Source organism: Triticum dicoccoides, chromosome 4A (assembly GCF_002162155.2).
Source record: "Triticum dicoccoides isolate Atlit2015 ecotype Zavitan chromosome 4A, WEW_v2.0, whole genome shotgun sequence".
NCBI lineage: Eukaryota > Viridiplantae > Streptophyta > Magnoliopsida > Poales > Poaceae > Triticum > Triticum dicoccoides.
Window position 1 is genome coordinate 574,522,762 of NC_041386.1, and position 61,792 is coordinate 574,584,553.

At 45.3% G+C, this 61,792-nt stretch overlaps 1 protein-coding gene across 1 annotated transcript; it reads right to left on the bottom strand.

Annotated features, from left to right (window-relative positions):
* Nucleotides 1-54,225: 54,225 nt before the first annotated feature.
* On the bottom strand, nt 54,226-58,796 carry LOC119286865 (65-kDa microtubule-associated protein 6-like). The gene is made up of 10 exons (XM_037566334.1): nt 58,579-58,796; nt 58,275-58,481; nt 56,992-57,246; nt 56,249-56,464; nt 55,838-56,153; nt 55,521-55,672; nt 55,335-55,422; nt 55,106-55,179; nt 54,938-55,012; nt 54,226-54,833 (listed from the first exon to the last, which is right to left on the bottom strand). Exons 1-10 carry the CDS (start codon nt 58,684-58,686, stop codon nt 54,462-54,464), a joined length of 1,863 nt encoding a protein of 620 aa, XP_037422231.1. The 5' UTR covers nt 58,687-58,796; the 3' UTR covers nt 54,226-54,461.
* Nucleotides 58,797-61,792: the final 2,996 nt, after the last annotated feature.

A 61,792-nucleotide genomic window follows, 5' to 3' on the forward strand; every position in this document is an offset into this window, starting at 1 on the left:
TCTATTGGTTATTGACCGGAGATGAGTCTCATTCATGTCTACATAGTTCTCGAACCCGTAGGGTCCGCACGCTTAACGTTCGATGACGATCGGTATTATGAGTTTATGTGTTTTGATGTATCGAAGGTAGTTCAGAGTCCCGGATGTGATCACGGACATGACGAGGATTCTAGAAATGGTCGAGACATAAAGATTGATATATTGGAAGGCTATGTTTGGACATCGGAATGGTTCCAGATGAGTTGGGGCATTTGCCGGAGTGCCAGGAGGTTACTGGAACCCCCCGGGGGCTAAATGGGCCTACATGGGCTTTAGTGGAAGGGAGAGGAGAAGGCCAAGAGGATCCCCCCTCCCCAATCCCAATACAAATTGGGAGGGGGCCGGGCCCCCTTTCCTTCCTCCCCTCTCTCCCTTCGTTCCCGCTCCTAGTAGGACTAGGAAAGGGGGAACCTACTCCTAGTAGGAGTAGGATTCCCCCCTTGGGGGCACGCCCAAGGTGGCCGGTCGGCCCCGTCCGCCACCCCTTTATATACGGGGGAGGGGGCACCCCATAGACACACAGGTTGATTGTTTAGCCGTGTGCGGTGCCCCCCTCCATAGAATTCCACCTCGGTCATATCGCTGTAGTGCTTAGGCGAAGCTCTGCGTCGGTAAACTTCATCATCACCGTCATCACGCCATCATGCTGACGCAACTCTCCCTCGGCCTTAGCTGGATCAAGAGTATGAGGGACGTCACCGAGCTGAACGTGTGCAGATCGCAGAGGTGCCGTGCATTCGGTACTTGATCGGTTGGATAGCGAAGATGTTCGACTACATCAACCGTGTTTCATAACGCTTCCTCTTTCGGTCTACGAGGGTACGTAGACATACTCTTCCCCTCTCGTTACTATGCATCTCCTAGATAGATCTTGCGTGATCATAGGAAATTTTTTAAAATACTTATAAGATGATCTCTCACTAAATTTCAAGGTACAAGTGTTCTCCCTAAGTATGCACCGTTCCTACAGTTTGTCGTGCTGAGACACCACGTGATGATCGGGTGTGATAATCTCTACGTTCACATACAACGGGTGCAAGCCAGTTTTGCACAAGCAGAATACTCGGGTTAAACTTGACGAGCCTAGCATATGCAGATATGGCCTTGGAACACTGAGACAGAAAGGTCGAGCGTGAATCATATAGTAGATATGATCAACATAGTGATGTTCACCATTGAAAACTACTCCATCTCACGTGATGATCGGACATGGTTTAGTTGATATGGATCACGTGATCACTTAGATGATTAGAGGAATGTCTATCTAAGTGGGAGTTCTTAAGTAATATGATTAATTGAACTTTAATTTATCATGAACTTAGTACTTGATAGTATTTTGCATGTCTATGTTGTTGTAGATAAATGGCTCATGCTGTTGTTCCCTTGAATTTTAATGCGTTCCTAGAGAAAGCTAAGTTGAAAGATGATGGTAGCAATTACACAGACTAGGTCTGTAACTTGAGGATTATCCTCATTGGTGAACAAAAGAATTACGTCCTGGAAGCACCGCTGGGTGACAAACCTGCTGCAGATGCTACTGACAATGTTAAGAACATCTGGCAGAGCAAAGCTGATGACTACTCGATAGTTTAGTGTGCCATGCTTTACGGCATAGAACCGGGACTTCAATGATGTTTTGAACGTCATGGAGCATATGAGATGTTCTAGGAGTTGAAGTTAATATTTCAACCTGATAAGCTCAAACCCAAATCAGAGAAATGTGTCTTCATAGGATACCCAAAGGATACTGTTGGGTACACCTTCTATCACAGATCTGAAGGCAATATATTCATTGCTAAGAATGGATCCTTTCTAGAGAAGGAGTTTCTCTCGACTGGTGCAAGCATCTCGGAGTTGGAATATACGCTTTGATAGTGTGATCAACGCATATGGTTTTATACAGACTTTTGGATAAACCTGTATTTACAAGAAAGTGAGTGGGAGCTCTGTAGCATTTCTGATATTATATGTGGATGACATATTACGGATCGGAAATGATACTGAATTTCTGAATAGCATAAAAGGATACTTGAATAAGAATTTTTCATTGATTTTCTTAACCATCTTTTAAATTCCAGGTACACGTAAAGCCAAATCCTTTAACTTCCCCATGCATTCCACTTAGGCTTACAAAACCAGGTTTTGTGATGAAGTTACGCTGTTTAATTTCTTCAACCGATAGGGTGGGATACATGTGAAGTTGGTTTAAAAGCCAATCATTTATCTTCCCCATGCATTCCACTCGGGCTTACAAGGACTGGGTTTCACAATGAAAACGACCAAATAAAACTACATTAGTTGATTCCTTGGTAGCAAATAAACTCAAAGATGGTTATGTTGGGGAACGTAGCATGCAATTTCAAAATAAATCCTACGATCACGCAAGATCTATCTAGGAGATGCATAGCAATGATATGGGAATATTGTATCCACGTACCCTCGTAGACCGAAAGTGGAAGTGTTTGACAACGGGGTTGATGTAGCAGAACTTTCTTCTTGTTCCGACCGATCAAGCATCGAACGTACGACACCTCCGAGTTCTGCACACGTTCAGCTCGCTGACGTCCCTCGAACTCTTGATCCAGCAAAGTGTATAGGGAGAGTTTTGTCAGCACGACGCCGTGGTGACGGTGATGGTGAAGTGATCTGCGCAGGGCTTCGCCTAAGCACTACGTGAATATGACCGGAGGCGTAAACTATGGAGGGAGGCACCGCACACGGCTAATAGATGTTGTTGTATGTTCTAGGCACCTCCCTCCCCTCATATATATAGGTGGCAGGGAGGGGGAGCAGCCAAGAGGGGCGCCCCAAGTAGGCCGAATGCTACTTGGGGTTCCTCCCCAATTCGCCACTTTCCTTATTCATCGGAGGGGAAAGGAAAGAGAGGGGGAGGAAGGGGGAGGCCAAATCCTTCCCTTTCCTTCTCCCCTCCAATCTATCCTTCTCCTCCTATTTCTTCCTACATGGGGGCGCACAAGCCCCTTAGGGGCTGGTCTGTCCCCCTCGTGGCCCATTAGGCCCATGTAGTGTTGGGGAACGTAGCAGAAATTCAAAATTTTCTACGCATCACCAAGATCAATCTATGGAGTAATCTAGCAACGAGGGGAAGGAGAGTGCATCTACATACCCTTGTAGATCGCTAAGCGGAAGCGTTCAAGTGAACGGGTTGATGGAGTCGTACTCGTCGTGATCCAAATCACCGATGATCCTAGTGCCGAATGGACGGCACCTCCGTGTTCAACACACGTACAGCCCGGTGACGTCTCCTACGCCTTGATCCAGCAAGGGAGAAGGAGAGGTTGGGAAGACTCCATCCAGCAGCAGCACGACGGCGTGGTGGTGGTGGAGGAGCGTAGGACTCCAGCAGGGCTTCGCCAAGCACTACGAGAGACGAGGAGGGAGAGGGGTAGGGCTGCACCAACGGGGAGATTGAATCGCGTGTTGGGCTGCCCCTTTGCCTCCACGATATATAGGGGAGAGGGAGGGCTGCGCCCCCACCTAGGGTTCCCACCCCAAGGGGTGCAGCAGCCCTAGATCCCATCTAGGGTGGCGGCCACAAGGGGGAGAGGAGGAGGCGCACCTAGGGTGGGCCTTAGGGCCCATCTGCCCTAGGGTTTGCCCCCTTCCCCTATTGGAGGCGCCTTGGGCCTTGGTGGGAGGCGCCCTAGCCCACCTAGGGGCTGGTCCCTTCCCACTATTGGCCCATGTAGGCCTCCGGGGCTGGTGGCCCCACCTGGTGGACCCCCGGACCCCTCCGGTGGTCCCGGTACACTACCGGTGATGCCCGGAACACTTCCGGTGGCCAAAACCATACTCCCTATATATCAATCTTTACCTCCGGACCATTCCGAAACTCCTCGTGACGTCCGGGATCTCATCCGGGACTCTGAACAACATTCGGTAACCGCGTACATACTTTCCCTATAACCCTAGCGTCATCGAACCTTAAGTGTGTACACCCTACGGGTTCGGGAGTCATGCAGACAAGGACGAGACAACTCTCCGGTCAATAACCAACAGCGGGATCTGGATACCCATTCTGGCTCCCACATGCTCCACGATGATCTCATCTCATCGGATGAACCACGATGTCAAGGACTTAATCAATCCCGTATACAATTCCCTTTGTCTATCGGTATGATACTTGCCCGATATTTGATCGTCGGTATCCCGATACCTTGTTCAATCTCGTTACCGGCAAGTCTCTTTACTCGTTCCGTAACACATCATCCTGTGATCAACTCCTTGATCACATTGTGCACATTATGATGATGTCCTAACGAGTGGGCCCAGAGATACCTCTCCGTTTACACGGAGTGACAAATCCCAGTCTCGATTCGTGCCAACCCAACATACACTTTCGGAGATACCTGTAGTGCACCTTTATAGCCACCCAATTACGTTGTGATGTTTGGCACACCCAAAGCACTCCTACGATATCCGGGAGTTGCACAATCTCATGGTCTAAGGAAATGATACTTGACATTAGAAAAGCTTTAGCATACGAACTACATGATCTTGTGCTAGGCTTAGGATTGGGTCTTGTCCATCACATCATTCTCCTAATGATGTGATCCCGTTATCAACGACATCCAATGTCCATGGTCAGGAAACCGTAACCATCTATTAATCAACGAGCTAGTCAACTAGAGGCTTACTAGGGACATGGTGTTGTCTATGTATCCACACATGTATCTGAGTTTCCTATCAATACAATTCTAGCATGGATAATAAACGATTATCATGAACAAGGAAATATAATAATAACCAATTTATTATTTCCTCTAGGGCATATTTCCAATAGTCTCCCACTTGCACTAGAGTCAATAATCCAGTTCACATCGATATGTGATTAACACTCAAGGTCACATCCCCATGTGACTAACACCCAAAGAGTTCTGGGTTTGATCATGGTATGCTTGTGAGAGAGGTTTCAGTCAACGGGTCTGCAACATTCAGATCCGTATGTACTTCGCAAATTTCTATGTCATCTTGTAGATGCAACTACTACGCTACATTTGGAGCCATTTCAAATAACTGTTCTACTTGGAGCTATTCTAAATTGTTGCTCCATTATACGTATCCGGTATCTCTACTCAGAGCTATCCGGATAGGTGTTAAGCTTGCATCGACGTAACTCTTTACGTCGAACTCTTTATCACCTCCATAACCGAGAAACATATCCTTATTCCTCTAAGGATAATTTAGACCGCTATCTGGAGATCTACTCCTAGATTACCTTTGTACCCTCTTGCCAGATATGTGGCAAGGCACACATCAGGTGCGGTACTCAGCATGGCACACCGTATAGAGCCTATGACAAAAGCATAGGGGACGACCTTCGTCCTTCCTCTTTCTTCTGCCGTGGTCGAGCTTTAAGTCTTAACTTCATACCTTACAACTCAGGCAAGAACTCCTTCTTTGACTGATCCATCTTGAACACCTTCAAGATCATGTCAAGGTATGTGCTCATTTGAAAGTACCATTAAGCATTTTGATCTATCCTTATAGATCTTGATGCTCAATGTTCAAGTATCTTCATCCAGGCTTTCCATTGAAAAACACTTTCCAAATAACCCTATATGCTTTCCAGAAATTCTACGTCATTTCTGGTCAACAATATGTCAACAACATATATTCATCAGAAATTCTATAGTGCTCCCACTCACTTCTTTGGAAATACAAGTTTCTCATAAACTTTGTATACACCCAAAATCTTTGATCATCTCATCAAAGCATACATTCCAACTCCGAGATGCTTACTCCAGTCCTTAGAAGGATTGCTGGAGCTTTGCATACTTATTAGCATCTTTCAAGATTGACAAAACCTTCCGGTTGTATCACATACAACCTTTCCTCAAGAAAATCGTCGAGGAAACAATGTTTTGACATCCTATCTGCAAGATTTCATAAATAATGCAGTAATCGCTAATATAATTCCAACAGACTCTTAGCATCGCTACGAGTGAGAAAGTCTCATCGTAATCAACTCCTTGAACTTGTCGGAAAAACATCTTAGCGACAAGTCGAGCTTTCTTAATGGTGATACTTACCATCATTGTTCGTCTTCCTTTTAAAATCCATATGTACCTAACAGCCTTACGACCATCAAGTAGTTCTTCCAAAGTCTACACTTTGTTTTCATATATGGATCCTCTCTCGGATTATATGGCCTCGAGCCATTTTGGAATCCAGGCCCACCATCGCCTCTCCATAGCTCGTAGGTTCATTGTTGTCTAGCAACATGACTTCCAAGACAGGATTACGTACCACTCTGAAGTAGTACGCATCCTTGTCATCCCACGAGGTTTGGTAGTGACTTGATCTGAAGTTTCATGATCACTATCATAAGCTTCCACTTCAATTGGTGTAGGTGCCACAGGAACAACTCCCTGTGCCCTGCCACACACTAGTTGAAGAGACGGTTCAATAACCTCATCAAGTCTCCACCATCCTCCCACTCAATTCTTTCGAGAGAAACTTTTCCTCGACAAAGGACCCGATTCTAGAAACAATCCCTTATTGCTTTCGGATCTGAGACAGGAGGTATACCCAACTGATTTGGGTGTCCTATGAAGATGCATTTATCTGCTTTGGGTTCGAGCTTGTCAGCCTGAAATTTTTCACATAAGCGTCGCAGCCCCAAACCTTTTAACAAATGACAGCTTAGGTTTCTCTAAACCATAGTTCATACGGTGTCCATCTCATCGTAATTACGTGGTGCCCTATTTAAAGTGAATGTGGTTGTCTCTAATGCCTAACCCATAAACTATCATGGTAATTCGATAAGAGACATCATGGTATGCATCATATCCAATAGGGTGCAGTTATGATGTTCGGACACACCATCACACTATGGTGTTCCAGGCTGTATTAGTTGTGAAACAATTTCCACAATGTCTTAATACTGTGCCAAACTCGTAATTCAGATATTCATCTCTATGATCATATCATAGATATTTTATCCTCTTATCACGACGATCTCTCACCTTCACCCTGAAATTACTTGAACCTTTCAATAATTCAGACTCGTGATTCATCAAGTAAATGTACTCAACATCTACTCAAATCATCTGTGAAGTAAGAACATAACGATATCCACTACACGCCTCGGCACTCATTGGACTGCACACATCAAAATGTATTACTTCGAACAAGTTGCTTTCTAGTTCCATTTTACTGAAAACGAGGCTTTCAGTCATCTTGCCCATGTGGTATGATTTGCATGTCTCAAGTGATTCAAAATCAAGTGAGTCCAAATGGTCCATTTGCATGGAGTTTCTTCATGCATATACACCAATAGACATGGTTCGCATGTCTCAAACTTTTCAAAAACGAGTGAGCCCAAAGATCCATCAACATGGAGCTTCTTCATGCATTTTATACCGATATGACTCAAATTGCAGTGCCACATTTGTGTGGTACTATCATTACTATCTTATACCTTTGGCATGAAAATGTGTATCACTACGGTCGAGATTCAATAAACCATTCATTTTAGGTGCAAGACCATTGAAGGTATTATTCAAATAAACAGAGTAACCATTATTCTCCTTAAATGAATAACCATATTGCGATAGACATAATCCAATCACATCTATGCTCAACACAAACACCAATCTCGACAGTAGAGGGAGCGTGCGATGCTTGATCACATCAAGCTTGGAAAAACTTCCAACACATATTGCCAGCTCACCTTTAGCTAGTCTCTGTTTACTCCGCAGCATTTTATTTCGAGTTTACTAACACTTAGCAACCGAACTGGTATCTAATACCATGGTGCTACTAGGAGTACTAGTAAAGTACACATTAACACAATGTATATCCAATATACTTCTATCGACCTTGCTAGCCTTCTCATCTACCAAGTATCTAGGGTAATTCTGCTCCAGTGGTTGTTCCCCTTATTACAGAAGCACTTAGTCTCGGGTTTGGGTTCAACCTTGGGTTTCTTCACTAGAGCAGCAGCTGATTTGCCATTTCATGAAGTATCCCTTCTTGCCCTTGCCCTTCTTGAAACTAGTGGTTTCATCAACCATCAACAATTGATGCTCATTCTTGATTTCTACTTTTGTGGTGTCAAACATATCGAATATCTCAAGGATCATCATATATGTCCCTGATATATTATAGTTCATCACGAAGCTCTAGCAGCTTGGTGGTAATGACTTCGGAGAAACATCACTATCTCATCTGGAAGATCAGCTCCCACTTGATTCAAATGATTGTTGTACTCAGACAATCTGAGCACAAGCTCAACAATTGAGCTTTTATCCCTTAGTTTGCAGGCTAAGAAAATCGTCGGAGGTCTTATACCTCTTGACGTGGGCACAAGCCTGAAATCCCAATTTCAGCCCTCGAAACATCTCATATGTTTCGCGACGTTTTAAAACATCTTCGGTGCCTTAACTCTAAACCGTTTAACTGAACTATCACGTAGTTATCAAAATGTGTATGTCAGATGTTCGCAACATCCACAGACGACGTTCGAGGTTCAGCACACTGAGCGGTGCATTAAGGACATAAGCCTTCTATGAAGCAATGAGGACAATCCTCAGTTTACGGACCTAGTCCGCATAATTGCTACTATCAACTTTCAACTAAATTTTCTCTAGGAACATATCTAAACAGTAGAACTGAAGCGCGAGCTACGACATAATTTGCGAAGACCTTTTGACTATGTTCAGGATAATTAAGTTCATCTTATGAACTCCCACTCAGATAGACATCCCTCTAGTCATCTAAGTGATTACATGATCCGAGTCAACTAGGCCGTGTCCGATCATCACGTGAGACGGACTAGTCATCATCTGTGAACATCTTCATGTTGATCGTATCTACCATACGACTCATGCTCGACCTTTCGGTCTCTTGTGTTCCGAGGCCATGTATGTACATGCTAGGCTCGTCAAGTCAACCTAAGTGTTTCGCATGTGTCCCGAGGCCATGTCTGTACATGCTAGGCTCGTCAACACCCGTTGTATTCGAACGTAAGAATCTATCACACCCGATCATCACGTGGTGCTTCGAAACGACGAACTTTCGCAACGGTGCACAGTTAGGGAGAACAATTCTCTTGAAATTTTAGTGAGGGATCATCTTATTTAAGCTACCGTCGTTCTAAGCAAATAAGATGTATAAACATGATAAACATCACATGCAATCAAATAGTGACATGATATGGCCAATATCATATTCCTCCTTTTGATCTCCATCTTCGGGGCTCCATGATCATCATCGTCACCGGCATGACACCATGATCTCCATCATCATGATCTCCATCATTGTGTCTCAATGAAGTTGTCTCGCCAACTTATTACTTCTACTACTATGGCTACCGGTTAGCAATAAAGTAAAGTAATTACATGGCGTTGTTCAATGACACGCAGGTCATACAATAAATAAAGACAACTCCTATGGCTCCTGCCGGTTGTCATACTCATCGACATGCAAGTCGTGATTACTATTACAAGAACATGATCAATCTCATACATCACATATCATTCATCACATTCTTCTTGGCCATATCACATCACATAGCATACCCTGCAAAAACAAGTTAGACGCCCTCTAATTGTTGTTTGCATGTTTTACGTGGCTGCTATGGGTTTCTAGCAAGAACGTTTCTTACCTACGCAAAAACCACAATGTGATATGCCAATTGCTATTTACCCTTCATAAGGACCCTTTTCATCAAATTCGATCCGAGTAAAGTGGGAGAGACAGACACCCGCTAGCCACCTTATGCAACTAGTGCATGTCAGTCGGTGAAACCAGTCTCATGTAAGAGTACGTGTAAGGTCGGTCTGGGCCGCTTCATCCCACAATGCCGCCGAATCAAGATTGGACTAGTAACGGTAAGCATATTGAACAAAATCAACGCCCACAACTACTTTGTGTTCTACTCGTGCATAGAAACTACGCATAGACCTAGCTCATGATGCCACTGTTGGGGAACGTAGCAGAAATTCAAAATTTTCTACGCATCACCAAGATCAATCTATGGAGTAATCTAGCAACGAGGGGAAGGAGAGTGCATCTACATACCCTTGTAGATCGCTAAGCGGAAGCGTTCAAGTGAACGGGTTGATGGAGTCGTACTCGTCGTGATCCAAATCACCGATGATCCTAGTGCCGAACGGACGGCACCTCCGTGTTCAACACACGTACAGCCCGGTGATGTCTCCTATGCCTTGATCCAGCAATGGAGAAGGAGAGGTTGGGAAGACTCCATCCAGCAGCAGCACAACGGCGTGGTGGTGGTGGAGGAGCGCAGGACTCCAGCAGGGCTTCGCCAAGCACTACGAGAGACGAGGAGGGAGAGGGGTAGGGCTGCGCCAACGGGGAGATTGAATCGCGTGTTGGGCTGCCCCTTTGCCTCCACTATATATAGGGGGAGAGGGAGGGCTGCGCCCCCACCTAGGGTTCCCACCCCAAGGGGTGCGGCAGCCCTAGATCCCATCTAGGGTGGCGGCCACAAGGGGGAGAGGGGGAGGTGCACCTAGGGTGGGCCTTAGGGCACATCTGCCCTAGGGTTTGCCCCCTTCCCCTATTGGAGGCCCCTTGGGCCTTGGTGGGAGGCGCCCTAGCCCACCTAGGGGCTGGTCCCTTCCCACTATTGGCCCATGTAGGCCTCCGGGGCTGGTGGCCCCACCTGGTGGACCCCCGGACCCCTCCGGTGGTCCCGGTACACTACCGGTGATGCCCGGAACACTTCCAGTGGCCAAAACCATACTTCCTATATATCAATCTTTACCTCCGGACCATTCCAGAACTCCTCGTGACGTCCGGGATCTCATCCGGGACTCCGAACAACATTCGGTAACCGCGTACATACTTTCCCTATAACCCTAGCGTCATCGAATCTTAAGTGTGTAGACCCTACGGGTTCAGGAGTCATGCAGACATGGCCGAGACAACTCTCCGGTCAATAACCAACAGCGGGATCTGGATACCCATTCTGGCTCCCACATGCTCCACGATGATCTCATCGGATGAACCATGATGTCAAGGACTTAATCAATCTCGTATACAATTCCCTTTGTCTATCGGTACAATACTTGCCCGAGATTCGATCGTCGGTATCCCGATACCTTGTTCAATCTCGTTACCGGCAAGTCTCTTTACTCATTCCATAACACATCATCCTGTGATCAACTCCTTGATCACATTGTGCACATTATGATGATGTCCTACCGAGTGGGCCCAGAGATACCTCTCCGTTTACACGGAGTGACAAATCCCAGTCTCGATTCGTGCCAACCCAACAGACACTTTCGGAGATACCTGTAGTGTACCTTTATAGCCACCCAGTTACGTTGTGACGTTTGGCACACCCAAAGCACTCCTACGGTATCCGGGAGTTGCATAATCTCATGGTCTAAGGAAATGATACTTGACTTTAGAAAAGCTTTAGCATACCAACTACATGATCTTGTGCTAGGCTTAGGATTGGGTCTTGTCCATCACATCATTCTCCTAATGATGTGATCCCATTATCAACAACATCCAATGTCCATGGTCAGGAAACCGTAACCATCTATTGATCAACGAGCTAGTCAACTAGAGGCTTACTAGGGACATGGTGTTGTCTATGTATCCACACATGTATCTGAGTTTCCTATCAATGCAATTCTAGCATGGATAATAAACGATTATCATGCACAAGGAAATATAATAATAACCAATTTATTATTGCCTCTAGGGCATATTTCCAACATGTAGTTGTCGGGAGGTGCCCGAAACCCCTTCCGATGACCCGATATGTACCCGGTACCTCCAGAACACTTCTGGTGTCTGAATACCATCGTCCTATATATCAATCTTTACCTCTCGACCACTTAGAGACTCCTCATCATGTCTGTGTTCTCATCCGGGACTATGAACAACATTTGGTCACCAAATCACATAACTCATTATATACAAAATCGTCATCAAATGTTAAGTGTGTGGACCCTACGGGTTCAAGAACTATGTAGACATAACCGAGACACCTCTCTAGTCAATAACCAATAGTAGAACCTGGATGCTCATATTGATTCCCACATATTCTACGAAGATATTTATCGGTCGTACTGTAATGACAACATACTTTATTCCCTTTGTCATCGGTATGTTACTTGCCCGAGATTCGATCATCGGTATCTACATACCTAGTTCAATCTCGTTACCGGGAAGTCTCTTTACTCGTTCCGTAATACATCATCCCGCAACTAACTCATTAGTCACATTGCTTGCAAGGCTTATTATGATGTGCATTACCGAGAGGGCCCAAAGATACCTCTTCGATACTCGGAGTGACAAATCCTAATCTCAATCTATGCCAACCCAACAAACACCTTCAGAGATACCTGTAGAGCATCTTTATAATCACCCAGTTACGTTGTGACATTTGATAGCACACAAGGTATTCCCCCAGTATCCAAGAGTTGCATAATCTCATAGTCAAAGGAACATGTATATGATGTAAAGAAAGATATAGCAATAAAACTGAACGATCAATATGCTAAGCTAACGGATGGGTCTTATCCATCACATCATTCCCGTAATTATGTGATCCCATTCATCAAATGACAACACATGTCTATGGTTAGGAGACTTAACCATCTTTGATTAATGAGCTAGTCTAGTAGAGGCTTACTAGGGACACTATGTTTTGTCTATGTATCCATACATGTATCAAATTTCCGGTTAATACAATTCCAACATGAATAATAAACATTTATCATGATATATGGAAATATAAATAAAAACTTTATTATTGCCTCTAGGGCATATTTCCTTCAGTCTCCCACTTGCACTAGAGTCAATAATCCATATTACATTGTAATGATTCTAACACCCATGGAGTCTTGGTGTTGATCATGTTTTGCTCATGGAAGAGGCTTAGTTAACGGATCTGTCACATTCGGATCCGTATGTATTTTGCAAATCTCTATGTCTCCCTCCTTGACTTGATCATGGATGGAGTTGAAGCGTCTCTTGATGTGTTTGGTTCTTTTGTGAAATATGTATTCCTCGCCAAGGCAACTGCTCCAGTATTGTCACAAAAGATTTTCATTGGACCCGATGCACTAGGTATTACAACTAGATCGGATATGAACTCCTTCATCTAGACTCTTTCATTCGCTGCTTCCGAAGCAGCTATGTACTCCGCTTCACATGTAGATCCTGCCACGATGATAACCCACAAGTATAGAGGATCGCAATAGTTTTCGAGGGTAGAGTATTCAACCCAAATTTATTGATTCGACACAAGGGGAGCCAAAGAATATTCTCAAGTATTAGCAGCTGAGTTGTCAATTCAATCACCTGGAAACTTAATACCTGCAGCAAAGTGTTTAGTAGCAAAGCAATATGATAGTAGTGGTAACGGTAGCTAAAGGTAATGATAGCAAAAGTAATGTTTTTGGTATTTTGTAGTGATGATAGCAATAGCAACGGAAAAGTAATTAAGCGGAGAACAATATATGGAAAGCTCATAGGCAATGGATCGGTGATAGAGAATTATGTCAGATGCGGTTCATCATGTAACAGTCATAACCTAGGGTGACACAGAACTAGCTCCAATTCATCAATGTAATGTAGGCATGTATTCTGAATATAGTCATACGTGCTTATGGAAAAGAACTTGCATGACATCTTTTGTCCTACCCTCCTGTGGCAGCGGGGTCCTAGTGGAAACTAAGGGATATTAAGGTCTCCTTTTAATAGAGTACCGGACCAAAGCATTAACACATAGTGAATACATGAACTCCTCAAACTACGGTCATCACCGATAAGTGTCCCGATTTTTGTCACTTCGGGGTTAACGGATCATAACACATAATAGGTGACTATAGACTTGCAAGATAGGATCAAGAACTCTCATATATTGATGAAAACATAATAGGTTCAGATCTGAAATCATGGCACTCAGGCCCTAGTAACAAGCATTTAGCAAAGTCATAGCAACAACAATCTCAGAACATAGTGGATACTAGGGATCAAACCCTAACAAAACTAACTCGATTACATGATAAATCTCATCCAACCCATCACCGTCCAGCAAGCCTGTGATGGAATTACTCACGCACGGTGGTGAGCATCATGAAATTGGTGATGGAGGAAGGTTGATGATGATGATGGCGACGGATTCCCCTCTCCGGAGCCCCGAACGGACTCCAGATCAGCCCTCCCAAGAGGTTTTAGGGCTTGGCGGCAGCTCCGTATCGTAAAATGCGATGAATCCTTCTCTCTGATTTTTTCTCTCTCCAAAACCAAATATATAGAGTTGGAGTTGAGGTCGAAGGAGCTCCAGGGGGCCCACGAGGTAGGGGGCGCGCCCTAGGGGGGCAGGTGCGCCCCCCACCCTCGTGGATAGGGTGTGGGCCCCCTGGTCTTCATCTTTTGCAAGGATTTTTTATTACTTCTGAAAAGATGTTCCGTGAAGTTTCAGGTCATTCCGAGAACTTTTGTTTCTGCACATAAATAACACCATGGTAATTGTGCTGAAAACAGCATCAGTCCGGGTTAGTTCCATTCAAATCATGCAAGTTAGAGTCCAAAACAAGGGCAAAAGTGTTTGGGAAAGTAGATACGATGGAGACGTATCACACGACGCTTTGCTTGGAACTGCACCAACTGACAGCTCCACCATTCAATATAAATATGTATCCGGTTTGTGACTTAGAGTCATCCGGATCAGTGTCAGAGCTAGCATCGACATAACCATTTATGACGAGCTCTTTGTCACCTCCATAACGAGAAACATATCCTTAGTCATTTTTAGGTACTTCAGGATGTTCTTGACCGTTGTCCAGTGATCCACTCCTGGATTACTTTGGTACCTCCCTGCTAGACTTATAGCAAGGCACACATCAGGTCTGGTACACAACATATCATACATGATAGAACCTATGTCTGAGGCATATGAAATGAATTTCATTTTCTCTGTATCTTCTGCAGTAGTTGGGCATTGAGTCTAACTCAACTTCACACCTTGTAACACAGGCAAGAACCCTTTCTTTGACTGATCCATTTTGAAATTCTTCAAAACTTTATCAAGGTATGTGCTTTGTGAAAGTCCAATTAAGCGTCTTGATCTATCTCTATAGATCTTGATGCCCAATATATAGGCAGCTTCACCGAGGTCTTTCATTGAAAAACTCTTATTCAAGTATCCTTTTATGCTATCCAGAAATTCTATATAATTTCCAATCAATAATATGCCATCCACATATAATATTAGAAATGCTACATAGCTCGCACTCACTTTCTTGTAAATACAGGCTTCTCGGAAAGTCTGTATAAAACAATATGCTTTGATCACCTCATCAAAGCGTATATTCCAACTCGGAGATGCTTGCACCAGTCCATTAATGGATCGCTAGAGCTTGCACTCTTTGTTAGCACCTGTAGGATTGACAAAACCTTCTGGTTACATCATATACAACACTTCTTTAAGAGATCCATTAAGGAATGCAGTTTTGACATCCATTTGCCAGATTTCATAATCATAAAATGCAGCAATTGCTAACATGATTCGGACAGACTTAAGCATCTCTACGGATGAGAAGGTCTCATCGTAGCCAACTCCTTGAACTTGTCGAAAACCTTTCGCAATAAGTCGAGCTATGTAGTCAGTAACATTACCATCAGCGTCAGTCTTCTTCTTGAAGATCCATTTATTCTCTATGGCTCGCCGATCATCTGACAAGTCAACCAAAGTCCACACTTTTTTCTCATACATGGATCCTATCTCAGATTTCATGGCCTCAAGCCATTTATCGAAATCTGGGCTCATCATCTCTTCTTCATAGTTAGTTGGTTCGTCATGGTCTAGTAACATGACTTCCAGAACAGGATTACCGTACCACTCTGGTGCGGAATGTTCTTTGGTTGACCTACGAGGTTCGGTAGTAACTTGATCTGAAGTTTGATGATCATTATCATTAGCTTACTCTCTAGTTAGTGTAGGCATCACGAGAGCCATTTTATGTGATGAGCTACTTTCCAATTCGATAGAAGGTACAATTACCTCATCAAGTTGTACTTTCCTCCCACTCTCTTCTTTCGAGGGAAACTCCTTCTATAGAAAGGATCCATTCTTAGCAACAAAAATCTTGCCTTCGGATCTGTGATAGAAGGAGTACCCAACAGTTTCTTTTGGGTATCCTATGAAGATGCACTTCTCCGATTTGGGTTCGAGCTTATCAAGCTGAAGTTTTTTCACATAAGCATCGCAACCCCAAACTTTAAGAAACGACAGCTTAGGTTTCTTGCCAAACCACAGTTCATACGGTTTCGTCTGAACGGATTTAGACGGTGCCCTATTTAACGTGAATGCATTTGTCTCTAATGCATAACCCCAAAATTATAGTGGTAAATCGGTAAGAGACATCATAGATTGCACCATATCTAATAAAGCACGGTTACGATGTTCGAACACACCATTACGCTGTGGTGTTCCAGGTGGCGTGAGTTGTGAAACTATTCCACATTTTTTTTAAATGAAGGCCAAACTCGTAACTCAAATATTCGCCTCCACGGTCAAATCGTAGAAACTTTATTTTCTCGTTACGATGATTTTCCACTTCACTCTGAAATTCTTTGAACTTTCAAATGTTTCAGACTTGTGTTTCATCAAGTAGATATACCCATATCTGCTCAAATCATCTATGAAGGTCAGAAAATAACGATACCCGCCCGGAGCCTCAACACTCATTGTACTACATACATCAGTATGTATTATTTCCAATAAGTCAGTGGCTCGCTCCATTGTTCCGGAGAACAAAGTCTTAGTCATCTTGCCCATGAGGCATGGTTGGCAAGCATCAAATGATTCATAATCAAGTGATTCCAAAAGTCCATCTGCATGGAGTTTCTTCATGCGCTTTACACCAATATGACCTAAACGGTAGTGCCACAAATATGTTGCACTATCATTATCAACTTTGCATCTTTTGGCATCAATATTATGAATATGTGTATCACCACAATCGACATTCATAAAAATAGACCACTCTTCAAGGGTGCATGACCATAAAAGATATTACTCATATAAATAGAACAACCATTATTCTTCGATTTTAATGAATAACCGTCTCGCATCAAACAAGATCCAGATATAATGCTCATGCTCAACGCTGGCACCAAATAACAATTACTCATGTCTAAAACTAATCCCAAAGGTAGATGTAGAGGTAGCGTGCCGACGGCGATCACATCGACCTTGGAACCATTCTCGGCGCGCATCATCACCTCGTCCTTAGCCAATCTTCGTTTAATCTGTAGCCCCGATTTCGAGTAACAAATATGAGCAACCGAACCAGTATCAAATACCCAGGCGCTACTACGAGAATTAGTAAGGTACACATCAATAACATGTATATCACATATACCTTTGTTCACTTTGCCATCCTTCTTATCCGCCAAATACTTGGGGCAGTTTTGTTTCTAGTGACCAGTCCCTTTGCAGTAGAAGCACTCAATTTCAGGCTTAGGTCCAGGCTTGGGCTTCTTCTCAGGAGTGGCAACTTGCTTGTCATTCTTCTTGAAGTTCCCCTTCATCAATAACATGTATATCACATATACCTTTGTTCACTTTGCCATCCTTCTTATCCGCCAAATACTTGGGTAGTTCCGTTTCCAGTGACTAGTCCCTTTACAATAGAAGCACTCAATTTCAAGCTTACGTCCAGACTTGGGCTTCTTCTCGGGAGTGGCAACTTGCTTGCCATTCTTCTTGAAGTTCCCCTTCTTTCCTTTGCCCTTTTTCTTGAAACTTATGGTCTTGTTAACCATCAACACTTGATGCTCCTTCTTGATTTCTACCTCCGCAGCTTTGAGCATAGCGAAGAGCTCTAGAATTGTCTTATCCATCCCTTGCATATTATAGTTCATCATGAAGCCTTTGTAGCTTGGTGGCAGTGATTGGAGAACTCTGTCAATAACGCTATCATTTGGAAGATTAACTCCCAGCTGAGTCAAGTGGTTATGATACCCAGACATTCTGAATATGTGTTCACTGACAGAATTGTTCTCCTCCATCTTGCAACTATAGAACTTGTTGGATACTTCATATCTATCAACTCGGGCATTTGCTTGAAATATTAACTTCAACTCCTGGAACATCTTATATGGTCCATGACATTCAAAACATCTTTGAAGTCTCGATTCTAAGCCATAAAGCATGTCACACTGAACTATCGAGTAGTCATCAACACGCGACTGCCAGGCGTTCACAATGTCTGTAGTTGCTGGAGGGGGTGGCACACACCTAGCGGTGCATCAAGGACATAATTTTTCTGAGCAGCAATGAGGATAATCCTCAAGTTACGGACTCAGTCCGTGTAGTTGCTACCATCATCTTTCAACTTAGCTTTCTCTAGGAACGCATTACAATTCAAGGGAATGGTTGCACTGGCCATTGATCTACAACATAGATATGCAAAAACTATTAGGACTAAGTTCATGATAAATTAAGTTCAATTAATCACATTACTTAAGAACTCCCACTTAGATAGACATCCCTCGAGTCATCTAAATGATTCTGTGATCCAAATCAACTAAACCATGTCTGATCATTACGTGAGATGAAGTAGTCTTCAATGGTGAACATCTCTATGTTGATCATATCTACTATATGATTCACATTCGAACTTTCGGTCTCCAGTATTCCGAGGCCATGTCTGTACATACTAGGCTCGTCAAGTTTAACCCAAATATTTCGCATGTGCAAAACTGTCTTGCACCCGTTGTATGTGAACAGCTTATCACACCCGATCATCACGTGGTGTCTCAGCACGACAAACTGTCGCAACGGTGCATACTCAGGGAGAACACTTATACCTTGAAATTTTAGTGAGGGATCATCTTATAATGCTACCACCATACTAAGGAAAATAAGATGCATAAAAGATAAACATCAAATGTAATCAAAATCTGTGACATGATATGGCCATCATCATCTTGTGCCTTTAATCTCCATCTTCAAAGCACCATCATGATCTTCATCGTCACCGGCTTGACACCTTGATCTCCATCGTAGTGTCGTGGTCGTCTCGCCAAGTATTTCTTCTACAACTATCGCTAACGCATAGTGATAAAGTAAAGCAATTGCATGGCGTTTGCATTTCATACAATAAAGAGACAACCATAAGCCTCCTGCCGGTTGCCAGTGACTTCTACAAAACATGATCATCTCATACAATAACGTATATCTCATCATGTCTTGACCATATCGTATCACAACATGCCCTGCAAAAACAAGTAAGACACCATCTACTTTGTTATTGCAAGTTTTACGTAGCTGCTACGGGCTTCTAGCAAGAACCGTTCTTACCTACGCATCAAAACCACAATGGTGATTTATCAAGTTCATTGTTTTAACCTTCAAGGACCGGCGCAAACAAATTCGATTAAACTAAAGTTGGAGAAATGGACACCCTCCAGCCACCTTTATGCAAAACTAGTTGCATGTCTGTCGGTGCAACCGGTCACATGAACGTGCTCATGTAAGGTTGGTCCAGGCCGCTTCTTCCAACAATACCACCGAATCAAAATAAGACATTGCTGGTAAGCAGTATGATGATCACCGCCCACAACTCTTTGTGTTGTACTCGTGCATATCATCTACGCATAGACCTGGCTCGGATGCCACTCTTGGGGAACGTAGCACGCAATTTTAAAAAAAACTATGATCACGCAAGATCTATCTAGGAGATGCATAGCAATGATAGGGGAAGACTGTGTCCACGTAGCCTCGTAGACTGAAAGCGGAAGCGTTTGACAACGCGGTTGATGTAATAGAACTTTCTTCTCGTTTCGGCCGATCAAGCACCGAATGTACGACACCTCCGAGTTCTGCACACGTTCAGCTCGCTAACGTCCCTCGAACTCTTGATCCAGCAAAGTGTTGAGGGAGAGTTTCATTAACACGACAGCGTGGTGACGATGATGGTGAAGTGATCCGTGCAGGACTTCGCCTAAGCACTACGTGAATATGACCGGAGGCGTAAACTATGGAGGGAGGCACCACACACGATTAACAGATGTTGTTGTGTCTTCTAGGCGCCTCCCTCCCCTCATATATATAGGTGAGAGGGAGAGGGAGCAGCCAAGGGGGGAGCCCCAAGTAGGCTGAATCCTACTTGGGGTTCCTCCCCAATTCGCCCCCCTTCCTTATTCATCAAAGGGGAAAGGAAAGAGAGGGAGGAGGGAAGGATGTTAGGGAACGTAGTAATTTCAAAAAAATTCCTACGCACACGCAAGCTCATGGCGATGCATAGCAACGAGAGGGGAGAGTGTTGTCTACGTATCCTTGTAGACCGAAAGCAGAAGCGTTAGCACAACACGGTTGATGTAGTCGTACATATTCACGATCCGACCGATCAAGTACCGAACGCACGGCACCTCCGAGTTCAGCACACATTCAGCCCGATGACGTCCCTCAAACTCCGATCCAGCCGAGTGTTGAGGGAGAGTTTCGTCAGCACGATGGTGTGGTGACGATGATGATGTTCTACCGACGCAGGGCTTCGCCTAAGCACCGCTACAATATTATCAAGGTGGACTATGGTGGAGGGGGGCACCACACACGGCTAAAAGATCAAATCAATTGTTGTGTCTCTAGGGTGCCCCCTGCCCCCGTATATAAAGGAGCAAGGGGGGAGGTGCGGCCGGCTAGGAGGAGGTGCGCCAGGAGGAGTCCTACTCCTACCGGGAGTAGGACTCCCTCCCTTCCTTGTTGGATTAGGAGAAGGGGGAAAGAGGAGGGAGAGAGGAAGGAAAGGGGGGCACCGCCCCCCTCTCCTTGTCCTATTCGGACTAGGGGGAGGGGCGCGTGGCCCTGCCCTGGCCACCTCTCCTCTTCTCCACTAAGGCCCACTATGGCCCATTAATCCCCCGGGGGGTTCCGGTAACCCCTCGGTACTCCGGAAAAATCCCGATTTCACCCGGAACACTTCCAATATCCAAATATAGGCTTCCAATATATCAATCTTCATGTATCAACCATTTCGAGACTCCTCGTTGTGTCCATGATCACATCAGGGACTCCGAACAACCTTAGGTACATCAAAACTCATAATATAACCGTCATCGAAACTTTAAGCGTGCGGACCCTACGGGTTCGAGAACTATGTAGACATGACCGAGACACGTCTCCGGTCAATAACCAATAGCGGAACCTGGATGCTCATATTGGCTCCCACATATTCTACGAAGATCTTTATCGGTCAGACTACATAACAACATACGTTGTTCCCTTTGTCATCGGTAAGTTACTTGCCCGAGATTCGATCGTCGGTATCTTAATACCTAGTTCAATCTCGTTATCGGCAAGTCTCTTTACTCGTTCCGCAATACATCATTTTGCAACTAACTCATACGTTGCAATGCTTGCAAGGCTTAAGTGATGTGCATTACCGAGTGGGCCCAGAGATACCTCTCCAACAATCGGAGTGACAAATCCTAATCTCGAAATACGCCAACCCAACAAGTACCTTCGGAGACACCTGTAGAGCACCTTTATAATCATCCAGTTACGTTGTGATGTTTGGTAGCACACAAAGTGTTCGTCCGGTAAATGGGATTTGCATAATCTCATAGTCATAGGAACATGTATAAGTCATGAAGAAAGCAATAGCAACAAACTAAACGATCAAGCGCTAAGCTAACGGAATGGGTCAAGTCAATCACATCATTCTCCTAATGATGTGATCCCGTTAATCAAATGACAACTCATGTCTATGGCTAGGAAACATAACAATCTTTGATCAACGAGCTAGTCAAGTAGAGGCATACTAGTGACACTCTGTTTGTTTATGTATTCACACATGTATTATGTTTTCGGTTAATACAATTCTAGCATGAACAATAAACATTTATCATGATATAAGGAAATAAATAATAACTTTATTATTGCCTCTAGGGCATATTTCCTTCAGTCTCCCACTTGCACTAGAGTCAATAATCTAGATTACAAAGTAGTGATTCTAACACCCATGGAGTCTTGGTGTTGATCATGTTTTGTCCGTGGAAGAGGCTTAGTCAAAGGGTGTGCAACATTCAGATCCATATGTATCTTGCAAATTTCTATGTCTCCCACCTGGACTAGATCCCGGATGGAATTGAAGCGTCTCTTGATGTGCTTGGTTCTCTTGTGAAATCTGGATTCCTTTGCCAAGGCAATTGCACCCATATTGTCACAAAAGATTTTCATTGGACCCGATGCACTAGGTATGACACCTAGATCGGATATGAACTCCTTTATCCAAACTCCTTCATTTGCTGCTTCTGAAGCAGCTATGTACTCCGCTTCACACGTAGATCCTGCCACAGCGCTTTGTTTAGAACTGCACCAACTGACAGCTCCACCGTTCAATGTAAACACGTATCTAGTTTGCGATTTAGAATCGTCCTGATCAGTGGCAAAACTTGCATCACCGTAACCATTTACGATGAGCTCTTTGTCACCTCCATAAACGAGAAACATATCCTTAGTCCTTTTCAGGTATTTCAAGATGTTCTTGACCGTTGTCCAGTGATCCACTCCTGGATTACTTTGGTACCTCCCTGCTAGACTTATAGCAAGGCACACATCAGGTCTAGTACACAGCATTCCATACATGATAGAGCCTATGGCTGAAGCATAGGGAACATCTTTCATTTTCTCTCTATCTTCTGCAGTGGTCGGGCATTAAATCTTACTCAACTTCACACCTTGTAACACAGGCAAGAACCCTTTCTTTGCTTGATCCATTTTGAACTTCTTCAAAACTTTGTCAAGGTATGTGCTTTGTGAAAGTCCAATTAAGCGTCTTGATCTATCTCTATAGATCTTAATGCCCAATATATAAGCAGCTTCACCGAGGTCTTTCATTGAAAAACTATTATTCAAGTATCCCTTTATGCTATCCAAAAATTCTATATCATTTCCAATCAGCAATATGTCATCCACATATAATATCAGAAATGCTACAGAGCTCCCTCACTCACTTTCTTATAAATACATGCTTCTCCAAAAGTTTGTATAAAACCAAATGCTTTGATCACACTATCAAAGCATTTATTCCAACTCTGAGAGGCTTGCACCAGTCCATAAATGGATCGCTGGAGCTTGCACACTTTGTTAGTTCCCTTTGGATCGATAAAATCTTCAGGTTGCATCATATACAACTCTTCTTTCAGAAATCCATTCAGGAATGCAGTCTTTACATCAATTTGCCAAATTTCATAATCATAAAATGCGGCAATTGCTAACATGATTCAGATGGACTTAAGCATCGCTACGGGTGAGAAGGTCTCATCATAGTCAACTCCTTGAACTTGTCGAAAACCTTTTGCAACAAGTCGAGCTTTGTAGACAGTAACATTACCGTCAGCGTCTGTCTTCTTCTTGAATATCCATTTATTCTCGATGGCTTGCCTATCATTGGGCAAGTCAACCAAAGTCCACACTTTGTTCTCATACATGGATCCCATCTCAGATTTCATGGCTTCAAGCCATTTTGTAGAATCTGGGCTCATCATCGCTTCCTCATAGTTCGTAGGTTCGTCATGGTCAAGTAACATGATTTCCAGAACTGGATTACCGTACCACTCTAGTGCAGATTTTGCTCTGGTTGACCTACGAGGTTCAGTAACAACTTGATCTGAAGTTTCATGATCATCATCATTAACTTCCTCACTAATTGGTATAGACGTCACAGGAACCGGTTTCTGTGATGAACTACTTTCCAATAAGGGAGCAGGTACGGTTACCCCATCAAGTTCTACTTTCCTCCCACTCACTTCTTTCAAGAGAAACTCCTTCTCTAGAAAGGATCCATTCTTAGCAACGAATGTCTTGCCTTCGGATCTGTGATAGAAGGTGTACCCAACAATCTCCTTTGGGTATCCTATGAAGACACATTTCTCTGATTTAGGTTTGAGCTTATCAGGTTGAAGCTTTTTCACATAAGCATCGCAGCCCCAAACTTTAAGAAACGACAACTTTGGTTTCTTGCAAAACCACAGTTCATAAGGCGTCGTCTCAACGGATTTCGATGGTGCCCTATTTAATGTGAATGCAGCCGTCTCTAAAGCATAACCCCAAAACGATAGCAGTAAATCAGTAAGAGACATCATAGATCGCACCATATCTAGTAAAGTACGATTACGACATTCGGACACACCATTACGCTGTGGTGTTCCGGGTGGCGTGAGTTGCGAAACTATTCCGCATTGTTTCAAATGTAGACCAAACTCGTTACTCAAATATTCTCCTCCACGATCAGATCGTAGAAATTTTATTTTATTGTTATGATGATTTTCCACTTCACTCTGAAATTCTTTGAACTTTTCAAATGTTTCAGACTTATGTTTCATTAAGTAGATATACCCATATCTGCTTAAATCATCTGTCAAGGTGAGAAAATAACGATACCCGCCGCGAGCCTCAACATTCATCGGACCACATACACCAGTATGTATGATTTCCAACAAATCTGTTGCTCGCTCCATAGTTCCGGAGAACGGTGTTTTAGTCATCTTGCTCATAAGGCATGGTTCGCAAGTAACAAGTGATTCATAATCAAGTGATTCCAAAAGTCCATCAGTATGGAGTTTCTTCATGCGCTTTATACCAATATGACCCAAATGGCAGTGCCACAAATAAGTTGCACTATCATTATCAACTCTGCATCTTTTGGCTTCAACATTATGAATATGTGTATCACTACTATCGAGATTCAATAAGAACAGACCACTCTTTAAGGGTGCATGACCATAAAAGATATTACTCATATAAATAGAACAACCATTATTCTCTGATTTAAATGAATAACTGTCTCGCATCAAACAAGATCCAGATATAATGTTCATGCTTAATGCTGGCACCAAATAACTATTATTTAGGTCTAAAACTAATTCTGAAGGTAGATGTACAGGTAGCGTGCCGACAGCGATCACATCGACTTTGGAACCATTTCCCACGCGCATCGTCACCTCGTCCTTAGCCAGTCTTCGTTTAATCCGTAGTCCCTGTTTCGAGTTGCAAATATTTGCAACAGAACCAGTATCAAATACCTAGGTGCTACTGCGAGCTCTGGTGAGGTACACATCAATAACATGTATATCACATATACCTTTGTTCACCTTGCCATCCTTCTTATCCGCCAAATACTTGGGGCAGTTCCGCTTCCAGTGACCAGTCTGTTTGCAGTAGAAGCACTCAGTCTCACGCTTAGGTCCAGAATTGGGTTTCTTCTCCTGAGCAGCAACTTGTTTGCCGTTCTTGTTGAAGTTCCCCTTCTTCTTCCCTTTGCCCTTTTTCTTGAAACTGGTGGTCTTATTGACCATCAACACTTGATGCTCCTTCTTGATTTCTACCTCCACAACCTTTAGCATCGCGAAGAGCTCGGGAATAGTCTTATTCATCCCTTGCATATTATATTTCATCACAAAGCTTTTGTAGCTTCGTGGCAGTGATTGAAGAACTCTATCAATGACACTATCAACAGGAATATTAACTCCCAGTTGAGTCAAGTGATTATGATACCCAGACATTTTGAGTATATGCTCACTGACAGAACTATTCTCCTCCATCTTGCAGCTATAGAACTTATTGGAGACTTCATATCTCTCAATCCGGGTATTTGCTTGAAATATTAACTTCAACTCCTGGAACATCTCATATGCTCCATGACGTTCAAAACGTCGTTGAAGTCCCGGTTCTAAGCCGTAAAGTATGGCACACTAAACTATCGAGTAGTCATCAGCTTTGCTCTGCCAAACGTTCTTAACATTGTCAGCAGCATCTGCAGCAGGCCTGGCACCCAGCAGTGCTTCCAGGACGTAATTCTTCTGTGCAGCAATGAGGATAATCCTCAAGTTACGAACCCAGTCCATGTAATTGCTACCATCATCTTTCAACTTTGCTTTCTCAAGGAACGCATTAAAATTCAACGGAACAACAGCACGGGCCATCTATCTACAATCAACATAGACAAGCAAGATACTATCAGGTACTAAGTTCATGATAAATTTAAGTTCAATTAATCATATTACTTAGGAACTCCCACTTAGATAGACATCCCTCTAATCCTCTAAGTGATCACGTGATCCATATCAACTAAACCATAACAGATCATCACGTGAAATGGAGTAGCTTTCAATGGTGAACATCATTATGTTGATCATATCTACTATATGATTCATGCTCGACCTTTCGGCCTCAGTGTTCCGAGGCCATATCTGCATATGCTAGGCTCGTCAAGTTTAACCTGAGTATTCTATGTGTGCAAAAACTGGCTTGCACCCGTTGTAGATGGACGTAGATCTTATCACACCCGATCATCATGTGGTGTCTGGGCACGACGAACTTTGGCAACGGTGCATACTCAGGGAGAACACTTTTATCTTGAAATTTAGTGGGAGATCATCTTATAATGCTACCGTCAATCAAAGCAAAATAAGATGCATAAAAGATAAACATCACATGCAATCAATATAAGTGATATGATATGGCCATCATCATCTTGTGCTTGTGATCTCCATCTCCGAAGCACCGTCATGATCACCATCGTCACCGGCATGACACCTTGATATCCATCGTAGCATCATTGTCGTCTCGCCAATCTTATGCTTCCACGACTATCGCTACCGCTTAGTGATAAAGTAAAGCATTACAGGGCGATTGCATTGCATACAATGAAGCGACAACCATATGGCTCCTGCCAGTTGCCGATAACTCGGTTACAAAACATGATCATCTCATACAATAAAATTTAGTATCATGTCTTGACCATATCATATCACAACATGCCCTGCAAAAACAAGTTAGACGTCCTCTACTTTGTTGTTGCAAGTTTTACGTGGCTGCTACGGGCTTAGCAAGAACCGTTCTCACCTACGCATCAAAACCACAACGATAGTTTGTCAAGTTGGTGCTGTTTTAACCTTCACAAGGACCGGGCGTAGCCATACTCGGTTCAACTAAAGTTGGAGAAACTGACACCCGCCATCCACCTGTGTGCAAAGCACGTCGGTAGAACCAGTCTCGCGTAAGCGTACGCGTAATGTTGGTCCGGGCTGCTTCATCCAACAACATCGCCGAACCAAAGTATGACATGCTGGTAAGCAGTATGACTTATATCGCCCACAACTCACTTGTGTTCTACTCGTGCACATAACATCAACGCATAAAACCTGGCTCGGATGCCACTGTTAGGGAACGTAGTAATTTCAAAAAAAATCCTACGCACATGCAAGTGAAGGAAATATGCCCTAGAGGCAATAATAAAGTTATTATTTATTTCCTTATTTCATGATAAATGTTTATTATTCATGCTAGAATTGTATTAACCGGAAACATGATACATGTGTGAATACATAGACAAATAGAGTGTCACTAGTATGCCTCTACTTGACTAGCTCGTTAATCAAAGATGGTTATGTTTCCTAACCATGGACAAAGAGTTGTTATTTGATTAACGGGATCACATCATTAGATGAATGATCTGATTGACATGACCCATTCCATTAGCTTAGCACCCGATCGTTTAGTATGTTGCTATTGCTTTCTTCATGACTTATACATGTTCCTATGACTATGAGGTTATGCAACTCCCGTTTGCCGGAGGAACACTTTGTGTGCTACCAAACGTCACAACGTAAATGGGTGATTATAAAGGTGCTCTACAGGTGTCTCCAAAGGTAGATGTTGGGTTGGCGTATTTCGAGATTAGGATTTGTCACTCCGATTGTCGGAGAGGTATCTCTGGGCCCTCTCGGTAATGCACATCACATAAGCCTTGCAAGCATTGCAACTAATGAGTTAGTTGTGAGATGATGTATTACAAAACGAGTAAAGAGACTTGCCGGTAACGAGATTGAACTAGGTATTGGATACCGACGATCGAATCTCGGGCAAGTAACATACCGATGACAAAGGGAACAACGTATGTTGTTATGCGGTCTGACCGATAAAGATCTTCATAGAATATGTAGGAGCCAATATGGGCATCTAGGTCCCGCTATTGGTTATTGACTGGAGACGTGTCTCGGTCATGTCTACATTGTTCTCGAACTGTAGGGTCCGCACGCTTAAGGTTTCGATGACAGTTATATTATGAGTTTAAGAGTTTTGATGTACCAAAGGAGTTCGGAGTCCCGGATGAGATCGGGGACATGACGAGGAGTCTCGAAATGGCCGAGACGTAAAAATCGATATATTGGACGACTATATTCGGACATCGGAAAGGTTCCGAGTGATCCGAGTATTTTTCGGAGTACCGGAGAGTTACGGAAATTCGCCGGGGAGTATATGGGCCTTATTGGGCTTTAGGGGAAAGAGATAGGAGAGGTTGGGCGCCCCCCCCCCCCAAGGCCTAGTCCGAATTGGACTAGGGGGAAGGGCTGCGCCCCCTCCTTCCTTCTCTCCTCTTTTCCCTTGCCTTGACTCCTACTCCTAATACATGGAAGGACTCCTAGTTGGACTAGGAAAGGGGGAATCCTACTCCCGGTGGGAGTAGGACTCCCCTAGGGCGCGCCATAGAGAGGGCCAGCCCTCCCCTCCTCCACTCCTTTATATACGGGGGCAGGGGCACCCCATAGACACAGAAGTTGATCCTCGTGATCGTTCCTTAGCCGTGTGCGGTGCCCCCCTCCACCATATTGCACCTCGGTCATATCGTTGCAGTGTTTAGGCGAAGCCCTGCGTCGGTAGAACATCAAGATCGTCACCACGCCGTCGTGCTGACGGAACTCCTCCCCGAAGCTTTGCTGGATCGGAGCCCGGGGATCGTCATCGAGCTGTACGTGTGCTAAGAACTCGGAGGTGCCGGAGTAACGGTGCTTGGATCGGTCGGATCGGGAAGACATACGACTACTTCCTCTATGTTGCGTCAACGCTTCCGCAGTCGGTCTGCGTGGGTACGTAGACAACACTCTCCCCTCTCGTTGCTATGCATCACCATGATCTTGAGTGTGCGTAGGAAATTTTTTGAAATTACTACGAAACCCAACAGTGGCATCTGAGCCTAGGTTTTATATGTTGATGTTATATGCACGAGTAGAACACAAGTGAGTTGTGGGCGATATAAGTCATACTGCCTACCAGCATGTCATACTTTGGTTCGGCGGTATTGTTGGACGAGACGACCTGGACCAACATTACGCGTACGCTTACGCGAGACCGGTTCTCCCGACGTGCTTTGCACATAGGTGGCTTGCGGGCGACAGTCTCTCCAACTTTAGTTGAACCGAGTGTGGCTACGCCCGGTCCTTGCGAAGGTTAAAATGGAGTCAAATTGACAAACTATCGTTGTGGTTTTGATGCGTAGGTGAGATTGGTTCTTGCTTAAGCCCGTAGCAGCCACGTAAAACTTGCAACAACAAAGTAGAGGACGTCTAACTTGTTTTTGCAGGGCATGTTGTGATGTGATATGGCCAAGACATGATGCTGAATTTTATTGTATGAGATGATCATGTTTTGTAACCGAGTTATCGGCAACTGGCAGGAGCCATATGGTTGTCGCTTTATTGTATGCAATGCAATCGCGATGTAATGCTTTACTTTATCACTAAGCGGCAGCGATAGTCGTGGAAGCATAAGATTGGCGAGACGACAACGATGCTAAGATGGAGATCAAGGTGTCGTACCGGTGACGATGGTGATCATGACGGTGCTTGGGAGATGGAGATCACAAGCACAAGATGATGATGGCCATATCATATCACTTATATTGATTGCATGTGATGTTTATCTTTTTATGCATCTTATCTTGCTTTGATTGACGATAGCATTATAAGATGATCTCTCATTAAATTATCAAGAAGTGTTCTCCCTGAGTATGCACCGTTGCCAAAGTTCGTCGTGCCCAGACACCACGTGATGATCGGGTGTGATAAGCTCTACGTCCATCTACAACGGGTGCAAGCCAGTTTTTGCACATGCAGAATACTCAGGTTAAACTTGACGAGCCTAGCATATGCAGATATGGCCTCGGAACACGGAGACCGAAAGGTCGAGCGTGAATCATATAGTAGATATGATCAACATAACGATGTTCACCATTGAAAACTACTCCATCTCACGTGATGATCGGTTATGGTTTAGTTGATTTGGATCACGTGATCACTTAGAGGATTAGAGGGATGTCTATCTAAGTGGGAGTTCTTAAGTAATATGATTAATTGAACTTAAATTTATCATGAACTTAGTCCTGGTAGTATTTTGCAAATTATGTTGTAGATCAATAGCTCGCGTTGTTGCTTCCCTGTGTTTATTTTGATATGTTCCTAGAGAAAATTGTGTTGAAAGATGTTAGTAGCAATAATGCGGATTGGATCCGTGATATGAGGTTTATCCTCATTGCTGCACAGAAGAATCATGTCCTTGATGCACCGCTAGGTGACGGACCTATTGCAGGAGCAGATGCAGACGTTATGAACGTTTGGATAGCTCAATATGATGACTACTTGATAGTTCAGTGCACCATGCTTAACGGCTTAGAATCGGGACTTCGATGACGTTTTGAACGTCATGGACCATATGAGATGTTCCAGGAGTTGAAGTTAATATTTCAAGCAAATACCCGAGTTGAGAGATATGAAGTCTCCAACAAGTTCTATAGCTAAAAGATGGAGGAGAATCGCTCAACTAGTGAGCATGTGCCCAGATTGTCTGAGTACTACAATCGCTTGAATCAAGTGGGAGTTAATCTTCCAGATAAGATAGTGATTGACAGAATTCTCTAGTCACCATCACCAAGTTAGTAGAACTTCGTGATGAACTATGATATGCAAGGGATAACAGAAACGATTCCCAAGCTCTTCGTGATGCTGAAATCGACAAAGGTAGAAATCAAGAAAAACATCAAGTGTTGATGGTTGACAAGACCACTAGTTTCAAGAAAAGGGCAAAGGGAAGAACGGTAACTTCAAGAAGAACGGCAAGCGAGTTGCTGCTCAAGTGAAGAAGCCCAAGTCTGGTCCTAAGCCTGAGACTAAGTGCTTCTACTGCAAAGGGATTGGTCACTGGAAGCGGAACTACCCCAAGTGAGTGGCGGATAAGAAGGATGGCAAAGTGAACATAAGTATATTTGATATACATGTTATTGATGTGTACTTTACTAGTGTTTATAGCAAACCCTCAGTATTTGATACTAGTTCAGTTGCTAAGATTAGTAACTCGAAACGGGAGTTGCAGAATAAACAGAGACTAGTTAAGGGTGAAGTGACGATGTGTGTTGGAAGTGGTTCCAAGATTGATATGATTATCATCGCACACTCCCTATAATTTCAGGATTAGTGTTGAACCTAAATAAGTGTTATTTGGTGTTTGCGTTGAGCATGAATATGATTTGATCATGTTTATTGTAATACAGTTATTCATTTAAGTAAGAGAATAAATTGTTGTTCTGTTTACATGAATAAAACCTTATATGGTTACACACCCAATGAAAATAGTTCGTTGGATCTCGATCGTAGTGATACACATAATCATAATATTGAAACCAAAAGATGCAAAGTTAATAATGATAGTGCAACTTATTTGTAGCACTGCCGTTTAGGTCATATTGATGTAAAGCGCGTGAAGAAACTCCATGCTGATGGGCTTTTGGAATCACTTGATTATGAATCAGTTGATGCTTGCGAACCATGCCTCATGGGCAAGATGACTAAGACTCTGTTCTTCGAAACAATGGAGCAAGCAACAGATTTGTTGGAAATCATACATACTGATGTATGTGGTCCGATGAATATTGAGGCTCGCGACAGGTATCATTATTTTCTGACCTTCACAGATGATTTGAGCAGATATGGGGATATCTACTTGATGAAACATAAGTCTAAAACATTTAAACAGTTCAAAGAATTTCAGAGTGAAGTGGAAAATCATCGTGACAAGAAAATAAAAGTTTCTACGATATGATCGCAGAGGTAAAATATTTGAGTTACGAGTTTGGCCTTCAATTAAAACAATGTGAAATAGTTTCACTACTCACGCCACCTGGAACACCATAGTGTAATGGTGTGTCCGAACGTCATAACCGTACTTTATTAGATATAGTGCAATCTATGATGTCTCTTACCGATCTACCACTATCGTTTTGGGGTTATGCATTAGAGACAGCTGCATTCACGTTAAGTAGGGCACCATCTAAATCCGTTGAGACGACACCGTATGAACTATGGTTTGGCAAGAAACCTAAGCTGTCATTTCTTAAAAGTTTGAGGTTGCAATGCTTACGTGAAAAAGTTTCAACCTGATAAGCTCAAACCCAAATCGGAGAAGTGCGTCTTCATAGGATACCCAAAGGAAACTGTTGGGTACACCTTCTATCACAAGATCCGAAGGCAAGACATTCGTTGCTAAGAATGGATCCTTTCCAGAGAAGGAGTTTCTCTTGAAAGAAGTGAGTGGGAGGAAAGTAGAAAACTTGATAAGGAAATTGTACCTTCTCCCTTATTGGAAAGTAGTTCATCACAAAAATTTGTTCTTGTGACTACTACACCAATTAGTGAGGAAGCTAATGATGATGATCATGTAACTTCAGATCAAGTTACTACCGAATCTCGTAGGTAAACCAGAGTGAGATCCGCACCAGAGTGGTACGGTAATCCTGCTCTGGAAGTCATGTTACTAGACCATGATGAACCTGCGAACTATCAGGAAGCGATGATGAGCCCAGATTCCGCGAAATGGTTTGAGGCCATGGAATCTGAGATATGATCCATGTATGAGAACAAAGTTTGGACTTTGGTTGACTTGCCCGATGATCAGCAAGCAATTGAGAATAAATGGATCTTCAAGAGGAAGACGGACGCTGATAGTAGTGTTACTATCTACAAAGCTAGAATTGTCGCAAAAGATTTTCGACAAGTTCAAGGTGTTGACTACGATGAGAGTTTCTCACTCGTATCTATGCTAGAGTCTGTCCGAATCATGTTAGTAATTGTCGCATTTTATGAAATCTGGCAAATGGATAAACAAAACTGCATTCCTTAATGGATTTATTAAAGAAGAGTTGTATATGATGCAACCAGAAGGTTTTGTCAATCCAAAAGGTGCTAACAAAATGTGCAAGCTCCAGCGATCCATCTGTGGACTGGTGCAAGCATCTCGGAGTTGGAATATACGCTTTGATGAGTTGATCAAAGCATATAGTTTTATACAGACTTGCGGTGAAGCCTGTATTTACAAGAAAGTGAGTGGGAGCACTACATCATTTCTGATAAGTATATGTGAATGACATATTATTGATCGGAAATAATGTAAAATTATTCTGTAAAGCATAAAGGAGTGTTTGAAAGGAGTTTTTCAAAGAAAGACCTCGGTGAAGCTGCTTACATATTGAGTATCAAGATCTATAGAGATAGATCAAGACGCTTGATAAGTTTTTTCAATGAATACATACCTTGACAAGATTTTGAAGTAGTTCAAAATGGAACAGTCAAAGAAAAAGTTTCTTGCCTGTGTTACAAGGTGTGAAGTTGAGTAAGACTCAGAGCCCGACCACGGCAGAAGATAGAAAGAGAATGAAAGTCATTCCCTATGCCTTAGCCATAGGTTCTATAAAGTATGTCATGCTGTGTACCAGATCTATAGTATACCCTGCACTGATTTGGCAAGGGAGTACAATAGTGATCTAGGAGTAGCTCACTGGACAGCGGTCATAATTATCCTTAGTGAAATAAGGATATGTTTCTCGATTATGGACGTGACAAAAAGGTTCGTCGTAAAGGGTTACGTCGATGCAAGTTTTTGACACTGATCTGGATGACTCTAAATCTCGATCTAGATACATATTGAAAGTGGGAGCAATTAGCTAGAGTAGCTCTGTGTAGAGCATTGTTGACATAGAAATTTGCAAAATACTTACGGATCTGAATATGACAGACCCGTTGACTAAAATTATCTCACAAGCAAAACATGATCATACCTTAGTACTCTTTGGGTGTTAATCACATAATAATGTGAACTAGATTACTGACTCTAGTAAACCCTTTGGGTGTTGATCACATATCGATGTGAACTATGGGTGTTAATCACATGGTGATGTGAACCATTGCTGTTAAATCACATGACAATGTGAACTAGATTATTGACTCTAGTGCAAGTGGGAGACTAAAGGAAATATGCCCTAGAGGCAATAATAAAGTTATTATTTATTTCCTTATTTCATGATAAATGTTTATTATTCATGCTAGAATTGTATTAACCGGAAACATGATACATGTGTGAATACATAGACAAACAGAGTGTCACTAGTATGCCTCTACTTGACTAGCTCGTTAATCAAAGATGGTTATGTTTCCTAACCATGGACAAAGAGTTGTTATTTGATTAACGGGATCACATCATTAGATGAATGATCTGATTGACATGACCCATTCCATTAGCTTAGCACCCGATCGTTTAGTATGTTGCTATTGCTTTCTTCATGACTTATACATGTTCCTATGACTATGAGATTATGCAACTCCCGTTTGCCGGAGGAACACTTTGTGTGCTACCAAACGTCACAACATAAATGGGTGATTATAAAGGTGCTCTACAGGTGTCTCCAAAGGTAGATGTTGGGTTGGCGTATTTCGAGATTAGGATTTGTCACTCCGATTGTCGGAGAGGTATCTCTGGGCCCTCTCGGTAATGCACATCACATAAGCCTTGCAAGCATTGCAACTAATGAGTTAGTTGCGAGATGATGTATTACAGAACGAGTAAAGAGACTTGCCGGTAACGAGATTGAACTAGGTATTGGATACCGACGATCGAATCTCGGGCAAGTAACATACCGATGACAAAGGGAACAACGTATGTTGTTATGCGGTCTGACCGATAAAGATCTTCGTAGAATATGTAGGAGCCAATATGGGCATCCAGGTCCCACTATTGGTTATTGACCGGAGACGTGTCTCGGTCATGTCTACATTGTTCTCGAACCGTAGGGTCCGCACGCTTAAGATTTCGATGACAGTTATATTATGAGTTTAAGAGTTTTGATGTACCAAAGGAGTTCGGAGTCCCGGATGGGATCGGGGACATGACGAGGAGTCTCGAAATGGTCGAGACGTAAAAATCGATATATTGGACGACTATATTCGGACATCGGAAAGGTTCCGAGTGATCCGAGTATTTTTCGGAGTACCGGAGAGTTACGGGAATTCGCCGGGAGTATATGGGCCTTATTGGGCTTTAGGGGAAAGAGATAGGGGAGGTTGGGCGCCCCACCAAGGCCTAGTCCGAATTGGACTAGGGGGAAGGGCTGCGCCCCCTCCTTCCTTCTCTCCTCTTTTCCCTTGCCTTGACTCCTACTCCTAATACATGGATGGACTCCTAGTTGGACTAGGAAAGGGGGAATCCTACTCCCGGTGGGAGTAGGACTCCCCTAGGGCGCGCCATAGAGAGGGCCGGCTCTCCCCTCTTCCACTCCTTTATATATGGGGGCAGGGGCACCCCATAGACACAGAAGTTGATCCTCGTGATCGTTCCTTAGCCGTGTGCGGTGCCCCCCTCCACCATATTCCAGCTCGGTCATATCGTTGTAGTGTTTAGGCGAAGCCCTGCATCGGTAGAACATCAAGATCGTCACTACACCGTCGTGCTGACGGAACTCCTCCCCGAAGCTTTGCTGGATCGGAGCCCGGGAATCGTCATCGAGCTGTACGTGTGCTAAGAACTCGGAGGTGCCGGAGTAACGGTGCTTGGATCGGTCGGATCGGGAAGACGTACGACTACTTCCTCTATGTTGCGTCAACGCTTCCGCAGTCGGTCTGCGTGGGTACGTAGACAACACTCTCCCCTCTCGTTGCTATGCATCACCATGATCTTGAGTGTGCGTAGGAAATTTTTTGAAATTACTACGAAACCCAACAGCAAGATCATGGTGATTCATAGCAACGAGAGGGGAGAGTATTATATATGTACCCTCGTGGACCGAAAGCAGAAGCGTTAGCACAACGCAGTTGATGTAGTCGTACGTCTTCACGATCCGACCGATCAAGTACCGAACGCATGGCACCTCCGAGTTCAGCACACGTTCAGCCTGATGACGTCCCTCGTACTCCGATCCAGCCGAGTGTTGAGGGAGAGTTTCGTCAGCACGACGGCGTGGTGACGATGATGATGTTCTACCGACGCAGGGCTTCGCCTAAGCACCGCTACAGTATTATCAAGATGGACTATGGTGGAGGGGGGGCACCGCACATGGCTAAAAGATCAAATCAATTGTTGTGTCTCTAGGGTGCCCCCTGCCCCCGTATATAAAGGAGCAAGGGGGGTGTGGCCGGCTAGGAGGAGGCGCGCCAGGAGGAGTCCTACTCCTACCGGGAGTAGGACTCCCTCCCTTCCTTGTTGGCTTAGGAAAAGGGGGAGAGAGGAGGGAGAGAGGAAGGAAAGGGGGGCGCCGCCCCCTCTCCTTGTCCTATTCGGACTAGGGGGGAGGGGCGCGCGGCCCTGCCCTGGCCGCCTCTCCTCTTCTCCACTAAGGCCCACTATGGCCCATTAATCCCCCGGGGGGTTTCGATAACCCCTTAGTACTCCGGAAAAATCCCGATTTCACCTGGAACACTTCCGATATCCAAATATAGGCTTCCAATATAAATCTTCATGTCTCGACCATTTTGAGACTCCTCGTCATGTCCGTGATCACATCAGGGACTCCGAACAACCTTCGATACATCAAAACTCATAAAGTCATAATATAACCGTCATCGAAACTTTAAGCGTGCGGACCCTAGGGGTTCGAGAACTATGTAGACATGACCAAGACACGTCTCCGGTCAATAACCAATAGTGGAACCTGGATGCTCATATTGGCTCCCACATATTCTACGGAGATCTTTATCGGTCAGACCGCATAACAACATACGTTGTTCCCTTTATCATCGGTAAGTTACTTGCCCGAGATTCGATCGTCGGTATCTTAATACCTAGTTCAATCTCGTTACCGGCAAGTCTCTTTACTCGTTCCGCAATACATCATCCCGTAACTAACTCATTAGTTGCAATGCTTGCAAGGCTTAAGTGATGTGCATTACCGAGTGGGCCCAGAGATACCTCTCCGACAATCGGAGTGACAAATCCTAATCTCGAAATACGCCAACCCAAAAAGTACCTTCGGAGACACCTGTAGAGCACCTTTATAATCACCTAGTTACGTTGTGACGTTTGGTAGCACACAAAGTGTTCCTCCGGTAAACGGGAGTTGCATAATCTCATAGTCATAGGAACATGTATAAGTCATGAAGAAAGCAATAGCAACAAACTAAACGATCAAGTGCTAAGCTAACGGAATGGGTCAAGTCAATCACATCATTCTCCTAATGATGTGATCCCGTTAATCAAATGACAACTCATGTCTATGGCTAGGAAACATAACCATCTTTGATCAACGAGCTAGCCAAGTAGAGGAATACTAGTGACACTCTGTTTGTTTATGTATTCACACATGTATTATGTTTCTGGTTAATACAATTCTAGCATGAATAATAAAAATTTATCATGATATAAGGAAATAAACAATAACTTTATTATTGCCTCTAGGGCATATTTCCTTCAAAGGAAGGGGGCTTGAATCCTCCCCTTTCCTTCTCCCCTCCCATCTTTCCCTCTCCTCCTATTTTGGCCTACATGGGGGCGTATGAGCCCCTTAGGGGCTGGTCTGTCCCCCTCTTGGCCCATTAGGCCCATGTAGTTGCCGAGGGTGTGCCCGGAACCCCTTTTGGTGACCCGATATGTACCCGATACCTCCGGAACACTTCCGGTGTCCGAATACCATCGTCCTATATATCAATCTTTACCTCTCGACCATTTCGAGACTCCTCGTCATGTCCGTGATCTCATCGTGGACTCCGAACAACATTCGGTCACCAAATCACATAACTCATATAATACAAAATCGTCATCGAACGTTAAGCGTGCGGACCCTACGGGTTCGAGAACTATGTAGACATGACCGAGACACCTCTCTGGTCAATAACCAACAGCGGAACTTGGATGCTCATATTGGTTCCCACATATTCTACGAACATCTTTATCGATCGTACCGTAATGACAACATACTTTATTCCCTTTGTCATCGGTATGTTACTTGCCCGAGATTCGATCGTCGGTATCTACATACACCTAGTTCAATCTCATTACCGGCAAGTCTCTTTACTCGTTCCGTAATACTTCATCCCGCAACTAACTCATTAGTCATATTGCTTGCAAGGCTTATTATGATGTGCATTACCAAGAGGGCCCAGAGATACCTCTTCGATACTCTGAGTGAAAAATCCTAATCTCGATCTATGGCAACCCAACAAACACCTTTGGAGATACCTGTACAGCATCTTTATAATCATCCAGTTACGTTGTGACGTTTGATACCACACAAGGTATTCCTCCGGTATCCGGGAGTTGCATAATCTCATAATCAAAGGAATATGTATATGACATGAAGAAAGCTATAACAATAAAACTGAACGATCAATATGCTAAGCTAATGGATGGGTCTTTTCCATCACATCATTCTCCTAATTATGTGACCTCGTTCATCAAATAACAACACATGTCTATGGTTAGGAAACTTAACCATCTTTGATTAACGAGCTAGTCTAGTAGAGGCTTACTAGGGACACTGTGTTTTGTCTATGTATCCACACACGTATGAAGTTTTCAGTTAATACAATTCTAGCATGAATAATAAATATTTATCATGATATAAGGAAATATAAATAACAACTTTATTATTGCCTCTAGGGCATATTTCCTTCAGGTTCAGCGTATCACTCTTTCAGGTTTCTCTTTGTTCCAAGGGAGTTGTGTAGGCATGGCCCTTGGTGCTACTTTGTTACTTTTGCTAATGGAGGCATACATTTTTGAAAAGGGGCGCTTTATTACTTAAAAGGTTTAAGCATTACACCCGGCCTCTGCATAACTAAGATGCACACAGCCAAACAAAATCCTCTCGCACGAACAAAATATAAAAAAGGCAAAATACAAAGAAACATGTAGAGTCCGTATAACGCCTAAAGTTGAGGTGGGACAATCCTAAGATCATGTTGCCACCCATGTTGGGTAAAAGTATCCCTCGCCGTATCCTCCAATCGTGTACACACCTCCGTAAACAGGTCTTGATTCTCCAGGTGTTACAGAGAGGACCATAAACGAAGAGTCCCGGTACATCTGTAGATAACCTGCATCAAAGAAGTACTTTTATCATTAAAACCTTATCATTTCTACATAGCCAAAGCGACCAGATAACGACAAGCACTCCAACCCTAAGAAGAGTTCTAAACCTGTGATCAATCCCATGTAGCCAGTTGCCAAATACATTAGCAACAATACAAGGAGGATACAAGCCAGAAGCTATCTGGATGATTGACTATATAGAACGAGCCAATTTGCATTGAAAGAAAAAAATGCTTTATTGTCTCATCATGGTGACAAAAGACACATTGCGAACTTCCATGCCAATATCTCTTAATAAGATTATCTTTAGTTAGAATGACTCCACGACGAAGATACCACACAAAGATTTTATTCTTAAGAGGTATCTTCATCTTTCAGGTCTTCTTATTATTATCAACTCACATCCAACTTGACTCCAGATATTTGATATGCTTTTCTCTGGGTAAAATAACTTTTGATTAATGCCTTATTTGGAAGTGTCATCTTTTGTGAAAGTAAGACATGACTTAGGAGGCCCAAATGTAGGAATAGTAGTTGGGGGAGGCAAGTGAGAATGTGATGATGGACTAGGGAATTCAATGAAATTTCCTCTTAGTTTGTGGTGTCATTGAAACTGTTGGTTTTCTGCTAAATTGACTGGAGTACTTCTATATATTTTGTTCTTGATGGATGAAAAACGGAGCAGCAACGCTCGCGTTTCCTTCTAGTCAATGTTTCAAGACTAGTCAATCTGCAGCACTTTGTAGTTTCACCAAAAAAAAGAAAAGAAAAACTGCAGCACTTTGTATAGTTCATCAATCTACAGGAATAACTCCATGAAATACACCTTCTGCATAAGACTCTGGATCTAATGAGGTGGAACCTAACCACTGATTTTTGTTACTCCCTAACTTTGCTCTCCTCCTCTATCAATACGTTAAATGGCAGATTTACTGCATGTTCTCCTTAAAAAAGATACAAAAGATGTTTTTCCCTAAAAATATATTATTACATACACATAGATGGATGCAAAAGAATATTAGGCCAGCTACAACAGTTGCTAGTGGTGCTGAGGTCAAGTGACGTCCTCTGATTACCCACGCCAAGGTAACGGGGACCAGAAAGGAAGGCCAGCTACTGAACCGTGCTGATAGACAAATGACTGTTGTTCGATAAGCAACGTGTGGAGCACATGTAATCTAATCCCCTAATAGATTCAGCCTCATTCCATCTTGAGTGTAATCTTAATTTGTATGTAATCAAACATCTGTAACCCTGATTTGTTTCTCCTTCTTAAATGACAAGCAGTGCTCCTGCTATTTCCTTCAAAAAGAAAAAAGAAAAAAGATAAGCAACGTGTGCGACTCTAATTTTGAGTCTGGACGGCTTATGTGATACAGTATAATTTGGTTGGCGTTTTGATGGTTCACAGTTAGTCTAGCTTAACTTTGTAATTTGACGGTGGAACTGCAGTTCGTCTAGACTTTAGTAATTAGCCATATGTGCTTCGTACCGTTCGGCTTAGCTGAACTTTTGATTTGTCCCAACCCAATAGATTCTTGCACTGGTAGTCTCTCGCCTTTGTTTGTATGCTTCTATCTGGTGCAAAAGGCTGCGCTCTGCATCACCCTTGCATAATCTTCTTGATGCACTGGAAACTAGCTACGAACGGTAGTTTCTCAATGAAGTCTATGTATTTGGATTTAATTGATTCTGGGTAAATTCCAAGATTTCTTCATATCCGAAAGATTAAAGTCTCGTTTAGAATTAAAATTTTCATGTGCTTTGTCCACAAGGGAGTGATCTTAACGAAAGATAATTTGGCTAAGCGAAGATGGGTAGGTAGCTCTAGATGTTGTTTTTGTGATCAAAATAAAACTATACAACACCTCTTTCTCGATTGTCCATTGGCAAAACTACTATGGCGCACCATACATATAGTCTTCAACGTTACTCCTCCATCTTCCATCAACACGTTATTTAGGACATGACTAAATAAAGTGGAACCAAATATAGCGACACATATTCGGATAGGGATATGTGCTCTACTTTAGGCTATATGGAACAACAGAAACGATATGATCTTTAACCGGAAAAAATTTATCAACTTTTTGCATGTTATCTATAGAGCCACTGCTTAGATCTGTACGTGGTCGTTACTCACTCATGCAGACTCTATCATCTTGAGATTTACAAAGTCACCGTAGGCCACAGTCCCTCTAACCATCCAACCACAGGTTGGTTCCAGACTCCAAGGACCTGATAGTGTTTATAGGTTAACAGGTCAGTAATATCTATACATCTATACATCTATACATCTATACAAATATAAAAAGACTCAAAGGGGCAGATCCAATTAATCTTGGTTATCAAATCACGTCAATCCAACGACTTAGACTGCTTCAATGTCGAGCGCTCAACGCGTTTAGCGTGCAGTTAATTTCATGCCAAATATAGTGCTAATCACATAATAACACGCAAATAATATCCTACTTAATATCCGCATGCACTTAATATACTTTCAAATTAACGTGCATTGCACGTACACAATGACTAGTTTTGTTAAACGTGGGAACACTAATTTGCTAATCTTCATCAATGGTACCTAACATTGCTACATGTATTTTAAAGATAAAATAACTGAATTTTAAATAAGAAAGTAATAGTTGGAAATTATTGTAAAATGGAAGGAATAATTTGATTTGAAGAGTAAAACATTAGGATCTTTCAGAACAATAAAAGCCAAACATTGTGTTCCAATAATTCAATAATATTTTCCAGTTTCTCATGCGTTTTCACTACAAGAAATATATATTCAATCTAGATCATGCCATCTCTGTGGACATATGGTTCGCTCAGTAAGTTGCACTCCTTTTCCTTCAAAAATAAAAGAAAATAAATACGAAAGGACGACTCACATGTGAGTGCAAGATCATTTCCCACATGCATTGACAACACAAAAATAAATAAAGGAAATGGTGCGAAATAGGAAGAGTTTATAGAACAGTACCTTTTCTCTTATATTGAATTTAAAACTAAAACTTGATTAAAGTCTTTCTCCCTTATATTAACGGGAAATGAATTGATTCTTGAGTAAATTTAAGGTTGTGGTTAGGTCTCAGTCGACTGAGACTTAAACAAGTCTCAATCAAGTGACATGTTAGAGAGAAAAAGATAAACTGAGATTTTTTTTTTGAATGGATCTTAATGTAAAATCTCGTGGATATAGTCTCAGTGGACTGACCGGAAGTTAGCGAGACTGTAAATTTAAACGGCCAATGATGAAGTTCCAGCCGATCCCCCGATTGTGGAGCAGGAACCTGACATGAGTGATGAACTCCCCGCCGGTACTGAGATTCTTGGCGTGGAAGCCGGCCTCACACCGCGTGGCGAGGTGGAAGAGCATCTCGATCCACACCGACGCGATCATCTCCCACGGAGCGCCGCCGCCGCCACCTGTCTCCGTGTTCCGGTCCTGCTGGAGCAGCAGCTGCGCGAGCCTCCACGCGCTGGGCAGCACCGGCCGCATGGACTCGTACGAGTCCACCCCCTCCGGCACCGCGCCCCCGCCGGCCTCGAGCATCTTCCTCATGGCGTCGGCGTCAGCCGCGTCGACCCTCGCCCCCTCCAGGATCCGCTTCACCTCGTCGCGGGCCTTGCGGTGCGCGACGTGGCCCTCGCTGCTGATTAGCACGCGCCGCTCCATGACGAGGTCCATGAGATAGCTGGAAACCTCCCGTGCCAGAGCCATGTGCCGGCGGCCGTCCCTAGCCGGCTCGCCGCCGAGGAAGAAGCACATGTCGGTGACGAGGTGCCACATGACGACGCTGGTGGAGAAGTCCACCTTGGAGATGCTCTTGTGCAGCTGCGAGCCCACCCCGTGCCCACTCAGCGACAGGATCGCCGTGCCCCGGGCGTGGCTGAACACGTGCAGCCTCCGCTCGTCGTCCAGCTCGTTGCAGATGAGCGCCTTGGTCTCGTCAGAGATGCGGCGGAGCTCGGTGTCCCCGGCCAGGCCGACGCGACGCATCGCCCTCGTGAACACGCCGGCTTGCTTCTCCTTGATGCATCCGGCGAGCAGATTGTATTGCGCCCACTTGTTGGACCACAGCGGCTTGTCGTAGGGTCTCAGGCACCTGACCAGCCAGAAGACCGCCGGCGTGAGCCTGCCGCCGGCGCCAAGCTTGTCCCGCAGGAAGCAGTAGGAGCGGAAGGACAGCGTGACGGTCAGGATCGAAAGCACCTCCAGCGCCACGGCGCCGGCCAGCAGGACGTAGGAGACGGCGACGTCGACGGCGCCGCTGCCCTTCTTCCTCGCCGCCGCAGCGAACAGCGCGAGAGCCGACAAGGTGGTGGCGAACGTGAGGAGCGGCAGGCCGAGGCCGACCACCGGCCAACGCTGGGCGTACCGCAGGCCAACCTTGGTGTAGAGGTGGTCGTACATGAGCGAGAGCTGGATCTCGACCAGCTTGTACGCCCTGGACGGGAACGTGTCCTCCCTGCTGCCGCCTGCACCTGCCGGCCCACGGAGGCTCTGGATCTCTTCGGCCATGCCCAATATATGAGGCTGCACCCATGGCGAGACAGGGATGTCCATCAGCGCGTTCATGCAGTTGGGGAAGCTGTCGCCGGCCGCTTGCACGAGGTCGGCGTACTCCTCCTGGAGCCACCATTTCTGACGGCCAACAATGTCTTGGTTGTACCTCAGGATCCGGACCGCCGAACTGGCGGCAGCAGAAGGCTCGCCCTGTCTCGTCTTCATGGTTTCGTACAGGTCGCTCATGCGGCTGTCTTTGATGGTGTCGGAGGTGGCCGTCTTGAGCGCCCATGTCCGCTCGGCGTACTTGACGGTGCCGGAGACGAACATGAGCGCGACGGGGGCGACAAGGAGCCCGCCGTTGCTGCTGCGCCAGGACTTGGCCACCACGTAGACGGCCATCGCCACCTGGGTGAGGAGGCCCAGGAGGTGGCGCTTCCACAGCTCGTTGTCCTCCATGGAGAAGGCCGTGATGGTCTCCTGCCCGCCCAAGTGGAGCAGCAGCACGGGCGCCCACAGCAGCAGTGGCGGAGCTACAGCAAGGCCGAATGGGCCGTGGCCCGCCCAGCCCATTCGATTTTTCTGTAGTGTATACTTACTTTTGGGCCATGAAACACCATCCCAATAGTTCTTTCCTACTGTCGGCCCGTCCAGTTTTCTGGGCCAAGCTCCGCCACTGCACAGCAGCACCAGCGGGTCGTCCATCTTCATGGTCAGGTGCCCGAGGACGAAGACCGCCACGTAGTCGGCCGACAGGTACGCCAGCCAGAGCAGGATGCAGAGCACGGCGGACTTGTTGCGCCGCCGGATGCCTGCGGCGAACAGGAAGAAGGCCTGCAGGGTGAAGCTGGCAAGGACCAAGCACTGCACCTCCCATTTGTCCCAAAGTTGATGTGCGGAGGACACGCTGCACGAACATTGGTGCGACAGGAATCAATGCACAAGCACCGTGCGTGCATTGGTGCGGATGTATGTATGAGTCTATACTCAGCAGGTAATAATGGTGTGCACATATTCATATCATCATATGCTTACGAGTTTAACATATGTTTACCAGTATGTCTATATGGCCTAACAATATTCTTAAATTGTTGGTTGGGTCCTGGGGACTTTAATCAAAGTACTCCCTCTGTTTTTTTTAGTCTGCGTATAAAGTTTGGTCAAAGTAAAGATTTGTAAAATTTGATTAACTTTATATTAAAAAATATCAACATTCACAATATGAAATCGATATTATCAGATGCACCATGAAATGTATTTTCATACTATATAGTTTTAGTAGTATTGTAGATGTTCATATTCTTTGATATAAATTTGGCCAAACTTTTTGTAGTTTGACTTTGACCAAATTTTATACGCGGAGTATTGTAGATGCACCATGAAAGGAAAATGTATAGTAGATTCTCTCGAGTTCACTTTTTAAAAAAAATTGCAAACACTGGACACACACACTCCCTCTCTCTTTCTATCGCTTGCTTTTTGCATGTATGTGTACTTTAGGTTTATTTTTCTATACAGAGTTAAATATACAGGCGGCTCCTAGACTTATATGGTGGTGCCACTAAGTCCAGAGCTTTGACAATGGGCTTTTATGGGGAAGCTTAGCTGGGATGGAGAAGTTAACAAACAGACCCCGTAATAGGCCCGTAGAATTTTCGTAAAGTCCATGAATTTGCAAAATGCATTTCTGACACTCTAAACTTTGTTAAGTGGTTCATGGAAGGTCCATACCCCTTCGTGGGCATGTTCTCGCTGACGTGGCAGTACCAACATAGCGTCCACTATGTCTAGACGCGAATTTTACCGCTTGTTGGCCAAACAATTATGTAATTAGACCCTACTATATATCTTCATAAAAGAAAAATCAGTGCTCTCCCGTTCTTCATCTATCGATCCCAAATTTCATTTTTTTTATAAGAGAAATTTCCAATCTATTCATCAATCATGGCACTGCCACATTAGCAAAACACAAGGACATGAAGGGGTATGGACCTGCCATGAACCATTTAACAAGTTGAGAATGCCGGAAAGGATGTCGGAGAGGGACTATGAACCTTTTTCAGCACGGGAGAAAGAAATTATTAGGGATGAAAAATAAGCAACCGGAAAAAAAGCAACCGAAGGACCCATTAATAAGGATGATACATTAGCAAGCTTACTACCATTACCGTACCTGAGCAGTTCTTTCGCAATCTGGCCTCCATCGACATGGTTGTCGACTGTCATGGCGACTTACGCCGTCGCACGCTTGAGAACCTATATGGGTTCGCGAACTATCAGCTTTACTTCATTGTCAGATTCGCAATTACAGTATCTATTAAGAAACTAAACATTTTGTCTGAAACACACTAATAACCTTTTTCCAGGAGATAAACTAGAAGAGTGGCATGTGCCATTTTCCTTCTAATCTTAGTATTACTAATCCCCAGCAACAATGGTAGCTATTGGATATATTCTATTTTCTCAAAGAAACTGCTCACAATTGTCATTATAAAATAGAGTCTAAAACAACCCCCTAAATTTATATGTAAACTACTCAGCTACGCTATTATAAAAATAATAATTTAAATTAACCTCTAAATCTTCATCTAATAAACGGCATATTCCATTATAAAAGATAATAAAAAGTAATTCCCTAATTTTGTCTATAAATAAATTACTGACATTTTTTCTTAATAGAATAACCCAAAGTATGCCTATATTATCTATTTCAGTTCCGCTGTTGTTAATATTAAAAAAAAAACTATGGTGTAATGCATAACGTGTATCACCGTTCACCGTACAAACCACATATACATTTATACATGAAGGTATGAGCACATCGATTTCCGTTTTGTGAATAACTAATAAAATGTTTACATGCATCGTCCAGATGCAGAGGCCGAGGGGTATATCCTTTTTCTTTAAACATCGATTTCCATTTTGGATGTAGAACTTATGCTATTGTTTCAACTTAACACAGGCAAACACATATGAAGGTGTTACTAGAAATCACCAATTCCCCTACGCTTTAAATGTTTCCTTGAAGTGAATTAGCAAATGTTGGGAAAGATCATACCCCTACGGTTACCTCAGGCACACATAGGGAAAGAAACACACGCCCTATGCTTTTTTTTTTTAGGGAACACACGCCCTATGCTGTTCTGTATTTCCTAGGGAAACTTTGGTTGCGGTGCCATGTGGACAAGGCATATAGTGGCCTTGGTAGTTAAAGTCTATCACAACTAGATAAAGATTGCAAAGTATCTGTGTTACTATTTTGGTAAAATATGAACAAACAATAAAAAGCAAAATAAACAGTTTTTACTATTAGCCATGGGCATAAATTAATCAGCAACTTCTAATACTTATTTCTCCTAAAATTACTAGCCCGTGTAGTAGCGCGGGTTGATATGTTAGTATAAATAATTCAGGTTGGCATATACCATTGTATCATCAAAAGTCTGGGCGTTGTTTTGGGCTCTGCTAGAAAAGGATCGGAGGAGGTTGGGGGAGAGAGTGAAACGAGCTTGCTGCACCTTGGAGATTAATGTCATGGCGATCTTCAGAAGACATGGGTGAATGCTTATGAATAGGTGTTGCCCTTAGTTTTAGCATTCTTTTTTGTGTCTTGTCACTTTTAGTCCCTTCTGCTTTGGCTTAAGCCTCTATGGCATAACAACTCCGTAATATTGGCTGGTTGAGTGCAAAACTCTTACAGATGCTATCACAAAAAATATTTACAAAATTTAGCTGATCCCATCTTACGCCGATAGTGCCGCCACCTCCGACCGTCACAAGTCACCGTTCGCCGGACGTCGACATGAACGGGAGCCTTGCCGCCGGCGCTCACCGGACGGACGCCGGCTCCGTTCTTCGGACTTCGGAGCGAGATGGAGTAGGCACACGCGTATGGGCAAAACATGCGCTCCTCTTACATTTATGCTTGCAGTCCTTGCAACTCCCCGGACGCTGGTCCTCCTCAACTTTATGCTTTGCTTGGAAGATAGGTGACGTGATGCCTTGAGAGCATCTACATCGGACTTCCTAAAATGCCCAAAGACGTGCCCGCAGACGCGGACAGTGATCGGTCACGCTTCAAAAAATGCATTCTACATACGGATACCTCAAATCCATATTATTACATACAACGCAGCGAACTTTGAGCGGAGCTTCGTTCGGTTCCGCTCCCCGCTCGCCCGGCTCTGCCGTGGCCATGTCCAGCGGCCGGCTGCGTCCCTCAGAATGTTGGTTTGGTCGTTGGCAAGGTAAAGTAGGGCATGGAACACAGCCGGCTCACGGGACTCAGGTGTCGCCGTCTCCCATACCCTACTCTTTCTCGTCGGAACCCGGAACCTGAACGGTGTCGGTGGACGTCAGATCGATGGATCCATCCTGAGACGAGCCGCCGACGTCCACCACGATGCGGTAGCGGTGCCCGGACTGATGCGCCATACGGGGCGCCGGAGAATGCAACTCCGCCCCGCCGACGTCCACTGTTGCGAGGGTTGTTGCCGCCTCCCGCTCCCGGTGCCTGGCACGGCGGGCACGCCGTGACATGTTCTCGTCGGGCCAGGCACATGGTGCGTCCTGATGCTCGGCGCGCCAACGGAGGGGGTGCGCGTTCGCCACCGTGTTCAGACGCCGGACGGACCGCACCGCCTCCGGCGAGGCCACCACGGTTGGCCTAGCACTGGATCCATGCCATTTGGGCGGAGGCAATGGATTCCCGACGGAAGGAGTTCGAGCGCCTCCTTCCAGGTGCGACGGAGCGCAAGCTGGACGACCATCTCCTCCTCGGGGCCGCGAGGGATGAGCTCGGGGTCGACAAATCTGGAGGTGAAGGACTCGGATCCGTTGCCCGCCATGTCGGAGACGACCGACGGCGCCGGAGACGAGCTTGGGTAGCAGAGGGAACTGGAGTGAAGTGGTTAGGGTTTGTTCCAGCGAGCGGATGGGGAGGAATATATGTAGGGTCTGGTGAGCCAACATGGGCCGGGTCTGACGTAGCGGGCATGCCTGGGCGCCCCCATATTCACCCTATATTTGGGCTGAATATGAGGGTGCCGGTCAGCCCGGGCGTTTGAGGGTCGTTTGAGGCGTCCGTCTGAATCAAAATTTTGCGACCGGGCCTGCCCGAACATATAAGACGGATTTAAGACGCCCGGCTATATATGCTCTGACAAAGTATAAATCATCTATGCTTGTAGCCCTTGCAATTCCCATAGCATAAAGCTGGTCCTCCTCCACTTTATGCTTTGCTTGGAAGATAGATGAGGTGATGCCTTGACAAAGTTTAAATTAAAGTCCTGACATTTTATAAATATATAAGTTTTTTAATGCTTAAGTTTGTTAGTATGTGTTAGGGCATCTCCAACAGTAACCTGCAAAAGATCTTTCGCACTCGTCCGCAGACAGGGGGCTAGTCTATGGACATGGATGCGGGAGGCAATCATTCAACACTAGTCGCATATGTTTTAAACCACATTTTAACCAACTGGATAAAATTCATTCAAACCGGCCGATATTCATCAAGGTTTGAATAGAAAATAGCACAAATCATCCACATAGCATGTAAATTAACTCTAGTACAACAAGGTCTCAAATTCGGCTAGATCCCGGATGTCCAACAAGTTTTTCAGGAACGGATCATGTCCTACCACACATATTTTTCCTTCAGCTTCATCCATCAGTGTGTGCACGTAAATGGCCGTCCCGTTGACATGTGGTACATCATGGCGGTGCGTGCGGGCTGCATATAATGTGTAGACCAACATTGAGTGAATGAATCAATCAACAAGTTTAGCAAAAGGAAGTAAAACTTACCATCTCCTCCATGCCTGTGTACCATGGCCACCTTACCTCGAGCTGACTGATCAAGTTGCAGTACTAGATGACGTTGACCTGGATAGCGTGCAAGTGATACGACAACGACCTCATGTTGCATGGTCGCATGATGTACACGTCGTAGGGCGCAATGTGCTTTTCTGGGTGAAATTTTTCATGCACTTTCTCCCAGAAGGGTGGCCCTCTGGTGCTGCCTACGAATTCCGCGGATACGGCCAGCCACGCATCGCACAACAACTCATCCTTCATGGTTGAGTAGCTCATCACCCTTCGTACTCTAAAAAAGACATAACATTTGAAAATAAGCTCAATGACGGGGGGCGGTGTGACCTGGATACAAACGGCTCCAAGGCTGAAAGCTCCGTCAGAACGGCGAGCGGACGCGTCCGTGCTGGTTGCGGACGTCCGGCAATGCCTCTGTGGCGGCCACAGACGAACAACAACGGCGACAAAGATGGAGGGTGCAGATGCAAAGTAAGGGGAGAAGGGGCGGAGTGGAAGGAAATGGGACCGGGAAGAGGGATTGGGTGGGCCGGGGGTGTCGGGGTCCTACGTTTCGGGTGTCCGGACTCCCGCAAACCTCCCACACTTTTGTCTCCAATTTTCGGAAGAAATCACGTACCGCCCCGCGGACCGATACATGTTGGCATTGGATCGCTTCCGCGGTCTGGACAACACAATCCGAACGGTTAAGGGAGGTTTATGGGTCCGCCTTGGAGTTAGCATTAGAGGCATATTTTTGTTGGATCGGTCTAAAACACATCTAGATGTGACATAATTATATCATATCTAAACTGATTTTCACTTTGTTTGTGGTCTATTTTTTTTGTCCTAATTTTTTTTGTTTCTTGTTGGCTGTTGCTTTTTTTTGAAAAGGGGGGAAAACCCCGGCCTCTGCATCAGTACGATGCCTACGGCCCTCTTATTATCAAAATAAAGTAGTGCCAACATGGTTCCAAAGGTCTTCATAAGCCATAAAAAAGCAGAAAAAGCTCACACAGAGCCAAAAGAGGCTAAAAACATCAACTAGCCAAATCAAGATGCCACAACCGGCTGGGTAAACTAGATAGGAATACTAGATGCCTATCATATTACATGACCGCCATCCAAACCGGTTGAAGATATCCTGAACTACCATCTCCCAGCGGACAGACCCAGTAACCAAATGCTCCCTGGCCTCCGTCTGGGTGAGTAGCGACCACGAACGGATCAGTGCCGTAGTCCGGAATAAAACCTGCAAAAAATGTATACATGATATTCTGTTAAAGACCAAATCGTTTCTGCAATTCCAGATAGTCCACATCAAAGCACAAACCCCAACCCGAATATGTCTCGCTAGGTTAGGCTCAATCCCATTAAGCCATGTCCCAAATAACGCATTAACAGAAATCGGGGGTTTGATATTGAAAGCAATGTGGACCGTCTGCCAAAGTACCTTGGCCAGCGGGCAATCAAAAAAGAGGTGTTTAATAGTCTCATCCCGATCGCAGAAACTACACCTAGTAGGTCCTGTCCAATTACGCTTCATCAAGTTATCCTTAGTTAAAATTACTTGTTTATGGACAAACCACATAAACACTTTTATTTTCAAAGGAACTTTGACATCCCAAACATGTTTGGACGTAGGAATGAAGTTCGAATTAATAACATCAATATACATTGATTTAACCGTGAATGCTCCAGACTTAGTCAACTTCCAGCGTAATTCATCGGGTTGTTGAGAAAGCTGGACGTCCATCAGTCTCCTAACTAGACGGAGCCATTCTTCCCAACGATTGCCCGCTAGCACTCGTCTGAACTGAATATTAAGGGGGGTAGATTGAAAGACCGAAGCAACGAACACCTCACGTCGTTGAACAATGCGGTACAAAGAGGGATATTGGATGGCCAAGGGTGTGTCACCAAGCCAAGTATCTTCCCAGAAACGTGTACTTGTGCCGTTTCCAACAACAAACTTTGTCCTATTAAACAATGCCTGCTTGACCTTCATGAGACCCTTCCAGAAGGGCGAGTCGGTCGGCCTTACAGAGACCTGTGCCAAAGTTTTTGACTGGAGGTACTTGCCGCGAAGGATCTGTGCCCACATAGCATCATTCTCCGACGAAAGCTTCCACAGCCACTTGCTAAGAAGGCATTTATATATTTATGAGAGCTGCATTATATATTTATGAGAGCTTAATGTGACATCCTTAAAAAATATCTAGATATGAATTAGACAAACTGATTTTTGTTTGTGTGAGAATGATGCACGCGCATGTGTCACCATGACAATTAAAGAAAAAAAGGACCTTTCCTTTTTAGTACATCCAATCCAAATATAAAAAAGACCGAAGTAATAACGATGGTAGGGCTCCTATATATTCCCCAATTCCATATTTCCGTGAACCCTTTACCTGCAGTAAGACTTTAGTACGGATGTACTACAAGGACAAGAATGAAGCTTTCATAATTTGTAATCGGGGAAGCTAAATTCTAAGGAAAATCCAGAGGTCGACTGTGCTTCAGCAAATTCCTCACGCCGGCACGACGCAACACCCTAGCATGGTAAGAGCATCTCTAGCCGAGCCCCCAAAACGTTCTTCTCAGATGAATTTTGCACGCCGATGCATAAAAATTGGCCCAATCACATCCCTAGAAGCTCAATTTTCACCGGTTCGGACCGAAATTGGCGCCGGCGGATTCAGGGCGAACCCGGCGCGCTGGGGACTCTCGGAGGCGCCGGACGAAATGGTTTTGGCGCGAAAAAGCCACGGGCCCGCCGAGTTAGCGACACTCGTCTCGTCGTCCCGCGAACGCCTTGGTTTCCCGCGGGGAATTAATGCCAAGGCTGCCGCCGGTCAGCTTCCATTGATTCCTTACGGGGCGGCTCTTCACGGGCGGCGCCGCCTCACTCCCCGTCCCGCGTACACACGCCTCTCCGGCGGCTATAAAAAGCGTCGTCCCACCCCCGCCGTTGGCCACAGACGGCGTGCTCCCTGTCTCTCTCTAGCGCCGCCGAACCTCTCTGTCTCTCTCTCCACCGCCGACGAACCTCTCCTCTCTCCCAGCCCATCCACGACAATGCGCGAGCGGTTCCTCGGCGACGGAGCGGCGGCCAACGGCTTCGGCCGCCGCTCGCTGCAGACGTGGGAGGCGTACCTGCTGTTCGAGGCGAACATTCCGGCGCCTCTAGACATGCGCGCTGGGCCGACAGGATGAAGGCTCGGCGCCGGAGGCGTCCCCATCCCCCCTTGTCGGACGTCGTCGCTCGCCCCGATCACTTCGCCGGCGAGGTCGACCGTGTTCGGTCGTCGCTGACTGAGGAGCAGCGCGCCTCCCCGCAGTACGCCGCCGACAACCACGAGGCGTGGGCGGTGTACTTCCAGCGCCGTCAGGAGCAACGCCTCACCTCCACCAACGGAGCACCGATGATGGCGGGCGGCCGGTGGAACAGCGAGGGGCGACGGCTGTGATGGTCCGTCCCCGGCCGGACACTCCATGAGGTTCTTGCGCACCTCGAGGGCGCAACAACCCGCCGCTCACATACCCTCGAGGGCCGGCCGGCGCTCCGGTGCCCCGCCGCGGTGCCGGGCAATGGATGCCAAGGAGGTTCGTCTCCAGCTCGTCGTCCTCATCCCGTTCCTCCTCCCACTCCTCGTCCCACTCCTTTGGTTCTCCGGCGGTGTTCGGCGTCAAGGCCGAGCCCGCAGTGGAGACCCCGCTCGGCCGGCGTACCCGCCCGGCCGGCATCGTCATCAATGAAAGCGGCGGCCGTGCCTCGTCCTCGGCCCCTCCCCGACTCGTCAAGCCGAAGACAGAGCCAGGGCTCCCCGTCGTGAAGACGGAGCCCGGGCTCGCCGGCGGCGTCAAGGAGGAGGCGCTCGACGACGAGGTGGCCCTCAAATGGGCACGCGACAACTGGCTGCAGGCGGAGAAGGAGCGCCAGTGCGCCGCCCTCGCGCGGTTTGAAGCTCATCGCCGTGGCAGGGACGAGGGAGGCACCGTCATCCTCAAGGACAACGACGACGATGACGACGACAACGACGCGCCGCCACCGCCTGTCCGCCATGGAGACGCCGGGAAGGGGTCCAGCAGGGGCGACCGCGCCATCAAGAAAGAGAAGGCCGCCGACGGCGACGAGGACGGCGGCGATGTCGACGACTTCGCCGCGCTGATCGAGTTCTTCGCCCCATAGATCAGTTTTTTTTAATAATTTATGTAAAAGGCCGAACATGTTTAATATGAATAACAAGTTTGCCGAATTTTAGCCGAACTTTGCCAAACTTCACCGAATTCAGCTTTTTTTAAAAATAAAAAAACACGTCCGGGGCGACCCTGGGGCGAGCGACTGGGAACCCGCTCACCCCCGCGTCGATTTAAACACCGGCTCGCCCCCAGGGTGCGCGTAAAATCGCCGCCTGAAGAGCCAACAGCTAAAGATGCTCTAATCAGAGAGAGAGCTCTCTCTCAAAGCAAACCGTGCAGCATTGCCTTAGAGAGCGAACCAATCTATGGTTTGATGGTTAAAAAGACAGTGGTATCCCCATTCCACCAGGATTCAAATCCTGATGCTCGCATTATTTTTGGATTTATTTCAGAATTTTCGACGATACGTTTTCAGTGGAAGGAGACGTTCTCGTCCACGACGAGACACCTACGATGAGTGTATACACATATGTATTGATGTTAAAAAAAAGCATTGCCTCACAGTTCAGAATCGGGGTGGCAAAGTTGCACAATATTGTCATTTCTTCCAGTGAAAGTATTTACACACGGCCACTCCGTAAAAGAAACATGAATCGCATCAACAGCTTCCGGCAGCAAAACAACAGCATCATTCGAAAACACACAAGATACCAAATTCTTTTCCGCCATGCTATTTCCCCTACCATCAAAGAACGAAAAAAAGGAAGAAAAATTGTGGGAGCAGCGGCCGCGATCGGCCCGGTGAGCTCAGGACAGCGACGCCAGCGACGAAGACATGCTGCCGCCGGCCTTGGCCACGGCGACGTAGTTGAACGACGACGACGACGCCGACAGCCGCCGCGCGCCCTGCAGGAGCTCGCCGCAGCGCCCGGCCCCCGCGGCCGACGACCGCGGCCTGTCGAGCTCGGCCGAGGAACGACCGCCGCCGCCGCCGCAGCTGGAGCCGCTGCTGCTGCTGCGCATGGACGGCGCGGAGCACGTGAGCCTGCCGGCGTCGACCCTCTTCCGGTTCATGCTGCTCGGCTCCGGCGTCCTGCTGAAGCCACCGCTGCCGCTGGGCCTCTTCAGGCGCGGCATCGTCTCCTTCTCGCTGAACAGGGTCCGCAGCTTCTTCTGCTCCTGCAACACGCCATCAATTTACTTCCGGTGAGTTCAGAATCCAGAAGAATTCTAGCAAATGCCGACCAAAATGCAGTGAGAGCGAGGATGTTTTATTTACTTACCCGGAGTCGCCTCCTCTCCTCCTCCTGCCTCAGCCTGGCTTGCTTGTGCTCTTCCAGCACGGCCACTAGGCGAGCCTTTACAAGAGACGAGAGGCAAACATTTCGTCAGCTACCATGGAAATTGTTCGCAGTTCGTATGCTGGTGCAGTAGAGCTGAAGGTAGCTTACCCCGTCGTACAGAAAAGGCTTCTTCCTTTCGCTCTCCCATGCCAGCGTTCGACTCATCAGGTTATCAACAATAGCTGCAGAGCAACGAACAGTCGGTTATTTTTGCACAAACACATTCCCAACTAGATATATTTTTTGGAAAATTTCAACTAGTATGTATATAGGTATTTAAATCCACTCAATCAAACAAATAACGAATTAATTCAGAAAATGGTTCATCAAAATGTACCAGGAATCTTCATGATGATGACCCTGGCTTTCTCGGCGCGTTTCAGGTTCAGACGTGCGGTCCTGCCGGTGCTGAATCTGTTCTCATCCTGAATGAAACCAGCAGACGAGATCAGCACCCAGAGATCACTGTCCAATGCACCCAGATAGTACGCATTCTTTCAAATTGTAAGATCTGGAGACATACCACGTTGTGTTCGTCGAGCCATTTCTCTTCCTCGCAGGCCAGCAGCCACTTGTTGATCTTCTCCATGATGTCCTTCCTCGACTGATGCTCCTCCTTGGCCTTGGCTATCTGGTCGTCAATGCTGGCCATGAGCTCAGAAGGGTTCACGAGGCCTGATAATATGTAAGATGCGGTCACCATTAGAATTGCATCCACATTTGAAATGCATTTCAGTAATAAGTAAAGAAAAGCTCGGCGTGTGTGAATTTTTTTCTTTCCCAGTAGTAAAACTGAACAAGAAGCCTGCAGTGTCTGAAGCCTGAACTCGTAGTACGTACCGGAGTCGATGAGCGCGATGGACTTCTCGGGCACGGTGCTGGCGTCGGGCTCGACGTGCATGCTCCGGCAGATGTTCTCCAGCTCCAGCCTGCGCTTGAGCACCAGCTCCTTCATCCGGCCGGCCTTGAGCCTCGTCAGCCTCTCCACCTCCTCCTCCGTCTTCTTGATGCTCGCCATGGACAGCACGCCGGAGGACAGGACCTCCTCTTTCGCGGGCCTCAGGACGGCCGCCGCCTTCTGGAAGCCCCGCCGCTCCTCCACCGGCGAGTCCATCAGGTCCCACAGCTCCACCAGCGGCACCACGACTTCCCGCAGCTGCGAACATTGGAGTAACCATTAGCGTCACGTTGGGGCTTGGAAGCAGAGGCGAACTAATTAAGGTTAACCGGTGGTGGTACGCTGGTATGTACCATGGCTGCTCGCTTGGCCTTCTCGGAGGTGAGCATGGCGACGACCTGGGAGAGCCTGGTGAGCGTGGTGTCGCTGATGCTGGTGGGCTTGCCGGGGTCGGCCTCGTGCAGGCCCGGGTGGACCTCGTTCACGATGGCGATGAAGTCCTCGCCCAGCACGTCGCACAGCGAGTGCACCTCCGTCACGTGCTCCAGGACCTTGTGCAGACGCTCCGACTGTCAACAAAAAATTGCATGTCCGTCAGCTTGTCGCCATCATGCATATCCAGATGATTGTTGCATATACTTGCATATCAACATTTTATACTAGTACTTGGCAAATCACAATCCGACTGCAACAAATTTTCAGTAGCCGTCAGCTTGTCACCATCGTGATTGTCATTACATATCAACATTTTATATATACTTAATAAAAAATCACAATCCTTGGCTCGCTGTGATCTTCTGAAGATCATAAAATCGCTATAATGATTGGTAGGAAAGTGTTGACCTGAATGGACCGATTAGCCAACTTAACAGCATCATGGACAGTGCAGGACCTGATCTGATGTCCTACTAACTAGCTGTTGATAGGTCCGTCTTAAACAAAGGTAGTAAAATCGATTGGATATCTTGATGGAGGGCTTATTTTAAGCAATCCCTGTCGGATGCATCCATCGACTGTCAAACGAAAAGCTGTAAAATTCTGATGTTTCAGAACAAAAAAGCGGTGAAATCCTGATGTTTCAGAACAAATTTCTTACCTTCTCTTTCTGAAGAGTGGACAGGCGTGCCCTGTACTCGCCCAGCCTCCTGATGGTGAGGTCATGGCCGTCGCCGGCCCTGGGGGAGGTGTCCTGGCCGTGGCTCCGCCCTGCGATTTCGGCGCTGATCTTCTCGATCTCCGACCGGATGTCAGAGAACTGCTTGCTCCGTTCTGCTCTCATCGCCCGCAGCTCCTCCAGCAGAGCCGTCGCCGATGACACCCGCTCGTTCAGCGACACGGTCCATTTGTTCACCTAAATAAAGATGAAGAAAAACCGTAATAGTGAGTAGTGAGTTTCAGTAAACAGGTCATGACTTCAGCGAGCAAGTTAAACAGAGGCCTCAACGAACAATCCTTTGCATGTATAGTTCTGTTACACCGTGTATAATAACTAATATAATGTTAGCAGACTCGATACAGAATCATGATTAAGTACCTTAAAACTGCCCATGCATTATTGATCCGTCGGCGAACTGCACTTTAAAAAGTGGTTTCACAAAGCTACACTTGTTTTGTGTCATTGTTCAGAATCATGATCAACGTAGGAGTATGTGATGGGCTTCCACCTTACTCCATCTACTCCTACAATGCATGTTTGTGTCTCTAAAGTCTAAACTCGTTTAAAGGGTCTATTTGGCTCCAAACGAGTCTCGCTGGCTATGACTATTGTTGTGGCAAGTTGACCGCTCCACGGTGCCATCCTAGGTAGCTAGGACCCACATGACAGGCGCCTCCATTTCTCTCTTCATCGTGGTATCAGTACTATTTTCTAAATAACGGTACTAAAGAGCTTGATTCTGTGAAACTATTCGTTACAAGTCTATATTTCCCTTTATGGATAGGCTGAAAAGAATGTATGTTTACGAAATATTGTCGGCAATCTTAGACCGATAGAGATCAAGGTTTTTTCTTAGAAAAGGAGGGAATCCCCAGCCTTTGTATCAATATCAATTCTAAAGCTAAATGTTTTTTTGCGGTTGCTAAAGCTAAAGGTTTTAAACTTGGACTATTAAGTTTTAGAATTCCGGTGCCTCGTGCTCGAATGGACCTCCTTTGGGTTGACTCTAAAATTAAAATGGAGTGCAAAACTATAGATTTTGACTGGTCATGTAAATATCATAATATTGAAAATATAACATTTACATTCGTAATTAATACTATTAACGCGGGTTATTTTTTTACTCCTCAAAGTAAGTTCTGAAGAAAAAAACAAGATGGGTGCCGGGAAAGGAGAAGCGGATTGCCGCCTGGCTGCCAAAGGCCCCAAGTAAGTTTACGTACCTTGAACTGCGTGGAGTTTTCGGCGCCGAGGGCGGCGGTGAGGGCGGCGATCTCGGCCTCGCTGGCGGCGAGCGACTGGTGCAGCAGCGCGCGCTCGCCGGTGGCCTCGTCGACCTTGCGGCGGTACACCCGCGTGCACTCCGCCTCCAGCTCGTGCACCATCCGCTCCCGCTCCTCCCGGCTCTTGCCTATCTCCCCCCACAGTTGCTGCACACACACACATCCACTCCACATGTCAAACCACAGCGCTTGAAAACTCAAAGGACAGAACAGAGTCCGGCGAGGGAAAGATCGACGGACGCACCCTGAGCTCCGCGAGCAGGGGCGCGCAGCTGCCGGCGACCTCGGCGCCGCCGCCGGAGAGAGCCAGAGGCGCCATGGCGTACAGCAGCTCGGCGGCGACTTCTCCCATGGTCGTTGTACTTCTACGCGTGCTGGCTGTAGGAGAAGAGACGACAATGCACCAGCTAGCTCGAGAGTTGGGAGAGGGTTTAAGGGTCCAGCTAGCAAGCAAGAGGGAGACGTCGTTGATTGATGGATGGATGCGTCGGGTGGAGAGGAGAGCATATATAGCTGAAAGTGCCAGGGCCTCGGGTCGGGACGCCGGGCCCGCTCGCAGCCTCCGCGGCTCGGTACGCGACAAGTATCGGATGGTCCTGTGTGTAACCACTGACCAGCCAGCAGCCGCGCTGATGATGATGATGATGATCATCGACTGACTCCGTGTAGGGCAGAGCAAAAAGAAGGCTGGCTAATAAAGCCAGGGTTTTGGTGCACGAATAATATGCTTGATTTGTGGTTTGTTTATGCCTACTTCTGGCTGGGCTGCAGTTGGCCTGGAACCATCGACGATCATGCATGCTGGTCATGAACCCTAATTTTATGATATGATATTGGCACTTGCCGACTTGCGCGCGTCACAAACAAATGAATTAACAACGTCCGTCCGGGGTGTTTGCATCAATCCGTTGCATTCCCACATGGAAAAAGAATTAGCTTTTGCTTCGCGGGCCTAGTCAAAAATCAGACCGATGTCCATAGTTAATTGCATATATATACTCTGCAACTGCAACTGACATGACATGCACGAGAAGTAGTAGTAACAACAGGAACTCTCCGCCGGCTGTCCCTACCGAGATTTTTGCACAGCACTATATATTCATCTCGCTAGTTTAGTGCAACATGGGTATCGATGCTCGTTAGGTACTATGTTTCATATTTACGTCAGGACTAGCAGAAGCCCAATGAAAAGAAAGAAAATCCGGACGGTGCGACGGAAAGATGTTTGGCCGTGCTTTTCATGCATGGGAAAAGGGAGAAATTGCCATCTGATTAAGATTAAGAAGAGCTACCCGCAACATAGATAATTTGCATCATCCGTTGCACTCCCACATGGATAAAATAATAAGCTTTCTTTGCAGGCCAAGTAAAAAATCAGATCGATGTACATGCATGCTCTTCGAACTAAAACTACAACAAGAATTATGAAACAAAGGGAGTAGTTAATTGCGTGCGTATACGATATGCCTCCGTCATGACATGACATGCACGAGTAGCTCATCGATGACTAAACCGGCAATACGAGTAATAATAATTACTAACAAGAACACTCAGCCCGGTGACGAGATTTTGCGCTATATATATGGGACGCGGAGTTTCTGCACCCGAGCTCAAATGAGCTCGGGTGAACAGTAAAATCAAAACTAATTTTTTTTTTAAAATCCAAATTTTTTTTTGAGAGAAACATTGACAAAAGTTTTAAGTGCTTGCAAAAATTCGCCATGAAATCACATTTCTAGAAGGCGTGGCAAAAAAAAAAACAAAATCAGTACTCTGAAAAAGCTACTTTCAAAAGCATTTTGGAGCACTGAATTTGTTTTTTTTTTTGCCATGCTTTACAGGAATGTAATTTCATGATGAATTTTTGCAAGCACTTAGAACTTTTGTCAATGTTTCTCCCAAAAAAAATTTGGAATTTTTTGAATTGTTTTTATTTTTTTTTCGATTTTACTGTTCACCGAGCTCAAATGAGCTCGGGAGCAGAAAGGCACTTTCGTATATATATGTCGCTACTTTAGTGCAACATGTCTACTATTACTTGTTAGGCATAGTACAGTACTATGTTTCATATTTACGTCAGGATTTGCAGGATTTTCAATAAGAGAAAGAAGTCCCGACGGTCCAACGGAAAGATGTTTAGCCGTACTTTTCATGCACACATTAGTGCATGGGAAAAGGGAGAAATTTGTCACCCGATTAAGATTAAGAAGAGCTACCCGAAAGGTGTCTGTCCAATTCATTATTCGTGCACCCATGCATGATGTCGATCGACATCGACAGCAAGCAAATCCCTCGATTATTGCTCGATTAAGCCCTCTTTAGCTCACCCGCAAAAAAAAAGCCCTCTTTAGCTTTCCAAGAGGGTTTCCGGGCTTTTTTCGCGGTAGGTTAGCAAGTGCATAAATAAAGCAGGCTTGAGGTCAACTACTACCCGGAAATAGACCACACACCAGATGCTATGATTGGGATTGTTCCTTTCTTCCCAGGCTTCTTTATCTTTGGGCTTGTCTCACGGTGGTTGCATGCATGCATTGGCAATGGCAACGGCAAAGCTGATGAATGATATGCTTGGGTTGGTGCAAATCCTATCCCAACCGGCGGCAAGCCCCCGGCCGTGCTTTTGCACCTATGCGAATGTATTCGCGGCACCCAATCTTTGGCGTAAAAAACTAAGTGTTGTGTGCGCTTGCATGGGGCCTACGCCTGATGCAAACATTCCAACAGTCCCAATCATCAACGGTCGATGCCTCTGCATTGATTAAGCTGAAGAAAGCGTGGATAAAGGACACAGCAGATTGATTTGACAGAAAAAGAATCGCATGCTCGTTTCGGTGGTTCATATATGCTTCAGACAGATGTTGGGTGTCGGGTTCACCAAAGTGTACGTCTCATGGAATTTTCTAAACCGTTGTTCATATTCATACGAGTAGTCTAGCAAAGATGTTTCAATAAACATTCCTAAAGAAGCATGTTTCGAGAAACAGGCTTCAGGAGCATCTCCAACGCCCACCCCTCAAAACGGACCACTATTTGTCTGTGGACTGGTTCACGGACACAAATACATGAGTCAACCATCCAACCCTGTCTCCTAAACGCCTGCCCCTGTTTTTTTTCTAAACTCTGCAACACTCAAAATAATTATAGAAAATAGCATAATTCATCCATAAATAACTTGCAAATATCCCTAGTACAACAATGTATGAACGTAAATGGTCTGCTCTCATTCTTGTGGACGTTCGGGCTATACAATGCGGTGATTATCAAGTTGCAACATTGATTGAATCAATGAATTGGCCAACATGTAAAGCAACAAGAAGCAAAACTTACGATCTCCATTGTTGATGAGCCTTGTGGCTACATTGTCTCTACTCATGCAACCGCGCCGCAAAACTTCATGACGGAGTTGGATATGGTGTACCACGGATGGGCTAGCGAATTCACATTGCGGGCTTGGACCC

Coding starts and splice junctions, on each gene's coding strand:
- LOC119286865 (XM_037566334.1), bottom strand. CDS start 58,686: ATGGGAGAAGTCGCCGCCGAGCTGCTGTACGCCATGGCGCCTCTGGCT. Junction 56,154..56,248: donor AGGCCAAGCGAGCAGCCATG/GTACATACCAGC, acceptor CAATGTTCGCAG/CTGCGGGAAGTCGTGGTGCC. Junction 55,180..55,334: donor CATCATCATGAAGATTCCTG/GTACATTTTGAT, acceptor GTTGCTCTGCAG/CTATTGTTGATAACCTGATG.